The sequence below is a fragment of the Chionomys nivalis genome, chromosome 17, assembly GCF_950005125.1.
Source record: "Chionomys nivalis chromosome 17, mChiNiv1.1, whole genome shotgun sequence".
In the NCBI taxonomy this organism is placed as follows: domain Eukaryota; kingdom Metazoa; phylum Chordata; class Mammalia; order Rodentia; family Cricetidae; genus Chionomys; species Chionomys nivalis.
The window spans coordinates 26,249,618-26,321,706 of NC_080102.1; positions in this window are offsets into that span (position 1 = coordinate 26,249,618).

A 72,089-nucleotide genomic window follows, 5' to 3' on the forward strand; every position below is an offset into this window, starting at 1 on the left:
GGACACAGGAGCTTTTTGATCTGGAGGTAGATGAAGAGGGGGAGCTCCATTAGATCCCCAGTGTCTTGCAGCAAGAGCTCTCCATTGTCTTTGGAGGTGCCAGATACTTGAGGAGTGGTTTTGATGGCTCCAGTGTTTCTCCTGCCACCAAGAAAACTGGGGCTTAGGCACTTGGCTAGTCAGCTATGGACCATGAGAACACACTAAAACTTGTATTCCTTTGATGCTAGATATACCTGGTCTCTACATTTCTCCAGACCTGACTTTAAACTTCAAATGTAGTTATGAATAAGGTATAGTTCTTATTGATTCCCCAGAGTGGTGTTCTTTGTATTGTAGAATGTTAATTGGCTTTATGTCATACAATAAAATGCTTGAGGTAATTTACTCATAAAGAGAAAATGTTTGTTTTGGCTCATCATTTTGAAGGTTCCAGTTTATGATTAATAGGTTTCATTGCTTTGGGTTTCTAGTGGGGATATTGGGTGACAATGGCAGGGAGTATTTAGTAAACTGTTAATATCGTGACCTTGAAGTAAAAAAGATCCCATTGTAGAAGGTCCTACAAACCCTTTCTAGAATGTGAGACCTCACTATGTTTATCTCCTAAAGGTCCCACTACCTTCTACCAGTGCCTTGGGAAACACTTATCCAAACCATAACAGGGGGGTAAGAAGCAAATCAAAGCAACACAAGTAGAACACTGTCCTGATGAAAGTGTGTGTGAGGAAGTCTTCCTGGAGGAGGAGACAGTGGAGCTAAGCCGAAATGTAGGAGCTTAGTTAACAAGCAAAAAAGAAATCAAGTCTGGAAATCATCAGAGATGTTCATCTAAGTACCATCGGCTCTCTACTGAGCTAGAAAAGGATCGTATCCATTCCCATTCCCTGCAGAGAACTTTGGCCACTGTAATTGGAGGTAGGTGGAAAGCTGGGGAGACAGTATGTTTTCCACATCCACTTTCTTCTGCTATAGTATTCACAGAAGCTAAAGCAGGGATGAAGCCTTTGTTAACTTGAATTATAAACTTTCTACAATGAGCAGATATTTTTTTTTTCTCCCCTGCTTCCCAGTGATAGCATGGGTCATGTGGGGGAAATTTATGGAGTATTTGTTTCTACAGCAGCCCTCTGTCAACACTGACTAATTCATAGAGGCATCAGCAAAGACAGAGAAAATGGTACCAAAATAATGCCTGCAGCTGAGAAATAGATTCTTGCCAATCAATAGCTTGGGGTGGCTATTGAATAAATCATGACACTGGAAAATGGACAGCAGAAGATGACTGGTGGTTCACACCTGCTTTATAGAAGGTTGCAATTGAGCTCTATGAGCATTGAGAATCCACTGGACTTTATTTCAGAAAAATTACCCCAGCTGTAGTATGGAGACTAGCATCCCCAAAGGAATTCTTTTTTTTTTTTTTTTTTGTGAAAAAAAAAAACTGTAAAAAGGATGGCTCAAGTCACAGAGTGGAGAAGAGGAGACACCTGTATTGACATTAATGAGGGAAATCTGATTATCAGACTTGGTGAGCAACTGTATGTAAAGATGAACAAGAGAGCGGAGACCCACCCCAGAGATCACATTGCTTCCACCCATATCTGTCTCACTTGTTTAGCTTGTTTGCATGTGATGAGTGTTTTGCATTGGCCTTCTCTGACTTAGACTGAGCAAATATCTTCTTCCTGAAGGAAAGAACTGAATCTCAGAGAGTGACAGGAAGACGCTCTTTAAAATCACAGTGCTGGAGCTCAAGTCTCCTTTCTCTAAACCACCTTGACCTGGCCCACTAAACTTTAGGGGAGAAAGTAGGAATTTTGGTGGAAGGATGTTAGACCAAGGCAAAGTGGGGTATGTGGGAGGCAGAACTGACGTGTGGGAGGAGGCTGCTAGTTTGTCCCAGCCACCCAAAACTAAAATAATCACACAAAAACTGTATTAATTAAACCACTGCTTGGCCCAGTGCTTCTTATTGACTAACTCTTACATATTAACACATTTCTATTAATCTGTGTAGTGCCATGTGGCTGTGGCTTACTGGGTAAAGTTCCCAGCATCTGTCCCTGGCAGGCTACACGGCTTCTCTCTAACTCTGCCTCCTTTCCCCCAGCATTCAGTTTAGTTTCCCCGCCTACCTAAGTTCTGCCCTATCAACAGGCCAAGCCAGTTTCTTTTTTCGTTAATGGTAATTGCAGCATACAGAGGGAAATCCCACATCCCTGATGCTTTTTGGCCAGAACTTTCCAGCTGATTTATCTAGGAGTGTTCAGGCACATGCTGCACATATAAAAAGCAGTTTGCTCAAAGGAAGTCCCATACACAAAAGTCTGGATTTATAAGACACAAATGAGTAATTTTTATTCTGTTGTAAAGGCTCTTTTCCCTTCTTATTCTATCAAAATTTTCTTCACAGGGTTCTTGAAAGGAACAATCTTGATCTCCCATGAAGCTTTTAAAGGGCACTTTGTTGCACATGTTTTATTAGTGTTCCCATGCTTAGTAAAGCAGGTACTGGTAGCACTGTGCCAGTGTGAGATGTCATTAGTTTGGTATTTCCAGGCGCTTTCATAGTGGTTTTGAATAGAGACACAGGAAATGGAGTCAACTGTGTGTTTAAAAATGTTCTATTGTCTCCAGTTAAACATGGGGGAAAAATTATAAAATTTTGAGGACATGCAGAGAAGGCTCCAGAGGTTTTGGACAGCTCCTACCTCTTCTGGTTTTCTCTTCTAAGTGGGAAGACAGATAAGTCACTGGCTTGATGCTTATACAGGTAGCCCTTGAACTATGATGGGATTATGTCCTAATAAACCCATTGCATCTAAGACACTTGACTTACCAACATCACAGATCAGCCTAGCGTATATGCACTATGCCAGTCTACAGCTGACTGACATTACCTGGTGCAAAGCCTGCTTTGTGATAAAGTGTTGGATGTCACATGTAATTTATTGAACACTGAATTGAGGTGAAGACCAGGACATCTGTGCTCTTTCAAACATTCCTGACATCAAAACACCATAATAAGCCATCATGACTTTGAGGTCTTACACATTGATTTCTTTGATTGTTTTCATGGCTGTTATTTTTTTTTTTAAGATGCTGAAGTCCTTTCTAAGTGTAGTACTGCACAGAAACTCTATAAATGGGTATTTTCATATTGCATTTTGTGGGCTCTGATAACGACAAATTACCTACCACATTATTTAGAATACATATATATTTAGTATGCATGTTGCACACAGAGAGAGGGGGGCATTTGCTCAGTGTTAAATACAGCACTGTATGCAACACTCATTTAGTTGTTGCAACATCATGGCTCATGCCCTCCTGTGAATTTACAGATGAAAAGAACAAGCCTCAGGTTGAGTAACTTCTTAAAGGTCAAAAGGCTAGGATGCAGTGAATGAGCCCCAGAAGTTTTACTCATATTGATTACAGTTCTGGTCTAAAAGTTGAATAAGATCTTCCAAGGAGGCAGAGTTAGGTGACACACCTATGAGTCAGCAGTCCATGCCTAAGCTACTAGCTACCCATAATAATACATTTCATCGGGGACTTAAGCCAGTTTTAAAGGGGCTTACCCACAGAGATACCACTGACATGATCCCCTCAAGAGTAGTTGACACTTGAGGTAATAGTTATTGTCCAGGAGAGATAATATGGATAGAGTTTAACTTTTAACTGAGGCATAACATGGGAGCTGCATGGTCATGTGTGTCAGAAACGTCACAGATGACCAACAAAACTCATGACAATGGCTACATTGAAGCTGCCTCTGTAACAGGTCATTATCCCTTCTTAGCCTTAGATGACTGTGTGAGAAATGATGACAATGACAGGCAGCTTTGGCCACTTGCTGCAAATTCGTCTCAATGTTCAGGCCTTTATAATCAAAATCTTATTAAATTGCCACCCCCTGTCTTAGAGACAACAGCAGTGATTTTAAGGAAGCAGATTCTACAATTTTCTTGTGAAGCACGTACAGACATAGAGGCCCACATGTCATCAGGGCCATCCTTTGGGGACAGCACTGAAGGATAGCATCGAGGCAGAAATAGCTGTGTCTGCACGGCTGGTGTCCTGTGCTAGTTTAACAAAAAGGACCATAATGCTGGATAAATACCAGCCTTTGAAGGAGGTGGTTTTACTGGATCAGTTTCCTGGAGATATGGAGTTAGTACCAGAGATGACAGTGGATGGGATTTCTCCTGTACCACAATGACTGATGCTGTCTACAAATCCATCTGTAAATTCTGCCCTTGCCTTTGTGTGGTATGGGTTTAAAGTCAGAGTAGGGACTCAAGCTTCACTGTGGTCTTTCACTTATCTTTTTGCCTTTCTTGCTCACATTGCAAAGAGCCTATACATGTTCTTCCCTGAGCTGCTTTGTGGGTCTGGTGGGCAAGCAATGTCAGACTCTATGGGGGAACTGTTGGTAGAAAAACTGGGCATGAGAATATATAGTATTTAATGCCATGCTTAATAACGAAGGAAACCTCATTCCCAGACCTTATCATATCTTACCTCCCTATGTCTCCATAGCTACCCAAAAGGACAATGTATTAACATTTTCTACCTCAACAGTCCGCAGATGTCAGTGAATTCCAAACTTGAACCTGCATCAAGATCACCTTAGGCAGGATTTGTTAAAATGTAGATACTGGTAGATGGGGGAGCAGTATGTGAGGCCCTATCCCTTGCCAAGGGGCTATTGGAAGTTAGTAGCTGCTAAGAGAAAAGGAAACATATTTCTTTGGTGGTGTAGCCACTGCTAAGTTGCCACAATCTAGTAAATAACTGCACATTTGTGCACTTACAAACAACCCTGTTGAACTCGATGGGCCATAAAAAAAAGATACATGAGAGTAAGAACAGGATGTGTGTTGAGAAGAAGGGTTTCAGAGGGGGTAGAATAGGAGAGGAGAAGGGAACGGGGGGGACTGTGATAAAAATTCATTATATATGTGTATGCAATTGTCAAATAATTAATAACAGGTATTGAAAGCATAGATGATAGACCCTTGTACTAGTCAGGGTTCTCTGGAGTAACAGAACTTATAGAATATATTTCTCTCTCTTTATCTCTCAGTCTACCTCTATCTATTATCTATCTATCTATCTATCTATCTATCTATCTATCTATCTATCTATCTATCATCTATCAATTATCTATCTATCTATCATCTATTTATCTATGGGATTTATTAGCATGACTTATAGGCTGCAATTCAGCTAATCCAACAATGGTTGGCTGTGAACTGAAAGTCCAAGAATACAGTAGTTATTCAGTTCATAAGGCTGAATATCTCAGCTGGTCTTCAATATAAGCTGGATTCCCAAAGAAGTAGACTCTAATGTCAGTGAAGGAATGGACCAGCTAGCAAGGATAGGGCAAGCAGACAAAGGGGAAAAGCACAGTTTTTCTAACTTCTTATATAGGCTTCTAGCAAAAGGTGTGACCCAAACTAAAGATGTGTCTTCCTGCCACAAGATCTGAATTAAAATCATGTGTCTTCCTACTTCAAAGTTTCAGATTAGAAGTAGATCTACCTAGTTCAAATTAAGCAAAAGTCCCTCACAGGCATGCCATCCATTTTTGGATTTTTGGTTAATTCCAGATATAGTCTAGTTGACAACCAAGAATAGCCATTACAAGTCTACCACTTGTCAACTTGACTCACAATCATATCTTCTTATGTTGTGATCACCCCAGACCTAGAAGTTCTGGTTCAGTGGGTTTGGACTTTGTATCTCTGAACATGTGATACTTGTGCTGCTGGTCCATGGAGCTTGCCTTGGAGATCAAAGCTCTGTGAGAGCAGACAACAGACATAGGTCTTGGGTAGGCTTGGGTGTCTACTTTAGGCTGCCTGTGGAATCAGGTTGCTACACTTAATGTTTACTCCAAGACCCAGATTAAGTCATAACAGTGTCCCCCATGGCCTTCTAGTAGTGTATGATTGGAGCCCAAGAGTCTAATCTTAACCATCCATGAGTAAATCTTAGCTCTCTTCTGACTTGGCAGTAGCCCAATCACTTATTCAGCAGGAAACTTTAATATGAGGCCAGCTCTGATGGGCTGAGAGAAATGGCCTTTTTCCATGGAGGCACTGTGAGGGAGGGGTAAATTCAAGAAGATGGAGTATCAGAGTACTTTCTGCATGTATCACTCAGCATGGCATGGATGGCAAAACTGAGGTTTGAAGTCAGAACCAGTCTGTATTGTCAAGGTGCGACCAAGGTCTGGGTGATGTGGAAGGGTTTCTCAAAACAATAACAAGCTTCCTGAGGATCCTTAGAAGGTTACAGGGAGAAGTGGCAGTGGGATCTTGGCAGACAGACACACTTGCAAATAAAATTTTACTCTGTCCAGTTGGACTATCTCAGGAATAGAAACTGAGGGACCCAATGAGCCTTGGCTTCCCTATTGATGAACAGAGATGTGACTATGTAGCTCATAACACTGAAGTAAGAATTAGTAGTCGTCCAGGTAAAATGTTCCTAAGATAGTGCCTTGGAGAAGGGAACCAATAGGGAAGGTTTAAAAGAATGACAGAGAAGCCAAGTCAACAGTGGGAGAGGCTTAGGCACTATGCTGCCCACTCCTCTTGCCTCCCACCTTAAAGAAACCCACCTGCTCCAGCTGTATACCATTCTTCTCTTGCAGCTGAATTGGGTAAAGAAGTTGTCTTTTTTATGCCCAGAGCCCAGAAAATCCCAGAAGATCTAGGAACACAGGATGATGGATCAAGTGTTTTCTCAAGTGTTGGAATTCAGTTGGTTTTCCTGACAGGGTTAGGAGCCTGTCGTTTCCTAGGAGCTACATAAACATTATATGGATCACATTTGTACCCAACATTGACACCTCCCTGAGAATATAGACTTGGGCATCTTTTAGTTGCATCTAATACAACTTTGCTGAATTTTTTTCCCCTTGGATGCTTTGCTCTAAAGGCTATTTTCTCTCCTATTACCTCTTGTCAAGAGAAGTGTGAGCCATTATGACTATGGTCAAGTTGTACCAGGGCTGTTCATCCAGAACTCCTTGCTCTGTGTCCTGTTCTTTTCATCCAGCCAGCTCAATGAAACTCCCCCTTAATCATGAACCTCAGCTAAAGAAGCAGCTTGTAATCAGCCACATCCGCTCACGCAAATTGCTTCTTTAGCTGAGGTTCGTGATTACCTTCCTACCTGAAATAGTCTCTCTCTTTTTGTCTCCATTACTCCTCTCTCTTACTTCCTTCTTCCTCTGCCTTGAACTAGCTGATATGGATGCATATAAGGAAGATACTATGAAACATTTTCAGTGGATAAACAGTTTGCCTGTAATGTGGGTGGACAGTGGAGGTGTGATGCTTGTTAAACACAGGTGGTACCTAGACTCTTAGAGCAGTGGTTCTCAGCCTGTAGATTGCAATCCCTTTGGGAATTAAATGATACTTTCACAGGGGTAACATGTTAGATATTTTTCATACCAGATATTTATTTTGCTTATCAGGTATACATTATGATTTGTAGCAGAAACATAGTTACAGTTACGAAGTAACAACAAAATAACTTTATTGTTGGGAGTCACTACAACATGAGGAACTGTAAATAAGGATTATAGCATTAGGAGGGTTGAGCCTTACTTTTTGAGCAGTAGAGACTTTATTTGGGATACAGGTATGCTTAAACTTATGGCAAGTACTTAGAAGGAATGATACTGGATCTGCATACTAGGGACTTGACCTGGTTAATTGGGTCCTTCTAAAGCAGCGGCTCTCAACTTTCCTATTGATGTGATCTTTTAGTGCAGTTCCTCATTTTGTGGTGACCCCCAAGCATAAAGTTACTTTTTGTTGCTACTTCATTTCTGAAATTTTGCTATTGTTATGAATTGTAATATAAATAACTGTGTTTTCTGATGATCTTAGGCGACCCATGTGAAAGGTCCATTCAATCCTTAAAGGGGTCATGACCTACAGTCTGAGAACCACAGCTCCAAAGCATCAGCGTTCACTTTCCCAGAAGATGCTTAGCAACATCTGGAGATACTGAGGTTATGGCAATTAGAGAGATGATATGAAGAACCAGCCCAACTTCATTTTGTTCCAGGGAGCCATTTTGAGTCTGTAGCTAAATTCAGTTTCTGTTTACAGAAAGATGAACATGGTATGTACTCACTTATAAGTGGATACTCCTCTAAAGCAAAGGATAATGAGCCTATAGTCCATGACCCTTGAGAAGCTAATTATCAAGGTGAACCTGAAGAAAAACACATATAGATCCCCCTGGGAAGGGGAAATAGACAAGATCACCTGACAAAATTGAGAGCATGGGATTAGGGAAAGAAGGAAGGGCAGAAGGGGAAGAGGAGAGAAGAAGGGGAGAGGGGAGGATGACTTGAGGAACAGGGTAGTTGAGATAAAGGAAGGGCAGAGACGGAGCGCAAAGAAAGAGATATTTTGATTGAGGGAGCCATTATGGGGCTAGCAAGAAACCTGGCACTAGGGAAATTTCCAGGAATCCACAAGCATGACCCCAGCTAAGACCCTAAGCAGAAGAGGCAAGGGTGCCTGAACTGGCCTTGCCCTGTAGTCAGATTGATGAATATCTTAAATGTCACCACAGAACTTTTATCCAGCAACTGATGGAAGCAGAGGCAGAAACCAGCAGCTGAGCACTGGGCTGAGCTCCCAAAGTCCAGTTGAAAAGTGGGAGGAGTGAGAATATGAGCAAAGAGGTCAAAACCATAATGGGGACATCCACTGAAACAGTTTACCTGAGCTAACGGGAGCGCACCAACTCCAGCCAGACAGGGAAGGAACCAACAGAGGACCAAACTAGACCCTCTGAATGTGGGCGACAGTTGTGTGACTGAGGCAGACTGCGGGGCTCCTGGCAGTGGCACCAGGATTTATCCCTACTGCTTGTACTGACTTTTTGTAAACTCATTCTTTTTGGAAGGATTCCTTACTCAGCCTAGATATAGTAGGGAAGGTCTTGGGCCTTCCCCAAAGCTAGGTGCCTTACCCTCTCTCAGGAGTGGATGGGTATGGAGTTGGGGGGAAGGTGGAGGAAATGGGAGGAGGGGGAACTAGGATTGGTTTTGTAAAATGAAAAAAAAGATAGTTTGTTTTCTTTTTTAAAAAATAAAATAAAAAATAAAAAAAAAATGCTATGTGACCCTGGATATGTAAAAACAAAACAAAACAAAAAACCCCTTAAGATTCTGTTTCTTAGAATTTGACCTTAGAATTTCCTTGAATCTTCTTGGAATTTGAGTAGGTCAGCACCTTGATAGTTCCTTGACCTATACCCTCCCAAAACCACAAGATGTTTTGCCAAGTAATCTCAAAATTTCTATCTGTTTCTGTATTTTGCTTGCTAAGTTCCTCTTTCTTTCTTTCTTTCTTTCTTTCTTTCTTCCTTCCTTTCTTTCTTTCTTTCTTTCTTTTACTTTTTATTTTGGAAATCGCCCATTTTTTTGAGGAATAAAAATCTTACATTCCCTGCATTCAGAGCTGGTCTCTTGAATCCTGTCTTAGGGGAAGATGGGTATGGGCACAGTCCAGCTTGCTTCGATTTGATAATTTGAGTCAGTGGTCTTTGTCCTCTAGTCTGTGGAATTAACAGGTAGTGCTACCAACATCTAATATGTGCAGTCCAAGGATTTCACTATCTTACTATGTTTTGACTAAGAATTCTCTGGTTCTAAATGTCCCATGGCTCTGAGATGGAGGAACTCCATTTCAAGTCCTAAATACCAGATTGATAATTAAAAGTGGAAAGGAGGTGACAAAGGATAAATAGAGTATTTTAGGAAGAGGGCTTATGGAAGATTAGAGAAACCGGGTTAGAAAGGAGTAGTATCTGGCACTGACTAGGAGGGCAGAACTCTCACAGTGGTTTTTCTTGATACAGATCTGGGTTTGACTCATTGTTCTAGAATCCTTTTGGAATATACTAGGAAAAGCGATGGCAGTGATGTCACATGACTCACATTTTTTTTTTAATAGCCAAAACCTAGAAACAACCTAGATGCCCTTCAATGGAGGAATGGATGAAGAAAGTGTGGAATATATACATATTAGAGTACTACTCAGCGGTAAAAAACAATGACTTCTCGAATTTTGCGTGCAAATGGATGGAAATAGAAAACTCTATCCTGAGTGAGGTATCCCAGACCCAAAAAGAGGAACATGGGATGTACTCACTCATAATCGGTTTCTAGCCATAAATAAAGGACATTGAGCAGATAATTTGTGATCCTAGAGAAGCTAAATAAGAAAGTGAACCCAAAGAAAATCATATAGTCATCCGCCTGGAGAGGGGATGTAGACAAGATTGCAGGGCAAAAACTGGGAACTTGCGGGTGAGGTGGCAAGGGGCAAAGGGGAAATGGGATGAGAAACATGAGAAGGGGAGGATGGGAGGAGCTCGGGGGATTGGGGTGGTTGGGATATAGGAAGGGAGGATACGGGAGCAGCGAAGTATATATCCTAACTAAGAGAGTCATCTTAGGGTTGGCAAGAAACTTGACTCTAGAGGGGTTAGCAGGTGTCCAGGGAGATGTCCCCAGCTGGTACCTATGACTCACATTTTTTAAGAGGCTTCTCTGGCTGCATTAGGAAGAGTCAGGCACAGTGGAGACACAGGACTGTGGAAAGATCAGTCAAGAACTATTCTCAGCAATAGATGGTTCTTGCTTGGACCAGCATCACCTGAACAGGCAGGCAGATAAGCAAAAACTTTAGTCCTATAATATAGTGTGAAGAATAGTGGAAGATTTGACATAAGGTGTTGGTTTAAGATAAAGAGGTTTCATAAATGGTACAATGGTCAAAGATGCCATTAGCTGGAATAGGAAAGGCAAGGTGTATATATAAATATCATTGGTTAAGTGTTACCCACTTGAGTTAAGGAGCTGTCATAAAAAGATATATCCACAAATTCTTTGGTCCTGCTCCCTCGGGGGTTAGAGGTTAATATCCCTTTGCTTCACTGGTCTGGGTTTAGCTTCTTGTGGACAGAGACGAGAAGATTGAACAGGTAGGACACATGAGATTAGACTGCAGAGTGACTGTGCTTTCTACCTTCAATGTAATCTCCCTCTGTTGTGACTCATTAAATCAGCTGAAGTGTCAGGAGAGAGGGACTCTAGGGGACAATGTGTCAAGATATCCAAACAGTGCATGAAGTTCTAGCTGGTGAAGAACTGATCCTGACAATAGTGTGATCCTCACATGAGTGTGAGCTTAGAAGCAAGTTGTTTCCAGTTAAAGCTTGAGAAGATTGGTGACTTCAGTCCTACATGACCTCTTGAGGACAATTTTAAGAGATATCTTGAACCCGGGTCACAAGCCAAACCACTTCTGAGTTACCAACTAAATGAAATTTTGAGATAGTACCTTTCAGAATTGGGTAAGTTGTTACATACTGAGCAAAACCAAATGCAGATGTCCTAGAAATTATGCCAGCTAAGACTATCTCAGTATCATCTAGACATTTAATAAAATCTGATCAAAACAGGGCATATGTAGAGCACACTTAGCAGTGATACTGTGGACTGATTCATCTTCAAGTAGATGGTATGCTAATGTCAAAGAGAAATGTTGCTTGGTTCTTAACACTTGGTTCTAAAGTCTGCTAGGTTGCAGCAGAAACCAACACATGGTTCACTGTAAGTTCTCAGCAGGAAGCACAGTTAATCCTGTATTAGTCAGGGTTCTCTAGAGTCACAGAGTTATGGAATGAATCTCTTCTCTTGCTCGGCACTTATTGGAATGACTTACAGGCTGCAGTCCAACAATAGCTAGCCGTGAATGTAAAGTCCAAGAATCTAGTAGTTGCTCAGTCCCATGAGGTTGGCTGCCTCCGCTGGTCTTCTGTATGTGCTGGAATCCTGAAGAAGTAGGCTCCAATGCCGGTGGAGGAATGGATGTATTGACAAGGTAAAGCCAAGCAGGAGAAGAACAAACCCTGTTTTCTTCCATTGTCTTTATATAGACTTCTAGCAGAGAATGTGGGTCATTCTGCCTTAAGACCCAGATCAAAAAACGGTGTCTTCTAGTCTCAAGAGCCATATTGAAGGTGTTGTCTTCTGGCTTCAAGACCTGGATTTTACAGGTGTAAAACTACTGGATTGTAGTTCGTTCCAGATATAGTCAAGCTGACAACCAAGAAGAGCCATCACAACCCCATCTGTGTTCCTGATTGTTAACTTATTAGTTGAACATGGTCATGGTCCTCTGAGGGCTTCCTGTTTCATGGCCTAGTTAGATGATGTCATTGTAGCAACAAAATAGTACTAAATAAAAGCTGTCTGGAATTATCTAGAATCCTGCCTCATCTTTCTAGAAATCAAAGGACTGAGTCCAAGAGGGGGGCATCGAGCTGCTTGAATACTCTAAAAAAATAAAGTAACTTCCATCAGGGCTGGGATGAGGTCAACTAAAGGGGCCACTTTTAAGGAGGCTTTCACATGACTGCCCTTATATGACCCTGAGAGCCAGTGCCACTTTTTGTATCCTTGGTCACAAAAACTGGAGCTTAACCAATGCCTAGATTAATTTCTAAGCTTTACCTTGCTCCCAGTTCTGTCTGTACCCCAGCCCTCCAACCTCATGATTCCTACACTAACCTTCACGTCCTTTATGAGCTTTAGGACATGTTTATTGTTTTTAAATATTTTTCTTTCCCCAATAGATCTATCTTATGAGAATTTTCCTAGGTAATGTATATAACACCAGTGAGGCAAAAAATCAGCTGTTAATCACATGGAAGTCTCTGGCCTAGGGCTCTGCTTCTTCCAAAAACCCTCACCTTGGATTGTTTCTTCAATACTGCATTTTAGCAAACCTTAGCTTCTAGGACTTAGTTGTAGGTCCAATTTGGTTTTGAAGATGTTAGAAAAATGAAGAGGCTCTCTCATAATGATACAGAAAGAGGGGTGTGCCTGATGTAGCCCTTCAGCCTCTTTTATAGATGGGACAGTTGCCTCACAGCGGGTCTGAGTGTCACATTCAAGTTCATAGAGATTAATAGTGTAGAACTGCCCTGAAAACCAGGCTTCTTCTCTGGATCATGACTGTCTTAGTTACCTTTGTGTCATGATAAAGAATACTCAATACTGGGCATTATGGAAAAAAAAGAAGTTCATAAAGATCACCATTCTGGTGACTGTAGGGTGTCTGGACAGGGCAAGGGAGTCTTGGTTGTGTTCCAATATGTAGAAAGGTAGAAAGGCACTGATCATGTGCAGAAGGGGTGTATATATGAACATGGAAGTTGGGGGTGAGGGAGAAAAGGAGGTACCAAGTTTGTGTACTCTGTCCTAGCCCACTGTCTCCTTTTAGTTCAAACCTGAGACAGCAGTGATCAGTACACTAAGAGTATAGCCTCGAGGGAACAGTCTCCTTCCCTTGGGTGGGCACTTAGAGCCTCAAGCATCTCAACACAGCCACACGGGAGACAAATCTTCAAGCACTGGACCTCGCAGTGACAAACCATGGAGACATTTGCCCACCAATCTGTCACTTTCAGTTACTGCGTTATAGAGAAAATATAAACTGTCTGTGGGGCAACAAGGGATCCTCCATGGTGGCTGTCAATCTCATTATGGAATTACAGTGTATACACAGAACATTAATGAACAGGGCTAAGTAAACAAGTACCTGTGGAGTAGGGTGTTAAGTCTCTGGGCACATTTCAAGGACTACATAAGTTGAGTCATAGAGGATATCCACCTACAGCTCTTGAGGATTCTACACACTGATTTCCATAGTGGCTCTTCCAGTTGGCATCCCATGAGCAGCAAAATTTGTCTTAAGTTTCATTTTGACAACGAAGGAGTTGTATGAAAAAGGAGGAGGAGGAGTATAAAATAAGCTAACTGCGTCTCTGCCCCCCCACATCCCTTGTTTCCATGGTTTTCCCTCTCGTCAGTATTGTGCACTGCGTGTCAGCTAACAAAGAGCAGCGGCGCAGAAGGTAGCTCTGGACCACTTTCCTTGGACCTTCCAAGTCCTGGAGTGGTGGCCATGAGAAATGCTCAAGCTGCCTTCTCATGATTTTACTTTACCAACTTCTTCCCTGGGTTTGTACAAACACCTCAAAATGCAAATGAAGGAAAAGATCATACGTGCCTGCAGAAGACACATTTTAAAAATCAGCACATTTAACACATTGCTTAAATATTCGGCCAGTCATCCAACTCTATTTCTCAGAGAGAGGAAAGTCAAAGACGAGCGCCAGCTCAGCGGTGTTTATTCTGACTTAGCTAAACATTACCACTGTACGTGGTCCGGAGAGTAGTGAGAGTGACATCGCTCCCCGCCTTCGACTTCCTGGTCCTTACAGGAAACAACTATCTGGTTATTACCATGCAGATGGATGGATGGATCGGCCAGGTAGGAATCAGGTCATTGAAACAGGCTGACAAAAAGATCATCGGATTTGGTGCCACAGAGAACTTCTTGACTCTGTCAACAACAGAGTCTAATTTCTTTCCCTGTCCAAACAGTTGGTACCCCTGAGAATTATAAGTTTAGCCCACGATCTATTTGAGAATGAAGGAAGCTGACATGCATAATTACACTTGACAGAGTGCAGACATTCGCTGTGTCCATGTTCCGCCTTCTCTTTCTTCTAAAGGCTCCCATTCTTCCACTCTGCCCTTTGTGCTCCACTCAAGTTTGGATTGTCCAGTTGACTTGTCTAAGAGGAGAACTTAGGCACAAATGGTTTGTGTGGAAACAGCCTCAGGAAGCAGGGATACTAGGAGAGATTGGATGCACAGGGCAGTGAAGGGGAAGAAGTAGCAGGAAGGCTGCCAGATGGAGGAAGGCAGATGGACACCATAGCATCTTGATGTCATTAGGTATCCGGGACATATGGAAGGTGCTTTGTAAATCACCCTTCTTGTTTACTGACTGGGTGTCACCCCCAGGGTGCCATCTGCTCTCTCCCCTTTAAACAAGCACACATCCGGTTCCGGCCTATGTACAGAAAACAGGAAATGGGAAATATAAGTGCCTTGTTCACTAAACCCGTGAGTGAGATTAGATATGATCCACGGAGGTCTGATGCTCGGTGGCAGAACTGTGTGCTATACGTGATCAGTTTCACAGCGATGCCCAGTGCCCCCAGTTCCTGTGGGGCTAGAGGCTGTATCATTTCTTGTCTTGGGTGCCTTGGCTGCTCATCCTCAAAGCCTCATTCATAACTTGGAAGGTAGCAGGAGGTCCGCAACACCCAGAAAGTTCCAAAGATGCTGTGCCCGTTCCTTTGCCATCAGCAGTTGTACTGTGACAGTGACGGAAGGAGTAACTGGTGTTGGTGTGCTACTGCCCCCGGTGTCTACGTGCAAATCCAGAGTCACTTAGGAAACAGCCTCGTTTACTCACTACTCAGTGATTCATGGTCTGCTGAGCATCCGCATCATCTAGCACTGCTTAAAACCCCCCACCGCAGTCAGAGCTGCAGTTTCGCCAGGACCTTGATGCACTTGTGTGGTTTGTGAAGTACTGGCGTACTGCACCAAGTAGACTCTTAACCTTAGGGGGACCTTATTCTGCTGTACCTTCTTCTGTCCTTTTGCATGCTCACACGTCTACCCTGGAAAGACCAAGGCACAGTGTGTGTTTCCAGCCTTTTCTGAAGTCAGATGGAGGTAGCACACGGTTCAGTATTGAGAAAGGCCAGTGTCATCCACTTCCTTGCTCATAATTCTGTATATCTCGGGAACACCAAGGAGACCACGCCTGCTCCAGGAAACCTCAATATGTGCCCCCAGACTTCCCCAGGTAGCACCCATTTGATGAAGAAGGATTTTAATGCCCATAAACTTTCTTGCATGATCCTCCTTGTTTGGCCTAACCACCAGTATGCTGTGTCCTCCGCCTCCGGATGCCTGTCTTCTGTACCACAGCATCATTAGAATTACATAATCACAGAATGCGATGGATGGAGGACTTCACACCAGATTCAGAGAAGGGCTGATGCTCCCCTCATCATCTCCTTCCTAGGCCCACTGCGAGGTGTTCTCAGGAAGCATCTCCAGTGGGGAAAAGCCCACACGTGGCTGTGATGCTTCCCACCAGTTCTGCAGCAGTGTGGGACACATAGCTGGAGAGTTTCTAGAATATTCCTGATACTTAAATCTTACTAAGAAATTTTACATACTCTCTCTGAACTTTGTTTCTTGCTGCTACCATCCACATGACAGAAACAATGTAAGGGAAGGAGGGCTGACCTTGGCCTCTCTCCCTAGTAACTGCTGCTGCTTGCATTGTGGAAAGCACAACACTGGTCATTCTTCCCCTGGTGTCTTGTTATGTCTCATTTGCTCACCATAATGTGAACAGTGATGATAAGAGCAAGCATGTATGGAGCCCTAACCACTTAGGCTGATTATCTCATTAAACCTTCATGATCATCTGACGGGGTAGGTCCTTTTATTATCCTATTTTATAGTTGAGGGAACTCAGCAATGCCTGGTTTGGGGAAATGTATGTTTTTTTATTGTCTTTGTTATTAGTGAAGAGTGATGAGTGTACAGACGAGAGAAGCATTGCTATTGGACAGAAGGTTGGTTGTTCATGGTTCCCAAGAAGAGAGGCATCACAGGCTATGGCAGGGAGAGAGAGGGGGAAGCAACAGGTGAAGAATCTTTCCTGTGCTGTGGTCTCTATAGGAGTGGATGGTTATGGAGACCCAGGAGTGGCTCTGCAGAATAGACACTATCCTCAACTCTCTGATACCTGCGCTGTGTAGCAAGAGCAAGTTATAGTGGCCTGGGTGAGAAGGTGGTGGAGTATGGGCTCCGGATCAACTTGTTTGTGTTTTCATTCACTGTCTAGGAATCTTTTGACTCTGAAATGGCCATCTTGTCCATGTAGCCCCGTCTCCATGGTGGTTCACCTCTCTGTGGTGGCAGTTGTTTATAGTCAGCTATCAGTGGTTCAAAACTATGAAATGGGACCATTGAGGGAACACCTAGGGAAGCCTGCAGCCATTGGTGCACTAACATGGGGTTTCAAAAGGTTAGGCATATGTGTGTGTGTGTGTGTGTGTGTGTGTATAATTTTAAGACAAAACATCTTAATGGGAAATTTCAGAAAAATAATTCACAAGTTTTCAATTATGTTTCATTCTGAGTAGTGTGATGAATTTTGTGCTGTGCCACTCTATACTATCTGGGACAAGAGTGATCCAGTTGTTCAGTGTAACCATGCTGTATATGCTACCTCCCTGTTAGTCACTCACTAGCCATCTCGATTATTAAGTCCACTGTCATGGGACCACAATGCTTGTAAATAAGCATCTTTTGTTTCAGATACCCACTGGGAATGTGTATTAGTCAGAGTTCTCTAGAATCCCAGAATTTATGGAATGAATATCTATCTATCTATCTATCTATCTATCTATCTATCTATCTATCTATCTATCTATCTATCTATCTGGGATTTATTAGAATGACTTCCTGGCTGCAGAGGGGCTAATCCAACAATGGCCGTCAACAGAAAATCCCAGAATCTAGTAGTTGCTCAGTCCCACTGAAGCTGGATGTCTCAGCTGGAATCCTAAAGAAGTAGACTGTAATGCTTGTGAAGGAATGGATAAGCTAGCAAGGCGAGGACAAGCAGGCCTGAAGAAAAAGGAACCCCTACTTCTTCCATTGCCCTTATATAGACTTCCAGCAGAAACTGTGGCCCATATTAAAGGTATGTCTTCTTGCCTCAAGATGTGGATTAAAGGCGTGTGTCTTCATACCTCAAGGTCTAGGGATCAAAAATGCTTATCTTTTTTTTTTTTTTTTTTTTTGAAGCAAAAATCTTTCTGTCTCAAAGGTCTGGACTAGAAGTGGATTCACCCATTTCAAAACAAGCAGAAAATATTTCACAGGTGTGTGCTATAATTATAATTCTGCTGGCCTGCCCTATCACTTGGGTACCCTCTCCCTTTAAGAGACAAGCTCCACCCACTCCCAAGCTCCTTCTTCCTGCCAAGGCAAGCTGATCTAGCACCTCCTCTCTCCCTCTTTCTCTGTCTATTTTTCTTCTAAAGAGGTAGCCTCTGCCTTCTTTCTTCCTCTTTCCCCTTCTCTCCTTCCCCACCCCTTAGGGGCAACCACTGTTTGTTTGAGTTTAAGAAATGGGAAATGGGGAGGAGGCAGAAATTTTTTTTCAACAACTGAAAAAAAAATAAACAAAAAATAAATAAATAAAAATAAAATAAAATAAAAAGAAAGGGAGGGAGGAGCCACAGACTCGTAAGGTTCTGCCCCAGCCCAACAGTATAGCAGGTTACCCACATGATTTGCTTTAAGCCATCAGCTATGATTTTAAAAATTACTTTTTTGCTTGTTTACATTGGATGTGTTTGCATGATGGTCCACTTTGGCAAGGCCCACTGAGGTGCCCATTAGACACAGAGACACACCTCTGCAGTACATCTTCTTCCCTGCAGTAACTCTACTTTCCTGATAAAAACGCCAGCTTTCCTTCACTCACTTTTTATTTAACTTTATGCGTAACTTAATTTCAACTGTGTGTAAGTGTACATATACTTACTGTTAAATGTTTTAAGTAGTCCCAGAACTAATGAGCTCTGTTCATTGTATCTCTTTCCAGACTAAGAAAGCAATGCGTCTCTTGTAGGAGGACGCTTGTTTGTTCCCATCTGCTCAGTCCCGAAATAACCACACAAAAACTGTATTAATTAAATCAGTGTTTGGCCAATTACTATAGCATACTTCTAGCAAGCTCTTACATACGAAATTAACCCATTTCTATTAATTTATATTTTATCACAAGGCTCGTGGCCTACTGGGAAAGTTCCAGCTGGCAGCTCATGTCTTTCCCCTTTGGCGGCTACATGATGTCCCTTGACTCCACCTTCTTTCTCACAGTATTCAGTTTAGTTTTCCCCTAACTCTGCTAAGCCACTGGTCTAAAAAGCTTCTTTAATCATTAACCGATAACAGCAACACATATACAGAAAAACTTCTGACATTACGCCTCAAATATTTTAAATTGTTATATACTTTTAAATCTGTTACAACATACTATATATGTGATCAACTCTGCTTTGAAATATATTCTATATAATGATAAAAAATTTAAAGTTATAAAAGTCTGCTTTTTCTTCTTTATCCTTCACAAGTATAAATCTCACCTGATAAGTTAAAAGCCAGTACAGTCAAGCTTGGACCCAGCTCTCTAGGCAGATCCTATACTGTACTCATAACTTATCTATACTCGATAAACAGCCCTCAAGTACTCAGAGATCTGGGGAATATATCATTTAAATGTTTAAGTATTAAAAGGCTTTTTGTAACAGAAAAACAGATTGATTCCTACTAGTACCACTCCATTTCCTCCTAAGAAGACAGAAGACAGGCACAGAACAACATCCACATACAAATTTTATCAAATGAAAGTGCTGACCACTGGGAAAAACTGCCTTTCATCTAAAATCCTGAAGATCTCCAGACAGGGGACAGAACAGACAGGAACGGATGGCCTAGCTGCGAAGGGCAAGGTAAACTTGTGTTCCTACAGATTCCTAACCCACAGGATCTTCTGAAGCCTAGCAGGCCCTGCACTAACAACAGACGACAAATGTAGTCCTGAAGCTCCTGCCCTCAATGGCCATGGAGGACCTTGAGGAGTGGCTCTAGGTAGCCAATCAAGTAAGTTCTCTGTCATTTTTTAAATCAATAACTCAAGCAAAATTATATCCTTCTGAAAGATCTCTGATTTAGTTTGACAGCTGAGAGGTTTTGGCAATTAAAAAGGACAACCTCACTAAACAGGTTTAAGTTATTGAGGTAGAATAGAGGACAAATTCAAGTTACCAAATTTCTCTCTCTCATTATGCTGCCATTCATAGTGTTAACATTATTAGTAAAATGCCAATAAGCTATTAGTCTAACTCTAGCAGATTATTATCACTACTGTATTTTAAATTCACTCTGGTCATTTTCTAATGATATTTTTCATTGTGCAAAAACATCTATCACAGTCATTGTGGCATAACTATGCTACTGTCTATACAGCATGTGTATCTAAAACTTAGGTTTTCACAAACTCAAAGAATTCTCGTGAGTTCCCAGGGAACCGAATTAAAGGCTTCACCTTATAAATAGGTCAGATATAACCCCCTCTCACCTTAAATAGGTCAGATACACCCCTCTCTCAATTCCCTGATCCTGGCACCCTCCTCCTCAATTACCAGCACCTAAAGAAAAAGTTTATCTTCTGAATCCTAACTTTGTTCTTTGCTCTGCCAATACCTTTCCAGGTCCAAGAGACACCGGAAAATTCCATACCAAAAATTCTGGACAGGAGTGAAGCAACCAGATACCCCAGGACAGGACCAACACCCCAGGTTTTCAGGTCCCCAAGAATCTGATGTCCACAAATCAGCAGGAAGCAGTCTTGAGTACATGACTCCCTCATTCCCTTAACCTGCCATGTATAACTCCTTGCCTTTTTAGCATAAGAGAAATGGTATAATTTTGCTGTCCTGCTGTCACCTGGGTACCCTGCCCTTTAAGAGACAAACTCTGTCCACTCCCAGTCTTCCCCTTTTTACCGAGGCAAGCTGATCTTGTGCCTCCTCTCTTACTTTTTCTGTTTATTCTTCTTCTGAAAAGGCAGCATCTGCCTTCTCCCTTCCCAGCTTCTTCCTTCCCCTCTCTCTTCCCTTTATAACCCTCATACCCTTATATCCTCCAAATACCCACAAAATAAACTCTACACCCAAGCTCTCTTCATGTGTCTCCTACCCTCTGTGGTCTCCCACCATTGTGTTGAGCTGCCAGCGTCACCCCTGCCATAAGCCATAACAGTGTACCCTCTATTTTTGGATTGCAGTTCATTCCAGATATAGTTAAGTTGACAACCAACAATAGTCATCACAGACTGTGAGGACTAATATCCCCTTTTCCCCATCATAGGGAACAGCACTATACCAGCAAAGCCCTGGAAGCAGACTGAAAACACTTGCCAGTATACACATTGATTTATGCGGGTCGCATTCAACTGTGCGATAGTCACCTGCCAGGCAATATTTTTAAAGTGGAGATAGTCAAACAGATGATAAGGGACAAATTTTGTATCTCCTCAGAGTTCTCACTCAAGTGAAGAAGTGGATATGTAAATCTTGTGTAATTTGTTGTAGGTGACATGGTCTTTGGTGGAAGGCAATAGAGGCAGCTCTGAGACAGCGGGAGCTAGCATGAAAGTAGAAGGAGATTCTACGGCATAGGAGTTCCAGAATGAGATGCAGAGCAGAAGGGACTATTAGGGAAGTGCCCTGAGGTGTTACATTGGAAACAAAGCTGCAAGAGAAGGAGGATGGTGACCTCAGGTCAAACTGCTGTGCCACTTTATGCTGCCAGTATCTTTAGTGCAGCCAGTATTTCTTTTCTTTTTATTTAATTTTTCTATACACTATACTGCAATTATATTCTTTCTTCTTCCCCATCTCCTCCCAGACTTCCTCTACTTTCTACCCACCAACTTTCCTCCCATCCTAATGTGGGATTCCCCTCTGTATGGCGTGAATACCATTCGTTAATAAAGAATCTGACATGGCCTGTTGATAGGGCAGAGTAGAACTATACTAGGAAAACTAAACTGAATGCTGGGAGAAAGAAGGCAGAGTCAGGAGAAGTCATAAAGCTGCTATCAGAGACAGATGTAAGCTGTCAGCCAGAACATTGCCAGTAGGCCATGAACCTCATGGTAAAATATAAAATAATGGAAATGGGTTAATTCTAGGTGTAAAAGCTATCTAGGAATACGCTTAAGCTATTGGCCTAACAGTATTGCAAATAATATAGTTTCTGTGTGATTATTTGGGGGATGAGCAGCTGGGAACAAACAGCCTCCTATAACACCATCCATCCATCCTCCCTTCCTCTCCTCTTTCCTCCCTCCCCCTCCCTTCTTGTCTTTTCATTTACTTTCATCCATTCTGCATCATTCATTCCCTGCGGTGCACAAGGACCCATTCAAGGGGCCCGGGGTCCTCAGCTACCTCTTTGAACCCACTACCCCCTGACTGAAGTTCAGGAACTACCTCCTGAGCACCTTTTGTGTGCTTGGTTTTTCAGTGCCCCTGGGCATTTCATGGTGGTGAAGATGCAGTTCATGTCTCAGAGCTCTCCGGCTGATGCCCCAGACAGGTGTACAGACCTGAAACTGTGGTAGGCAGAGGTAGGTGGGAGAAATAGACTGCATGTAGACCCTCCCAGGACCCCATCTTCCCTCCTAATAAAGTAGTCCCATTTCTTCTAACATGTCTTGTTCTGATTCCCCTGTGCACTGTATTTTCAAAATGAAAACTTAGAAGAAGCTGTACTGGGTCTCCCAGTTTGTGTTCATACCAACACAGAGCACTTGTGTTCCACATTGTCTGCCTTCCAGAATCCCTTATTAAATAAGGGGAGAACGTCTTTAAAAATTTATATTTTTAAGGTTTAACATCCTACGAAGTAATAACACTGCACACAAACAAATTTCATCTGAAATTACAGAGTTCTCCATGTCAGTGTATCAGGGGATGCTTCCCAGATACTCTCAACATCTTATAAGACTGAATAATAAATAACATTGAGAGAGATGGTAAATATTTATATGATGTAGTAAAAGTTTGATTCACCCATAAAAGAGTTTGAGGAAGAGAAAATTAAAAAGTATTGACATATGCACGAGAGAGAGATAAAATAAACATTAAGAGAATCAAATGAAATGTTAAAAGTGCTTTCTTTTCTGGGACTAAGGACTGTATATGAAGTTTATTTCCTTTTTATGTATTTTTATATGGTTTCCAAAATATTCTGCAGTGAGCGTGTGTCACTCACATTCTTAGGAAACAGGCATTACTTAGAGCAATCCTTGGTGGCGTTCAGGGTCGGTTCTGTTGGTGCTGGTGGGCTTCAGCGTCCCTAGAGGATTTGAATTGCCTGATGCGGAGCACTTTTGATTTTAAAGTTAAATCTGACATAATGTTTTGAGGAGGACTCTAATTGAGACAGCAGCACCTTCCCTTGTGCAAAGTGAACTGAGGGTGCTGTAACCCCAGTTTTCTGTGTGGGAAGCTTTACCGGAGGGCCTAAACTGGCACTTCTAAGTTCCATTAGTAACGCGCCTGACCGGAAGTGAATCGATGCTCAGCACACATACCCGGGGATCTTCACTCGACTCTGTGCTGAACACCTCATACGTTAATTTATTTTACTAATTGTGACTAGGTTAGCAAGTCAAGAGAAAGCGTTCAGAAAAACTGGGGCTTCACCACCCTAATACGCTGGGCACGATTTTCCAATCTGTAAAAACAGTTTGCTTTGTGTTGGCCACATCCCAGGAGCGGTACAAAAGGTGAGATGGGATTATGTAAGTGAACTCAATTCCCTCCGCACTTCACTAATTCATTCGATAAACACTGCTGCACATTTCGTTTAATCCTTATTTGATTTGATTTGGTATTGAGGGAAAAAAAATCAGGGCCTGGAGCAGTCTAGACTTGTTCTTTACCAAGGAGGGTTACTCAGAGTCCTCTAGAGTTCCTGCTCTCGGCCTACCATTCATTCTCTCTACTCTGTAGTGCTGACTTTCCATGGTCATTAGGAAAAGTTCTACAAAGGAGATAGATGTAGCCACAGTAAGATTTGCCAGACCTATTCTGAAGGCCTTTTAAGCATACATCAAAAGTCTTCAAAATAAATCTTACCTGAATACATGCATATTTTCTCCCATAATTATTTCCTAAACATGAAAGCATAACTACTTATACCACATTTACATTGTATTAGGTAATATATGTAATCTAGAGGGGCTTGAGAGATGGCTCAGTATTTAAGAGCTCGGATTGCTCTTCCACAGTTCCTGAGTTCAATTCCCAGCAACCACATGATGGCTCACAGCTGTCTGTAATGAGATCTGGTGTCCTTTTGTGGCATGCAGGCATACATGCAGGGCAGAATACTGTATACATAATAAATAAATAAATCTAAAAAAATAAGTAATCTAGAAACGATTTAAAATATACCAGTAGTTGTAGGTAAGGTAGAAGAAAATACTTCACTATTTTAGGTAAAGATCTTGGACAACCCCATAGTTTGGCAGGACAGGACTATTGTTAGACCTAGTCTTCCCTGAAGCCCCCATAGACACCAAGGAACAACTAACTATATTTGCACTACATAGTATTGTGATGCCCACCTTGAATGTCCTTGGCTTCTTGGTACTACTGAGACTACAGGGCAAGATGTTAAGTCTATTCCATTTTACAATGGATTCTACCCCACCTTTTAGACTTTGCATATGGTTTTTGTCAGATCCAAAAGAAATTCAGAACAAATAGCTAACTGGGGTGCATATTAGCATATCAAAGCACATGTTGGCCACCGGGATCTCTCAGTGTCTGAATACTTGCTACACATTCTACACTGGCTTCCTAGATCTTCTCATTCCACCCTGCCTAAATGTCCTCTGTAGGCTTCCTTTCCCTCAACACCTTTGTTCCTATCTAACTCACTGTATTTAGCCCATGCAACTTCTTCACTCTTTCTCTCTTGATCCTCTTGGCTCCTCTCTTGAAGCCCTCTCTCTTCTTAGCTCTCTCTTTTCTTCCTTGCTCTTTTTATCTTTCTCTCCTCTCATGGCCTTGTTCAGTCTACTGGCCATGTTTAGTCTATTACTTTTCTTGCTTCTCAGATGTCTCTGGCTGTAGCCTCCCTCATATTTACAATGAAAACTTTCTCCTCGACCATGCCTTGGAGTGGTCATGTCCTCATTTGCTACAGTGTTATCAAATGAATGTTTATTTTGCCCCAACATTTATGTTCAAATCAAATCCTCAATGAGACAAGTTTCAGAAGTTGTGGGTTTAAAGAGTGATTAGACCATGAGGATGGAGTCCCCATGAATGAAATTTATACCCTGATAACAGACTCTAGAAATACCCTCATCCTTTCCCCTGGGTAAAGACACAGCAAGAGGTCAGGCATCAATAACCCAGGAGGATAGACCTTATACCTAATTACTTGATTTTGGACTTTCTAACCTCTAAATCCACAGTAAACCAATTACTGCTTTTATTTTTTAAAATAAGTTACCATCTATGGCTTCTGTGTTATAGTAGCCTGAAGAAACAAGACAGGCACTCTCTCCTGATTCAGTTATTAAGTGTGAGTTTAGCCAGTTCTATTCTCAGGCCCACTTGACCTTCCTAACTTGTCTGCCAGTAACTGCACTTCGTACTTCCCACCTTTACTTAGTGTTTTGTGTTTGCAACACTTGCTTACCTCTGCCCCACCCTGGCCCCTGATGGGGGAAAAGAAATAAATCTAATTCCCAGGATCTCAGCTGCTGTAGTCCATCGACCTGCTTTCTGAACATATGCAAGGCTTAGGTCAGAGACGAATTCCCACGTTGCCCATCCCAACCTCATTATCCTTTGCCTTCTCTTGCACAAGCTGGTCAGCCAAATGTTTTCTTCTGCAACGTTTCTCACAGTTAAACCTGGGTGAGTACCTCCCCATGGTTAGATTTCAGTGACTATTGCATCTAGATAGCCTAAAATGCATCTATTTGTGAATGAAAGAGCAGTCTTAAGAAAACCATGTATCCTTTTGCTCTGCCCTTTCATTTCTGTCTGTAATGTTGCTCTTCTGTGCACAGTGAATACACAAGATACCTTGTGGCTATGAGGTACTAAGTAGAACAAAGAAAGTCCACATAGTGAGATGTCAAAGCTTGGGAGAGATGTAGCCTACAGCCCTCTTGGCATCCCTGAAGGTTCACTCTGGTCCTCTGCTACTCACCACTGGAATACTTGTATTGGGACATAGATAAATTCTTCTTGTTTTTACCACTCTGTTAAACTTTCTGCTGTAGGTAGTAGGTCCTGCATGTAAATGGTAGTCTGTGAAAAGATGAGGGACCTCATGATAAAGAATGTCAAAGGGCATCAGCCTGGACTTGGACCAAGTCAAAGGATAATATTTGTAGCATCTATGGATCTATAGGAGTTCAGGGAAGAAGATGGCTTGCTAAATAATGGCCAATTGAACACTGGCAAATCGACCCACAGTCCTCACCTTGTGTCCCTGTGTTCCTTTTACAAACACATTGCAATGTGCTGTGCATACAGAAGGTATTTATTTCCTTGCTTAGTTAAATAATAACAGCAAAAATGAAGTAAGTGATGGCAGATAGTGGCCACAGTGTGATGTAATACATCCCAAGATAGTTTATACAAATATAGCATTGGTTCCCTTTCTGCCCTCTATAGTGCTAGGAGTTCTTGGACATTACAAGTATTATTGATTCTTAGCTTAGCACAAATACAGATGGGATGTGTCACCCTCTAAGGAAATATCATTTGAGGAAATGGATCAATACAGTTGATTATTCACATTAAAGAAAATCTACACTAATGCACTAGAATAATTGGTTATTGCAAACAGGTGACTATAGAGAGGCTACCTGGCTTGGTGCAAGAGTCCCAGGCTCTGAGACAATTCTTGTTTCAGATGGTTCTTTTATAAAGGGTCTTCATACACAAATACTATTAAGGGCAAAGACACAATGATCTTGATTTAACCTGGTTGCATAGTTATTTTGTGAACTCTCTGAAGGAAAACAAACAAAACTCCACAAAATCCCCCAAACACTACAAGACCACTGATGTTATAGAAATAAATATACAATATTAAGATGATAGTTACAGAAGCTCTCAACAGTTTGAAAGAGAAAATGTTTCAAAGAGCCAATGGATGTGGTCAAAATTTTTTTCAATAACAATGTGTTACTGGGTGGTCAATATTTGATTAGTGAAACTGTCTTTGCTGGCAAACCAAATGTAGACTCTACATTTCATTTTCAGGACTAGGGACACAATCTCACATTCTTTAGGAGTCTTGCCCAGAAGCCCTTCTGGTACTATTTGGGAAGGGTCTTTATGCTACAGAAAATAAAGAATTCTCTCAAAAAGGTATGGAGAAACAACAGGCCATCATGTTGTCAGCACGGAATGGGTTGACAGCAGATCTTTTTCAAATAGACTTGACTCATCTCAACCCTTAGAGGGGAGGCTGTTGCTGACAATGGAACTGTTACTGTCACCATCATGAGGACAGAAACCATCTCTTTATTCTTTTTATTCTTGGTGGTTTCCAGAACATAGTATAGACCTAACAGATGTTTATAGAGCTGCAGGTTGTAGGCACCATTCATGATTGTGCCGGGAACTTGAACTAAAGTAGACTGGCATTCTGCTCCTTTCCCCATCATTCATAAGTTTTGTATCCTTGGCCGTGTGATTTCCCTCTCAGAGCATTGCCACTTTGGAGTTGGCTCTGAGCCACAGAAAGAACCAAAACAGATGTGGCAAGTCACCTCATCTCACATTCCAGGATCAAACAGCTGTGATCTCATCATAGGTGATAGTAAACATTGCTCTTAAGCATCCCCCAGGTGGTAAAAGCTGAAGTGGGGAAGAAGACCTTGAGTTGAGAAAAGCAAATATTAGATATGTAGGCTTCCCAACCTGCCTGCCAGCTCTCTGAAGGGGAGTCTACAGCCAGAGCTACTCTGGTAAGGAGTGAGTGCAGAGTTCCTTCAGCTAAGCCCTTATGAAACCAAGTATGGATCCCTTCCCTAGTGCAGAACTCAGAGTGGAGAGAGGAAGCGGGTGGCAGCCCCAAAGGGTGTGTCATAGGTGACAATAGAAAATGGCAGTGTCCAGGCAACATGTCTGATCAAAGTAGGGCAGGAAACTTCATAAATCTCCCATGGCCATGCTGTACTATGTGGGGAGGGGATGCTAGGGTACCTAAGATGATTAGTCTCTTGGCAGTCAGTTGGTGAAATAGATCCCAAGAGATCCTAGGAGAAAGGATGTGTGCAGAATGAATGAGACTTGTATGACTCAGAGACCATCAAAAGACCCGGAAGGTACAAAGTTGGGAGATGGATGTAATTTTCACAAACATCAGGGTGTTGGATTTGTTAAGAAAAGCAGCCATGACAATAACAACAACAACAAAATGTCTGTGAAGTAAAGAAGTAAATGTCAGTGTTTGCTAGTTCTCAGGATGTCCATGTGAATGGCAGCTTGCTCATAACATACGATTGTTAGATTTCCAGGAATTTTGTGAACTGCAGTTGATATTGACATCCTGGCAACTATCTCAGGCCAATACCAACCTTTAAATAAGGTATAACCTCAGCTGCTTCGTGATGCTTGACATCAAAAGTGACGATCATGTGCCATGTGCTTGAGCAATTTGAACTGCTGTCCAGTGGCTGAAGTGGACAGGATACTCAGAATTGAGCCTCATTACTCACTGAGCCTCTAAGACTCATTCATTACTCATTATTACGGTGGGAAGCAGAATGCTCTACAAACCAAGCTGAAAACAGGCCTAGGTTTGGTTGAGATCCTCCTGACCCTAGAGCCCACAGCCTATAACGAATGCCTTGAACATTCTTAGGGAGGAGCAGGACAGCCTTTTGGAAGAGCCTCCGTTACTTCCCTGCAGAGGAATTGAAGGGTGGTATAACAAAAGCCCAGCTTTCATGTTGTTTACATCAGGGATGTAGCCCTAACTCGGCCCCCAAGCAGTGCAGTGTGCTTGAGCAATCAGTTTGGCCTGTCTGAGTCTCCCTGCTCTCATTTTTGAAATGCAATGAGAATCAGGCTTGCCTCACAGAGCAGCCAGCCATGAAACTCACTTCAGATTGAGTAAATAAAGCTAGCTAGCAAGGTGAAGAGAAAAGCTGGGGCTCCCAGTCTCCTCTGCTGACAAAGTCTGCTTCTGGGACTGGTGAAGTAGGATGCTGGAGGACCAAATGATGCTCAAGATAGAACCTAGGTTGGTAGATATGAGAGAACTGAAGCTCAGGGCAGGGGACAGGGCAGGATTCTTTCAAGTTCATATTGAATTATAGCTCTAGTTGCCCTAGACCATCTCTTATAGCTTGTCCATCCTGTCCCTGCCCACTACTGCTACTATTACTTCTAATATTCCTACATGCCTCCCCAGTTTCTTTCTAAAATGTCCAGAAGGGTGCAACAGCCTTCCAGGAGCCCTTCCTTTCTTTATATCTATCTCCCTGTCCCATCTAAGTATATGTTCCATAGTGTCACAGACCACAGCTCTTGATGCTAGCTGTATTTTAGCCTTCAGTATGATGCCTGGGTCTATGTGAGGACATTGGGCACTTTTTTACATCTATCTATCTATCTATCTATCTATCTATCTATCTATCTATCTATCTATGTGGTGTGTGTTGTATGTGTGCACGTGTGTGCACATGTGCAAGTCTGCCATGAAATGGATATGAAGATCAGAGGCCAATTTGCAGGAGTCAGTTTTTTTTTTTTTCTTTTATCATGTGAGTTCTGGGCCTCAAACTCAGGGCGTCATGTTTGTCAGCAGGCACCTTTACCTGCTGAGTCATCTTGCCATCCCCGACTTAATGTATTTTTGTATAACAAATGCATATGAAGCCATGTATACACATACACACACACAAACACACAATTTCTAAACCATACTTCAGATCTTCAGGTGAGGTAATATTAGCAAGAAGGGATAATCAGGAAGTAAGAAAGTGCAGGATGGAGACAGGAGAAGGATGAAGAAGCTGTGGGCTCACGGGTGGTGTTGAAGATACCAGGGTCCTCAGTGGGATGATGAGTCTGAGCAGACAGTGCCATGTTTTATAGGCTCCTACAGACGTGCTGACAATTTCTTTCACATTAGGGTAGCTTTGTGAATGATGACTTTGGAAAGGATCTCAAACTGTGCAGGGCATCAAGTAGAAAATGACCCCAGTGGGTAAGATAATCAGTCAGACAGGATACCCTGAACCATGAGGCAGAAGTTCAAAGGAGATCTTCAGATGAGGGACTCTGGTACTGAATTTTTGGGTGTGCTGAAATACTGTTCTTTAGAAGTGGTTTAGACACAGGCTTGTCCAGGGTCTAGGACTAGGTGGCTCAAGGTTCATGGCTATGCTAAACCTAAGCTGTTTCTGCTTTATATCTGCCAGTCATGTTGGCAGCCTGCCTCCAGTTCCATCATGATGTGAAGGCTTAGAGTGAGCATCTAGGTCTTAGAGGCTCAGGGTTTGGAAATGGGCCAATTTTAAGCTACATCATCTCTGACAGTGAAGCTACATGGTGTTTATGCATCTAGAATTGGACTCTTATTTGCTAATCAGAAAAAACCACCAGTACATGTACCTTTTCCATGAAGGATGCCTTAACTCATTACTGTCTATCATTGATATTGTTGTTGTTAGGATTTTAGTTTGTGGTTTTCTGTTTTTTTGAAAGAGGGTCTCGCTATGTAACTGTGTCTGTCTCTAAACTTGTGCCTCCCAAGAATGTAGGTCAATTATGATTTCTGTACTTCCTATGTTCATGTCTTAAGTAGGTAGTAGCAGTCTGTCTTGTAGCAATTACATTTACCTGGTGTGACTTTCATATTTTTGCTCCTTAAGTTGTGTAGCAGAGAATAAAACCTTGACTTTCCTTCTCTGCGAGGCCTTGGCAAAGCTGTCAGTATCACTGTCCTGGCCAGCCCAATGCTTGAGCAATACCATCTCTCAGAAGACCCAGATAGTCTCTCTTAAGGAAACTCCAAGGCCCAGTTCCATGATTCTACAGAAGCTTATGATTATCACTGATATGTTAGCTGGTTTTATGTCAACCTGACATAAGCTATTTACCATTTGTGAAGCAGGGACCTCAGTTGAGAAAATGTCCCCAGAAAGTTGACCTATGGGCAATCAGTATATTTTCTTAATTGATAATTAATATGGGAGGGCTGAGCCCATTGTGGATGGTGCCACTCATGAGCAGGTGGTCCTGGGATAAATAAGAAAAGAAGCTAAGCAAGCTACCAGTAACAAGTCAGGAAGCAGCACCCTCCTCCATATCCTCTGCATCAGCTCTGCCTCCAGGCTCCTGCCCTGTTTGAGTTCCTGTCCTGACTTCCCCCAGTGCTGGGCCATTACCTGCAGATGTAAGATGACATACCACAGCAATAGGAACCTTAACTAGGAGAAACAAGAGAGGACTCATCCTATCTGAATAAGACACTTAAGGCCAAAACAAGTCAAACACCACTGTACAGAGAATTTTCTGATGGGCATTGAGTCTCTCGAGGTCTCAGAGTGTCTATGGTCTAGGGCTGGAGGAAGAGGGCTGGAGTTGTGAAGGAGGTGAGAGGACCATTTTCAGCTCAGGAGTAAGTACAGACAGAGAACTGGCTATGCGAGCTGGGCAAGGAATGCCAGCAGCCTCCTGTCTCTTCTCATTCATTCTTTTGGGAACAAAGGTATTGTCACCTTAGTGCAAGTCTGGCACATTGCTTCTCTGAGGCTTCTATTTTCATCTGTGAAACAAAGCTTGTTCCAAGGTTGATGTGATGTATATGCTCACAAATGATGCCTAGGGGTGCTGTTCTGTAACTCCAAACTCAAATGCACTGGAGTAGTGAAGACAAATTGTTACTGTTTGAATCTTGCTTCCCTTCCAAAATTTATGTTGAGACTGAAATTCACAACACACCAATATTGGAAAGTGTGTCTCTGGGGAGGTGACTGAGTCACGAAGGCCAGGATGCTGGGAATGGGAATGGGGACCTCATGAAAAAGCTTGACAGAGGGAGTTCAGTCTTCCACCTCTGTGAAGACATAGCCCTCCTCCACTCTGAAGGTCACAGGATCTATCTTAGAAGCAGAGCAGAAACTAGGCTGTGCCTTTGATTGCCCACCATTTAGAATTGTGAGAAATAAATGTATGCTCTTATAAGTTAACCAGACTCTAGAATTTGGGTATAGAAGCACAGACAGAATAAGACATCAGCGAAAGCTCCTTTTGTTCTTTAACAACTATTTGACCTCATCTTGCCCCCTCTAACCTGGTTCTATCCCTTGGAGTGTTGCAAAAAGGAGGAACTCTGTTTGGCTAGCCCAGGAAGCTACCCTCAGACATTGAAGACAGTGTTTTGTTTCTACTAGGCATAAGTGCCTGCAAAAGCAGGTCTCTCTTCTAATTCCTTCTTTTTATATTTTCATCTATCTATCTATCTATCTATCTATCTATCTATCTATCTATCTATCATCTATCTATCATCTATCTATCCCCATCTATCATCATCATCATCATCTATCCATCTATCTATCTCTTATCCCACAGTTCCTCTATACTTACCCTACTTGTCAATCCATCCACCTATTCATCCAATCATCCATGTCCCTCAAGTTTTTACTTCAAGAAGAAAACCATCAATAAAGCATGTGAATCAACACATGCACTTAAATTTTAAAATTTAAGTGAATTTAAATTTAAAAGTTTAAGTAAATTGAAATTGCAAATTTAAAAATTTCCAGATACGGTGGTTATGCCTTTAATTCCAGCACTTGGGAGGCAGAGGCAAGTGGATCACTGAGTAGAGTTGGTCTACACAGTGAATTCCAGTACAGCCAGCAAAACATAGAGAAATCCTGTCTCAAAACAAAACAAAATAACAACACCCTCATTTTAAAACAAAGTTGAACTTTCTTATTAAACTGTACATTGGGTTTGGTGGATGAGTTTGACAGCAAGGAAAGGCAAATCAGGGTATATAACAAACATTTTCATAAATTAGTACCTCTTAAATTTTAACTCCAAGATTTTGACAAAGAAGAATCGACAAAGTCACTCAGTCCCTCAGAACCACATTCTAATGTGGTAGCCCCAAGCACATGGGACATGTGACTGTGGCTAGTTCAAACTGAGGTGTGCTTTATCTATAAAATGCTAGAAAATATAAAAAACGAGATATCTCAGAATGATTTTATATTGACTACATGTTGAAGTGTTCTTATGTTGACTCTATTGAGTGAAGTAAAATATGTTTCTTAAAAATAATTTTACCCTTTGTTTTACTTCTTCCATTGTAGCATCTAGAAACTTTTAAATAACATAGGAGAATTTCATTTCATTCCTATTAAATGTAGCTTCTTCAGACAAACCATCCCATGGAATCATATAAGCAGATGACAACATTTTTAGATTCCTGTTTATAATGTCATAGTGATAGAAGGTTTTACAATTTTCCTTCCAAATTTACCATAGCAGGGTCCCTAGTTTTACAAGTGGAGAAACTTCAGCTCAGAAACAGAGCCTGAGGCCTATATTTGTAACTTTTATGAATTGTACAATGGTTGTAGAAGGTTCATGTATGACTTACTGAGTCTTGATGAATATATGGTGTTTCAGTTTCATAAAGGTTCAACAAAAGCTTCCCTTGAAGAGCACATGCCTTTGTATTCTGAGACTATATTTGACAACTATGAAGAAGCTAAATGTTTCTCCTTCCCTCTGCATCCTACCCTGGATTAGAAAGATTGTGTAGCATCAGTGAAGAAGACTGAGGGAAAACAGGATGAAGTCAGGGTCCCATTCTTAGGAGTTTGGGCATAGTTTTTTAGACAATATCTAGCTGATTGCAGGTGCTATTAATCATGGGATATCCTGTGTGGTTGGTCCATCTCAGTCATCAATTTTGAAGCTGTCATGAATGTTAGACCACCTAAACTATCGCTTCAGGGGGTCTTGTTTGGTCAAGCCATATTAGCTAGTAAGGAATACACAGCTCTCTATCCTCTTTGGAAGCAAAAGCAGAACCTCTTTTCCAAAGTAACATGTCCTTAGACTTAAATTTTGAAGTCAAGATACCTTTTTTAAAAAGTATCTTGGTTTAGCTTAGCAGCCTGTACAATAAAATGTCTCTCTGTAGTTAGTTCATTCACAGTCAAAAAATTTAAAGAAAACACAATAATATACAGTATCCAGACTTTTTCTGTATTTTCCACCTTAAGTGACTTATTTTGCTCTATTTCTTTTATTTTTATTTTTTAACTTTTGGGTTTTTTTGAGACAGGGTTTCTCTGTGTGTCTTTGGCTGTCCTAGATCCCACTCTGTAGACTTGGCCTTGAACTCACAGAGATATGCCTCCCAAGTGCTGGGATTAAAGGCATGTACCGCCATGTATTTCATTTTTAAGGACTTTCTCTGTCTTTTTTCTTTTCTTTTCCAAGCCTATGTATATTTTTAAACACACTGTAAACTCTTTAGAGTTTTTTTCATCTGAATCTGTCTTTGCTGTATATCTCTATCTTTTTCTGATCACATGAATCTTTAATCTGCTAAGCAATATGGCTAGGATTAAAGCTGCAGCTTTGGCAGCTGGCTCTACTCCCTTAGCTTTTTGAGAGTCTAACCTCATGGTGGAGATAGAGGTGGGAGCCACATTTATAACTCTGTAGAGTTTCTGGGTCCATGCCACCACCAAGAAGACTAATACCAGCTGCTCATTAACTCTTCATAGAGTTAAGGATAGAGTATTTTACCTCCCCTAACATCCTGGTGTTTAGCCTCTGATAAACATCCTGTCCTAAAATACGCCCTTGTTTCACTTCCCTTTACATTCGCTGTCTTCTGAAATTACCCCTCCAAGATGCAAGGAGGAAACTGTATTGCAGCATCTGGGTGCTGCTAAACCCTGTCAGGCTGTCAATCAAGATCACTATCAACACATATTATTTCATATAGCATAATGTGTTATGAATTGATGTTATAGAATGTTTCAGAACTTCCTTCCTTGCAAAGCTGAATTCTATTGATATGTTGCTATTTTGTTTATTCATCCAGATGTTGATGAACACATTGGGCTGGATCTACCTTTTGACTATTGTGACTAAAACTGCCATAGATGCAAATAGACAAGCTTATGTTCTAGCCATTGAATTCCTATTCGTACATACCAGAAGCATGATTGCTGGATCAGGTAGTAATTTGTGTTAACTTTTTGAGGAACTAACAAATTGCTTTCCATAGCAGTCTTATATTTCCACTATCAGTATGTAAGATTCCAATTTCTGTACATCCTTGTAAATTCTGGTTCATGGCTCCTGTTTGAAACAAGCCTCTATTCATGGGAGCAAAGAAGAAACTCAATAGACTCTTGAGCAAGTGATTTTTTTCATGATAGCCCCTGGAGTGGGTCATCCAGGCCACTTGGATGATCAATGCCCAGAGCCACATGCAAGAAGCAAAGACACACTGAAGTCTGGCATCTTCACAGTTTTCTAAGGGCAGGTAAATACCTAACTTTGTTGCTTTCCACAGCTTTGAGGCAAGTGGAAAGCAGGAGATTCCTCCCTCAAAGCCTGCTCTCAGGCCCTGTGCCTCACCTGGGCAACACAGTAGAGCTAACCCTATTGGCACAGGTGCAGGTGCCAGTCCCAAAGCTGTGAGCATGGGAAAGCTGTCTCCATCATCTGTCTTGTGGTGGCATGGGTGGAGGAGAGACGCCTCCCTCCCCCTCCCATCAACACCTGAAGCAGGGGGGAGAACTGGCCCTGAGGTCACAAGAGAGGGAGGGCTGTCTCTACCCTCCACCAGCTGCAACACTCAAGGGAGAGGAGACCCTGCCCCTCACCTGGACAATACAGCAGAGCCAACCCTGTTGGCGGAGGTGTGCGTGAGCCAGCCCCAAAGTAGTAAGGGTGGAAGAGCTGTCCCCATGACTTGTCTGTCATGTATTGTGTGGATGGGGAGAGATGGCCCTCCCTTACCCCTTGTTCCTTACTGCCTGCAACAGATGAGCCAGCTGACCCCTCCCCCAGTTGCATCACTCAGGAAAGTGGCCACTGCTTCTCATCTAGGCAGCACAGCAGAGCTGGCCCTGTTGTCAAAGCTGTGAGTGACCCAGCCCTGATGTTGTGGGCAGGGGAGGGCCATCCCCATTGCTCATTTGACATGTGGTGGCATGAGCAGTGGAGAGATGCCCTCCAGTGGAGAGATGCCCTTCCTCACTCCCTCCCCTACCTGTCAACACCTGATACAGGCAGAGGAGCTGGCTCTGAGGTCATAAGAGCAGGAAGGGGTGCTGTCCATGCCCCTCACCAGCTGCAGCATTAGTAACAGTGGTCTCTGCACCTTGCCTGGGCAACACAGTAGAGTTGGCCCTGATGGTGTAGGCGGGGGAGAGCAGACCCTGAGGGTGTAGAGGCAGGAAAACTGGCCCCACCCCTAGCTCATTGCTTCAAGGGGTGAACTACTCAGGGCAATGCCGGAGAGGTCACCCAGTGGTGAGGACAGGGGAGAATTGACAGACCAACCAATACTAGAGCTGTCCAGGCCCAGAACCATGGTTGTGACTTGGCCCATCCCAATATCCACCCCATGTATGATCTGCTGGGGCACGTGAAGGAATCTGACCCACACACCCAATGCTGCAGGATCTCCACGGCACAGGGCAAAAACAGGATAGCCAAGAAGAGTCCCAGTGAGGGCTCAGCATTGATAGTGCAGTAGAATCCAGAGGCCTGGAACTAAACCAATGATTCTCTGCAATGAGCACCTACAAGTAAAGATGTATGGACAAAGGGGTTTACTTCGTGACTCACTGCAGCTTCCATGATGAAATCTTTATTTTTTTTCTTTCTTTTCTCTTAACTTTTGTTTTATTGGGAGGTGGCTGAAGAAATGGAGGGCAGATGTGAAGGGATGGGGAAATGGGTGAGATCAAGATGCGTGACTGAAAAGGCAGAATAAATAAAAAGAAAAAAAAGAAAAAACCTACTGTCTCTGCAGTCTTTATTTGGGAAAATGACAACTAAATGGTAGTTAGTAGTGACTTGCATATTTGTCTGAAAACTCAACCATAATTCATTAGCGACCCCTGCCAGCTCTGCTGTGGGCATCTACCCAGAATGCTACGCTTTCTCACCTCTTCTTTCGTACCAGCTGGGTCCAAGCCACTCTTATTCCACATTGGTTGGTTTCTTCGAAGGATCAGACTGACCCTCTGAAGAGCCAAGGCATCTCTGAGTGCTCACCTTCTCAGACTCTTTACAGCTTTCCTTCTTTCTAAGGTGAATATCGGGTACAGGAAGTCCTCACCATTCAGCATCTCTCCTCCCTAGCTAGGTGACACTGTGCAGCTCTCTATTTCTCACACGCTCACGCTGCTCCAGGGACTTTGCAGAGCCTACTTCCTCAAGGAATGTTCTTTCCTGGCAAGACTAATTCCCCTGTAACTCTACCCTAATGTGTTACACTAGGGAGGATGATGCCCACCTCCCTGTGTTAGATAGCGCCACTCTCTACCTTGCTTAGTCTGCACGCTCATTTGTCTTAGCTTCTCGAGGATGTAATAACAGCCACCACAAGCCTGGGGGCTTAAAACAATAGAATGTGCCTTCTCATGGTTGCTCTGGAAGTCGAAATTTGGCATCAAGGCGGCAGCAGAGCTGGGCACCCTCTGCAAGCTCCTGTCTGTGCTTTGGTGACCCTGGAGACACCCGGGTTCATGACCACATCACTAAAGACCTGCTTGTCTTGTGGCCTTTGCATGTCACTCTGTTTTTGTTTTTAAATTTTGTTTTAATGAACGGTGCTTTCATTACGGTCCCACCCAAATAAAGTATCACCTCATCCTAAGTGTCACCTTAATTACACCACAAATACTGTATCTCTAAATTTACCATCTAGAATTCCAGATGCACATAAACTTTGGGGTAAACTCTCTTTAAGTTGCATCATCTCTCACATTTTATTTCCCAAACCACATTTATAGTATATAATCTCCTAGAGTTTGCTCACTCCCACAACCCGGATGTCAGCTCCAGCAGCCCAGAGATTCGAGTCAATGTGTCACCATTGTCCTTCCCTGTAGGATCTAATACACAGTAGCAGGCTCCACACCCACACGTGGGCTGCAGGATCGAGCCAATGACTGTCAGCCAGTGTCTCTGAATTTCCCCAGGGAACACTGTCAGCTGCTCCTCATTGTGCTGCTTAGGAACTGCTTCTCTCCTCTTTAGGAACTAGGCATCCTGTTCCAGGGCATTGTCCCAGGAGAACTCAGGAAGTGAGAATTCCCTGGATCTGCTGCAGTAGTTGGATTGGGCAGTGGACAGAGCATGGGTAGTTACTACTGTTGGTGTTCTGTGGCTTCTATGTATAACAAATAACAGTGAACTTGGTAGCTTAAAACAATGGTATCTGAGCCGAGCTCCCTGGAACGAGATAAAAGGAGAGGTCTTTCAAATTTGTGGGGGCTGCTATCAGTTCTCTGTCTTTCTCGGCTTATGTGTGCCTCACCTCAGATCCTGGCGCCATCTACCCAGAGCCGTCACTAATGACATCAGCCACTGGATCTGTGGACTGCCATAATCCATCTAGCCTGATATGGCTTTAACCACTTATATCTGCAAAGACTCTCTTTGCACATAGCATCACTGTCAAAGGCTCTGGCTGAGCATGGCATTCGGGTTGCATATTCTGCAAGCTAGTACACAGGGCTCTCTGTGGCTCTCCTTCCTCGTTTGTCAAGCCAGGCACTAGATCTTGTCTCCTCGGGAGTACTGTGCGAGGAATGGAGGAAGATGTATATTGTACCTATATATAGGGCCTGGGCTAGCACATTGCAGTTGCCATGGTGGTGGGGGCAGTTGTATAATCCTGTCTATCAACCCAATAAGCTGTTACATCAGAGCATCTCAGCCTAGGATGACAGAGTCAGCATAGCCTGAAGCTCCCAGGGGAATTCTTCAGGGGTAGTGCCTTGTTGGAGCAATGTTTTGAAGGGTTGTCAAGAGAAGTGCTCTTCATGACAGTTGGGGCTGAGAATGCCTCCTGGCCTTAATCCCAGCAATGTGACTTTGGGTGATTGTGATGATTAATATGGTTTGTCAGAATCATAGGATATAGGACCACTTAAGAGAGATGCCCCCGAGCCCACCCATTCTGAGATGATCTACAAGGTTAGGTTATGAGATGTGAGGACACACTTTCAAAATGGGCAATGCCATTCTGCGAATGGGATCCTAAACAGAATCAAAGAGAGAAAATGAGGAGGACACTAGAATTCATTCATCTCCTTTTGCTTCCTGACTGTGAACGCAATGTGATTAGCTGCATCGAGTCCCTGTCATCATGATGTCCCCTCTCTGATGGACTGAGCCCTCCAATTGCTGAGTAAGAATAAACCTTCCTTTCCTGAAACTGCTCTTGTCAGGATTCTCGTCATAGCAAGAGGAAAGTATTCAACACAGTGACCTAAGATCCTGAGGCTAAGTTCAGCTCTGACACAGTGTAACCATCCCTATCTTCTGAAGATGCAGATGGCAATCTATTGGTGTCCTTTGACCTATAGTTAGGACACAGTACTCAGAAATAGTAGCTGTAATGATTTCTACTTTTATCCATTCTGCAGATTCGACGAATCCATTTGTTCTGGGGAATAACCATCATTATAGAAGTCATACATGTTCATGAGAACAGCTGGGATAGATAAGGAAAGCGGCACTATTAATTACCCATAATGTAAACATGTAGGCATCTGCTAACCTTCTTGTGCTCTATGTGTTCAGACAAGCTGCATATACACATATAAAACTTTTACTTGAATGAAGTATTTGTGATCTGCCTCTACTTAGCTGTGAGCTATATGCACTTTATGTGTTTTTGTGTAAATATTATTTGTCATAGCTATGAGACACTGCAACAAGTGGCTGCATGATGGGTTAGGGAGTCGTATCTTTATGTGCCAAAGGGTTTGCCATATCATCTTTGGTTTGTTTTGACAATGCATCCTTTTTCATATTAGCAATACATGTCTATTGTGCCATGTCAGGGCCATCATAGCGTCTAGCTCAGGGATAGCAGAAGAGAATAGGTATACCACAAAGGGCATACTCAGAAAGATCCCAGATCACAACACTCTGCTATCGGGGATCAAATTTCCAACATGTGGTTTGTGAGGACATTCAAATCGTAATGCAAGGACAATCATTAGGGGCATCTGCATATTGAGGAATACATAGAGAAAATCTTTTCTATTCGTCCTCCATGACCTCAGTGGACAGATGTCTGTCACAAACATACTATCACGGTTGGCTTCATTTGCTAGCCTCAGTCTTTCCAGGGAGGTATTTGTTTTCTTCAATGTAGACCTCTGTACCCAACATGGAAGAAACACAATGAAGACTTATGCTGGCTGAACTGAGCAAGCAGAGAGATTAATGATGGCACATCAGGCAATAGCTGCCTTGGCACCACAGCCTTCCAGCCATCCTATATTAAAGATCTCATATATTTGCCTAGCACTGAACAGATTATACAGTGTGCCTACATGCATCTCCTAAGAAAGCTAAATTTAAATGATAGTGATGAGGGTTCACAGGAGTGAGTTTAGCTTGCTGTGTTCACACCTCTTGTAGCATACAGGTCCTGGCAGCCTTCTGCTAGCAATAGAAGTTATAACTTTTGAATATTGGAGTGTATTAAGGATTTGGGGTGAGTCTGAACATTTTCAAAAGGTGTTACCTTCTTGATTCATTTCTATCTTGTGGTCTCAATAAGTTTTTCTTCTTATCACAGAGTGAAGAATTTTAATCCATGGTGGGTATGGTTATAATAACTTTCTTAGATTCTTTGTTGCTTTTTAGTTAGGGTTGAGCATTTGTTTTGATAGGGAGGCATTTCTGTCATTGTTCTTGGACTTTTTTCATTTGGGATTTCTCCCTGAAGCTTTCCAATTTTGAAATTTCTTATTGTTACTGAGATTTGATCACAGAGAAATTCAGTACAGCACACACTTTTACTTTTTAATTTCTTATGGTTAATGTTTTACTCTACCTGGAAGTCATTTGATGATGTTTTCGAAGTAAAAATCAGTATTGACTTTTCCTCCCACATATTAAAAAATCAGTCTTCCAATTTCCATTTATATTTTTGTCACCAACACACACACACACAAACACAGAGAGAGAGACACATACACAGACAAATACATGCACACACACAGACACATACACAGAAATACATGCACACAGACACACACATGGGCAAACACAGACACACAGACACACAAAAACACACACAGAGACACAGACAGACAAACATAGACATAGACACACCACACTTTTAAAAAATGAATTTAGGTCTTAAAAATAATAGGTATATTCCTGGTTATCTCTTTACTTTCACTGGTAGCATATCTGGAAAGTCCTATCTACTTGACAGACAAGATCCTCAAGATATAAGGAAGCAAATCAGTTTTCATGGATTCATCTGACTTGTTAGAGAAATAGCTAAAAGGATAGCCTGTATCTATAGATTTACAAGGAAGTGCTGATCCATCAATCCCATGATGTTTTATCCTTTTTCATATACGACAATTCAGTTAGCAACATCACTATTACCAGGTTCTGTCTTCCACTTATACACAGTAACCACAAAACACAGGAAGCTATTGAGTGCTTGGATATTAGCACAAACTTCAATATACCCCATGTATTGAGCAAACAGAAATTTCAAGACTTGGGATGGAAACTATTTGATGGATAGTTTTTATAGTAATTGGCGATTGAAATGATAATGTATTAGCCATATCAAGTCAAAGTCATTATTAAAAGTGGTTTCCCTATTTCCCTTTAAATGTACTTTCGAGAAAATTAAATTTAAAAGAACCTGTGTGATTTTGTTTTGCTGTGGCTTGGTGTAGGAGTTCCTTCTTTTAATATGTTGCTTTCATTGGTTAATGAATAAAGAAACTGCCATGGCCTATATAGGGCAGAACTTAGGTAGGTGGAGAAGACAGAACTGAATGTTGGGAGGAAGCAAGCAGAGTCACAGAGAAGCCATGGATCCTCCACCTGAGACAGACGCTGGTTAGGGAAATGAAGACCCTGTCTCAAAGCAGCAAATAAACAGTGCTAAAATAGCAAATGTTCCCTTCTATATACTTAAGCAAATTTAAAATATAAAGGTGGAAAGATGCAAGTAAACACACAGCACAGAACCCTCCCTTTTATCTCTAGATGGTGGGGAACAAGAAGAGCCCCACAGATGTGGAACTCCCGCCATGGCCATACCTACTTTTGGGGGAGGACAAGTGAAGAAGTTTGGGGAGAATACTTAAACTGCAGATACATGAACAACGAAGTGTTCCCAATCAGATTCCTGGATGTCCTACCAACCTGTCAGAACAAGATGATGGATCATACTCAGGCAGAGGATGAGGCTAAAGTGGGAGTTAGATACTGGAGGCAAAGGAATCTGGAACCCATCTGAGAGCAAGACAAGTCAGGAGTGGAAGGGGGGATAGAGCAGGAAGACAAGGAGATGGCCTCAGGATAAGATTGACACCACTGAGTAGCATCATCCCCTAAGGGTGCCAGGGAACTGTTGCAGGGATGGGAACAGGAGTGCCGTATTTAAGTTAGTTGCCCTGACAGCTCATTGTGGCAGCTGCATGGAGGGTGGGTGAGGACCACATGTGCAAGAACACCAGCACGACAGTAGTAAATGGGTCAAGTGGACAGACAAGGGGTCAACGAGGGCTGGACTGCCTTGGGAACGTCTCAATGGGTGGGGGAACTGAGTATTCTCTTCCTGGATGTAGAAGTGGGTGATGATGCTTCGGTGGTGGGTGGGTGGATGCACAGATGGATGGATACATACATAGATCCTGTCTTTCTGTGAGTCTCCGTGCATTTAAATACATTGTTCACCTCCAGATGTTCTAACTCAGTGCCCGACAATGCGTCTCAGACCTCCAGTGACTGTCTCCTTCCAGGCTCCCTCCTTCAGGTTCCCATGGCATCCTGTAATTTTCCCTTTTGAAGCATCCTATTAAAATTGTCAGCTTCCTTCTCCATTTTAGTACACTTTAATAAAGGAGGGGCCAGGCTACCTCTTTCTTCTTGGTGTTTTTAGTATCTGGTTTATATTATAGCAGGTTTTACGTCCTTGAGTGTTGATGGACTGGTTACACTAAAAACTACCCTGAAATCCTACATACCCACTCGACTGTAAGTCCCATGAGAACGGTCTTCTGGGGTTATTACCTTCTCTAGTCATCTTCCTTCCTTTGCTGAAAGGGAAACCATGCCTTCATGGCTTTCTGTGAGAATTACATGAAATAGTAGATGCTTTCTGATACTGAGAGCCACTGACTGTGAGCTCTGCCAGTCAAAACATGTGATCCTAAAGGCACGGTAGGACTCAGTTTTGAGATTCCAACAGCAGATGCATGCAAAGCTCTTGCAACCATATCGGCCATGAGCAAAGAACTCAGCCTCACACAGGAGTCAGTAGCAGGTCTCACTTGATTGTTTTGTAAGAAGCCCACTTGTTTGTTTCCCAGCTGCCCGGCAGCTCAGACCAGAAATAAGAAACACACAGAAACTATATTAATTAAAGCACTGCTTGGCCTAGTAGATCTAACTTCTTATTGGCTAGATCTTACATCTTAATTTAGCCCATCTGCATTAATCTGTGTATCACCATGAGGTTGTGGCTTACAGAGTAAAGTTCTGGCATCTGTCTCTGGCAGGGCTACATGACTTCTCTCTGACTCCATCTTCTTTCTCCCAGCATTCAGTTTAATTTTCCCTGCCTAGCTAAGTTCTGCCTGCTATAGGTCAAAGCAATTTCTTTATTCATTAACAAATAAAAGCAATACATAGACAGAAGTTCCTCCCACACCATGAGTGAAGAAAGCATTTACTTTGGCTTATAGTTGAAGGTGAACATCCCATCAGGGTCAGAGAGACATGGCAACAGTCAGGAAACAGAGAGTAAACAGGAAGTGGGACCTGGCTATAAAATGCTAAGGTTAGTCCTGAGGGACCTTCTTCAGCAAGGCTCCATCTCCTCAAGACTGTACAAGCTTCTGAACTGCACCACTAGCTGAGGACCGTGTGTCCACATACATAGCCCTGGGGGGAACGGTTCACTTTCACATCACAACAGCTCTGCCTCCCATACCCAGGGATATCCCATCCCAGTTCTCCTGAGATTTCTTCTCTTATTGTTCAAGTTTTCCAGTCCTGTCTCTATCCCACTGCAGCAACTCCTGGCCTCCTGTTACTGCAGAACTGTGTTAAACCTAGATTAAATCAAAAGCCCTAGCTAGCCCTGGGAGGATGAGCAAGGTGCTGCTGTGTCTTGAGGCCCAGGGCTGCATTCTGCAACACATGGACTCCTCAACTTCCCAGGAGTATTGTTGAAGGGATTTTGCTTTCCCCCAAAGCCTATGCTGCCAGCTCCATGGGTTACTACCACCTGTGCACACTAGTGTCTCTGAAATAGGTCCCATTGTTCTCTGTGAGAACTCTTTCCTCAGGATCTGTTTAACCTCCCTGCATGGAAGACCTGACCCGCCAGGAACACTCAGGCCTGAGCCTGGGGTGTATGAGGAATGCCAGGGAATTGCAACTTTCCATTTCAACTGAGTCTTTAAAGAGATAAAGCATTCCAGGATCATGGAAGTCTTGACTCGCTTCTAACCCTGTTGCTGTGCAGAGGCTGGTGCTGTGACAGAGAAGGAGGGAGGGAGGGAGGGAGGGAGGGAGGGAGGGAGAGAGAGAGAGAGAGAGAGAGAGAGAGAGAGAGAGAGAGAGAGAGAACATGCTGGTATCAGGAGTCAGGAATTCCAAGTAGTTCCAGGCCCAGAGATGACTGAGAATATTTTGTGCATGATGTATTGCCATGAAGCTGTTCGTGTAGTTGTCCTGTGGGAATTCATCCCCCCAAAAAGAAGCAGAGGGGCTTATATTATGTCCCTCATTTGTGTCCTGTGCTGGGAAACTGTGGGGCTTCTCTAAGGCAGATGTGGCAAAATACACCCAAGAGTATATATGTGTGAGTGTGTGGTGTGAGGCAGGATAAAGTTGTGTGTTTTAAAGCTATTTAAATTGTTTGCAGTACAAAAGACCCCAGTTTTCTTAATTAAGTCAAAAGGGTGGACTTATTGGAAAGCCCATGACTGGCTCAGAGTGCAAGCAAAGATAAAATACTCCAAGGGCTGAGGTGACCTGAGAAACCTGAGCAGTAGCTATTGGGGTTCTCAAGGTGGCAATGTGGAAAAAAAAATACTCCATCAAGTGCCAGATAGTAAATATTGCCCACTTATAACTTTATTTTTCTCGGACCTCGAAGTGGCAGAGCTGACAGAGATAATGCAGATGAAGGCACAGCAGTATTCAATAACACATCATTTACAAAACAAATACTGGTGGGATCTGGTACCCAGGTAATGGATGTGACTCAAGACTGTCGAGAAGTTGGGAGGGAACATCAAGGCTTTTTCTAGGCAGCTTCTTACCTTCCTTATTCCCTTCTCAGGACTATTTATGTATAATGATGACTGGTACACTTAGCCTGTTATGCACCATGAGGAAGGATGGAGAATAATATACTTATGAGCTCCAAAGATTTTATTAAATCACCACCTAAGTGGGTCACTGATCAATCAAGGCTGCAGGACATGAATTTGGGAGCCATGTTTTTCCTTATAGGCCCAAGCAGGGGTAAAAGCGGACCTTGTAAGTATAAAAATCACTAATACTTGTGCCAAGTTACATTTACAATTGTCACCAATCAGGATTTAGAGATTAGGGGCTTTCTTGTGTGGTCTATCACTGTCAACTGATTTGGAATGGTTGGATGGCCTTTCAATTCAACCAATTAGATTCATTTGTTCCTTCTGAGGTTAGAAACAGCCGTAATGTAAAGATATATAATGACTATCCTATGGATAAGGGATGAGATTGAGCCATTGGAAAGTTCTCTGCTCCCCCTAGGGCTTGGGGACCTGAACTTTGTTTTACCCTGCAGGCAAAGTGGAGTCTAAAGTCAAAGTGGAAGTACTAAAGACCAAAGTGCTTTTGCCTGCTCCCTTCAGTGACTATGACCGGTGACAGGCAGACAGTGCTTGACTTAGTACCCCAGGCCTACATCAGTCAATTCACTACCGTGACACTGACCAACTTACTCCTGTTGGTTTGAATGAAATAGTAAATGAAAATGAGACCTCCATCCCTCTTTCTGTTCCCTTGCTCTTCCTCTGATTTCTTCATAACCAAGATCAAAGAATCGGAGATTTTGATCAACTCAGGATCTCAGAATTTCTTATAATGCTATACTAGATTGAGACAATTCTATCTCCAAGTGCTACTTAGTTATAGGGTTGCAGACCTGACTGACAGATAACCCATCCCCAGGTCCTTAGTAGACCCACGGCCAGTGGGCAACCGTAACCATGATGCCATAAGGTAAACAGCATATGGAGCAGGGGAGCAAGATATTCTGGAAGCAGAGAAGGTGGCCTCAGGCCTGGAATATGAGGTTCTGGCTCTCTCTGAGGCAGTCTGGAGGGAAGTGGGGTATGATGAAGGATGGATAGACACCTGTAACAACACAGAGGCTGGAAGGTTCTGGTGAATTCAGGGATAATTTCAATGCTTCATGTGAGATCTGGCTACTTAAAGACATGTCCAGAGCCATGCCTCGTCCCGTCTCAGCAGTTGGAGTCTAGCAGGCTTTGCAGCAGCTGACTTAGGTTAGTTGTGGCAGAGGTGGGCGTCTGGCCTTTTTCGGATGATTTCCCTAAACTCGGTAGATTCCCTCAGGAATCACTATGTTGGGTTCTGTCTGGGCCAGATTCATATCAAAGAGTTTTATGTTCTAATTGTAGATTTGGAACCTGCAATTTTTGTGTTTGTCCCCTTGGACAAGTCATTTTACTTCCATGAATTCAGTTAGCATGCATGTACAAGGGATGGCTCAAATTTATCTCTGGGAGTCATTGTGAGGCCAGGAAGCATGGGCAAGAAACAACTCACACACAGTAGGTGCTCAACAGACACAAGGCATGGAGATTGATGGTCACTTATTCTGGTACTTACATGGAAAGTTTATTGACCATTTATAAGAATTCTGAGCTTTTAAAATTTTGACAGGAGAATGTGGAAGAGCTCGTACTTCTCTGTGTGGTTGACATGGAGTTGCCCCATAGATTAAGGTGTGTCTGGAATTAAAGTTTGCCACAGCTGCACATAGGAGCTTGGGGGAGAAAAAAGGAACCCTTTCATGTAGTACCACCTTCCTACCAGGTATGTCTGGAGCCTTTCTCCTGTTCATGTTTTCTGGACCACTTTTAATGGCTACTATCAGCTGTCAACATGACAGGACCTAGGGTTATCAAGGAGACAATTCTCTGGTCATGACTGTGATGGAGTTTATCTAGGTTAGTTTGGATGGGAAGATTCACTCTAAACCTATGTGGTATTGTATTATAAACTGGGGTTCTGGACCAAATAGGAAGACTCAACCCCATTTATCTCCCTGTTTCCTGGCAGCAGATACACTGTGACCAGCTGCCTCCTGTCTCCATTGCCTTCCCTGCCATGAAGAACTGTGCTCTTCAAACGGTAAACCCTCTTTATGTGAATTGCTTTTTAAGGTACTTTATCCTAGCAACTAATCCACTCCTTGAATAGGGTTTATTCTCATCTCCATTTGGCATTTGGCAAAACTGAGGTAAATGAAAAAAAAATCAGTGACACCCCACAGTCCCTTGAGGAGTATACAGAGCTGAGTTTCAAAAGCAAGTTCTCAGACATAGGGCTGGGCCATTTCTAAAACTTCACTTTCCCCTTCATCGGTGACGCATCTTGGCCTGTATGTTCCTGCTGATTTGACCCTAGGCTTGCTGCTGTGGCAGTAGAGCTTCCTCGCTTTGCTGGGGCTTTGTCTTCCCATAATGAGTTGTCTGTCAATTACCAGCTGCTGACCCAGTAGCCTGCAGGGCAGTGCGAGCAATTGTTCTATCAGGCTAGGGGTCTGGGCAGGACATATCAATTTGGACAGCAGTTCAGTGGTCAATCACCATGTAAAACAGAGACAGCAGGGCGGCTTCATGCCTGGAGATTTCTGGACGCTAGCCAGCCCTTCTTCCCAATAAGACACTCAAATTCTCAGTGTGCAGCCTCCATCAGATAATGCATGTGATGGTCAGCAGGTCTTAATTACAGCTGGTTCTGGCTAGTTCTCATAGGACCTATTAAGCCCTTTTTATTCTGTCTCCCTAGGGATGTTCTTTGCCTTTGAAAATAACTTAGGGAAAAGCTAGCTTTCCCCCTGATCCTTCCTGGGACACATCCCTCCCACTAAGACTCATTTCTCCATCAGCAGCTGCTTTAAATGCCTGTAAAAATTCTACTAAAAAAATTAGTTCTGGTCATTGGTGTGTAGGGGCTAGATGGAGTATGCTTGATTTCTTCAATAGGCCTTAAGCCTGGGGCCCAGACATCTGCTTCTCTTTGGGGAGTATTTGCTGGCAAATGGACCTTCTCTTCAGTAAGCATTCACTGGCAGAAACCCTGCCAAATTGTCCTTGTGGTCTCTGAGGCTTTAATTAGAAGTTTATGCAGTTCAACACGTACCATCTCTGAGGTTAAATATGTGTTGATTTAGCATTTATCTCTAGCTGGCCGAGGCTTTGCTTTAGCTGCCATCTCAATAACTGTGCATGGCTTGGGGCTATCTATGCTGCATGGCTCTCTACAAAACTATGATTCCATCTGGTCCTGAGAGTCAGTCTTCAAAGTAGGGGTTATCAGCATCTCTTTCGGCCAGATGAAGAATCAGAGCTCAGAGTGGTTCTGTCATTTACCCAAGGCCGCACTGTTGTGACAGAGGGAGAATGGGAAATGATGTCATTTCCTATTTCTAGTAGTGATTTGAGAAATGTTCAGCTATTATATTCTCAATATTTTTGTCATTTTTTTCTATCTCCCCTTTTATAAGACTATATTAAATTCATGATATTACTAAAGCTCTGTGACAAAATTTATGCCAAAATTGCAATAAAGATTGGGTATACCTCAATTTGATTTTTAAAACTAGACTCCTAGCCCCTGCCCAACTCGAATTCCTTGAATCCTTTGTTATTACCACTTGTTTATTTAAAAAATGTGTTCTGGTTTTGATTTCTCTTTATAATTATTGTTTTTTCTCTATAGCGGAATAGATTTAAAAAAAATGCTATTTCACCATAGCAGGAGAGTTTTAGTGAAACGATTTTAGTATAAAATCCACTCTAACTCTATTCTTGATAGCTTTGGTGGCGATCCCTGGTATATGACTTTCCTGGGGAGACCTGAATAAATGTCAGTTCCCCCAACATAGGGCACAACCTGAGAAGCAGGTCCATCCAAGTCTATGGTGTTCGGCCAGTGAATTAATGTGCCTATAGGAGCATGGGTGATGGGCTACAGGGACAGAAGTAACTAAAAGGCCATCCCATCATGTGTGGCAACTCATGAAAGCCACATCCCTGGAGCTCCTTGCCCTACAGCTCAACATGTAAACATTCTACCTAAGAGTCTTCATACCTCCATTGATGGTTTACTGTTTCTGTATCTTAGGGGAGAAAAGCTTTGTTCGTCTTGCAACTTTCTGAGTTTCCCAGACTTGGCCAGTTTCTTTAGTTTCCTGGGCCTCCCAGAGGAGAAAATGCTTCCATTCAGGAAGTAGCTACACAGTAACCCTAGAAGGAGCAAACTCTTGGGATCTTTTAAGTGCTATGTGCATCCTAGGAAGGAAGGAGGCCATCCTGTTCTTTACTTCCTCTGATTTCCTTTAAAGATTCCGAAATATTCTGCTTCTGCTCTCTACCTTCCCTCTCTCTAGGAACTTAAAGTCTTCTTTTTCTAATCTGATCAAGAGTAGTAATTTGTTGTTTTAAAACCACCATCTAAGGTGTAGAAAAATGTCCTATGAGAGGTTTTCCAATAAAATACTTTGAAAATTGAGAATGAATTATCAAAATGTCCCTTATTTTTGTCAATGGACGAGATAATGTCAATGCGCCTTATCGGAGTTAGTCTTCACTCTGGATAACGTGATTAGCCCTGTTCTGCAGGTGTACAAACATCCACTTAAACAATGCAGGCTATTTTTAAATTTCCACAGTGGCCTGCATGGCCCAGAATTGTTCTGCCAACAGTTACTGCAAATTCCCTTTTGCTTACACAATCCCGGGAGAAAAGAAAGAGGGGAAAGGGAAACACTGAAGGAAAATACTTTTTAAAAGCCAGTGGTGGCTTGGCTATTAATTCATACCAGGTGACATCCCTGGAAACTCAGTGTGGAGCTTGAGACAGTATGCTAGGGTGAAAGTGAGACAAGCATGCATCTCAGCTCCTGTTTTCTATTAGTCAAAGGTCATAGGATGGCAACACGTTTGTGGTTCCTAGTGGCACTGGATGACACCTTTCTTTGGGTAAAATAGATCTGAGGAACCTAGGGAGTTATTCTCTGGGCAAATGAAGAAGTGAGTCTTACAGGGTCTGGCCTGGAAGAGTGTTTCTAGATTTTCTTACACTCAGAGTCAATAAAGAGCTGCTCTCCAGGTACAGATACAGCATAGGAGATGGGGGTGGTAAGATGCTTTCTGGTTACACCCACCAGACAAAATATGGGCACAGGTTGACAGCCACAGCCAACATGTCAAAATAAGAAGTATATGTGTGTTGGGGGGGGGGGGGGGGACATTGTTCTGTGAATGGTCTGTTCTCCAAAGAAGGCAATGAAACTCTAGATTCTGCCTTTAATGAAATTCAGAATCTCCTCTTTGCACTACATAAATCTTATTGATTGCAGAGACCTTCCTGAATGTTCATCAGAAACATCAGTGAAAACGCTGAGATTATCCAGCGAGGCACTTAAACCAAATCCAATACAGATGCCAACATCTAAAATGCAAATCACCGTGTCAGGACTTCCCTCTTCCCTGTGAATGAATTTCTTAAGATCCCAGTGTTAGCAAAGGAAAGCTTTGCATTTCTTTTTATACTTTCCCTTTCTCCAAGTACAAAAAGGAAATCCAGAGGGCTGATGAGGACTGTGTGAAAGCGACAGGACATACATGCTTAAAAGTACATATGCTCTTGCGTTTAAATAAACAAGGAATATGCCCCGTGCATGGGTATAAAATGTGGGCTTGCTTCTACCTAGGTTCATTTCAGTAGTATGGTGTATGAATATCATTGTATGGCCTGTATGTCTGATCCACACAAATTTCGGTGCATGCTTCTTGCCTGTGAGTGCAATGAGTGCACACACACACACACACACACACACACACACACACACACACACGTGTTCAAGCAGGGGCAAGAAGAGGCCTATATGCATTGGTTACCTAAAATGCAGCCTGCTGTGTAACTCTTTCCCATTCTGCTGTTCCTAGAAATACCTGTTGTGGAATATTACTCTAACTATGTAAAGATGTGTTACATTTGTTTATGCTGCATTTGTCTAATGATGTAAAGAGGGGTTGCTTTGCTTGCCTAGAGCATGTGATTGGTCTAATAAAAGGCTCAGTGGTTAATCGCTGGGCAGTAAAGGGGCAGGTGGGGTTGATGGACAGAAAGAATAAGTAGGAAGAGTAATCTAGGCTTGAGAGAGAAAGAAAGAACAAGGGAAAGAGGGAATTAGCTGGGACTAGCCAGCTAGGCAGCCACCAGCCAGCCATACTCAGAAGCAGCAAGACATACAGAATGAAAGGAAGATAAAAAGCCCTGAGACAAAGTGTAAATGAAGAGAAACAGGTTAAATTAAGAGCTAGGGGGTCAAGCACACTAAAGGACAAGCATTCGTAACTACTAGTCGGCAAATCATGGCACACCTTTCTTGGGAGAAACAGAGTGAATGTCTTTGCCAGGAGAAGTGAATTTGACCCATTTCTCAGTCCTATTAGCTTACTCCTGAAGGAAAGCAGAGACAGGGTCTGTAGCAGAAGGGACTGCTCAATGGGGCAGCATCTGAAGGTCCTGACTATGCTCGTACACAGGCAGGCTGACTGGTCTTCATTGTTGCCCCTGGTGTGTTTCTGCCTGAAGAAGACAGAAATGAACAGAGCTGGTTGGTCCTCACTCATGGCCCCTGGTGGATCTCTTCAGAGGACATGAGCCACCATCCTTACTCGTTTTGTATCTGCAGATGGGACTGTCCCTGCAACTGTTTCAGGTGAGTTCAATGTCTGATTTCCAAGCTCTGTCCACTTTGGGCCTACATTGTTCCTTGTAATTTGGGTTAATTCTTGTTATAGTAAATCAAGTTAAGACAGGTCCTTCAGAGAAGAGCAAATTTAGAGGATGTAAACTTTTGAGACTCCAAGACTACGTTTGCCTCTGGAGCTGGATGGAGATGTCCCTCTCCAGGAAAACCCTTCTTAGGGAGCAAAGGAAGCAGGCTGGGTGGACAAGAAGTTAGACAACCAATAAGTTCGCTTGGGAAGCCTCAGACCTTGGGTAGATCTAAAGCTGGAGAGGCCTTGAGATGCACAACAGTGAGGAACACACAAACCACTTTTAATCCCCAGAGCAGTTTTCAGCTCATCAAAACAAAGCTCTATTGCCCCCCTTCTTGTCCACTCTTGTACCTTCTCTGTCAGCGATATTGGCTGTTCCATGTTATCCCCATGTGGAAACTCACAATGCTTGTCTCTTTTATGGCTGGCTTGTTTCGCTCAACATCATATCCACAGTGTTCAGCCATGCTGGGCTGCATCTTAAGATTTTTTATCTTGTAAGATTAGCAGCATTCCAGTGTGTCTATCCATTCATTTATTGATGAACACATATTACTTCCTTATCGTGGCATCTGAGAATAATGCTTTTTTGAACATGGGTATAATATCTCCACAAGATCCTGTTTCCAATCTTCTGTGAATTTACTTGGAAGTGGAACTGCTGGATCGTGTGGAAGCGTGACATTCTACTCTTACATATGGAGAAACTGGAATACTGTTTTCCATAGCAGTTGTGTGTTAGGCAGTAAAGGCGCCTGATGGTCAGGAGAATACAACCTCTGGTCTGGGTAAAGACTTAACATTCCAATTAGGCTGGCCAATCACCTAGGAAGGAGGATTTCACTTCGCTAAAGACATAAATGGAGTAATTAGCTCTTTAATGAGGTAAAATATTTTTCCTTCCCTTTAGCACCGTAGTTTAAGGGGCCAAGGCCATGCTTCTTAGTTAAGACTTCAAGATTTTCTGAATTACTCTTAAAAGCATAAGTTTTCCATGTGGCTTCTTGTTTGCCATGTATCTGACCTCCGTTGCTGCTTTAAATGGTATGACTTTTATTCCTCCTTTCCATTCTCCTCCTTTGGGTAGCTGCTTAGATATGAGTTGCCTGCCCGGGTGTTTCCTTTTTTTGAAGTCCAACACAATTGTCTGTGAGCTTCTGTTGGATTCCATTCTTAAATTCTTTTGTTAATGAGACTAAGGACCTCAGCTGGGGACTCTGGTTTGCTGGTGTCATACGGTGGCCATGAAAGAAGTCCCCCAAAAGTACACTCACATATTTGGTGGGGTTATTTCAGAAGCTCCTCTGAAGACAACAGGTGGCCATAACTCCAGGACCTTAAGTAAGCCCCTTTTATCTTTTGGCGTTGTGTTGGAGCTATAAGCCCCTTGCCTGATGGGCTACCTCCTTAAGAAGAAAAGGGACCGTCTAATTTCTTCCCTTTCAGGCTTTTCTCTGTGGATAAGGACAGAATATGGCATGCATGTTCAATGTCTTTCTTGTCTTCCTTGTTTTTCCATATGTCTGTGTCTGGTAGCCTCGTGGTAGGAGCTGAGTAATCCTTTACTCTCTGAGCTCATGATTCTCTCTTCTTTCCCCTTCTGCCAGAGTTCCCCAGAGAACCTGAGAGACTTTGGATTAGTTTTGAGGGACGGAGGAGAGCAAACAGGAGGGGCTTGGTGTGGTCGGACCCAGGGTGCCAGTTCTACTAGTGGACACCAGCATTGTCTTGGATCATGTGATCTCCAGGCAGTTGCTTGTCTGTCTGACTGGGAGCAATGTACAAGGCTACTAAGATTTAACAAGTCGGTTTCTAAGGAGCTTTAATTCCTACAAATACAGAGGATCACAGCTTTTTGTGACCCCCTTACCATGCTCAAGTGAGACAAAATGGCACCAAAAGTACTTTGTCCTTCCCTCTTTCTTCTTGTGTTCTTGGCAACAGCACCATGTGTGGGCATTTGGTAAATCTCCATTTCCCTCCTGTCATTGGGTCCTTTTCTAACAATAGCTTATAACTAAGAGCTTAGGGGAGGAAAAAAAAGCCAACATGATGACATCAATTAGTGAACCTGTTTTCCTAGAAACTGTCTCTTGGCCAGGTGAGTGAGTGACCCAGCTGGAATGGTAGGTCTTCTCCACCCCAGGTCAGAGAATCTATTCTCTCAAAAAGGAGTTTTCCTTTTTGGGGCTTTTCTTGTTATTCTAGCATTACCTGCTCTGAAGAAGGAACCTTGGAATTATTTAGGAACCAGCTCAGGGACCAGAAACTCCAACCCCTTCTGACATTGGCTAGGAAAAGGTGCTGAGAAGCCCACAAACATTTTTGACTTTCAGCTAAGAAAGGAACGGGATTTTATTGGGACTTCTTACCCTTAACGGCCTCATCAGTTTCTACCCAGTTTTCATCATTTGTGCCATTTGTATTTCCCTAGCAGTGTGCAAGGGTTCAGTGTCCCCTGGTTTTCAAACACATTCATTGTGTTTATTTATTTACTTGATTTAAAATTTATTTACATAGACGTCATCCCAGTATGAAGTGTTAATGTGGTGTTTGGAACATGTATGAAATAGCAGAAGGGCCAGCAGATTTGTTAAAGCTACCTCGCCTAGACCCACTATCTCTAGTACCATCCCCACTAGATAGTGCATGGTAAAAAGTCAACCAGTAATTGTCATGCAGATACTGGAAATACATGTAGGAAGGGGACAGAAGAATAGAGAAAAGGTCTGAGTTGGGATGAGTCCCTTGCTGCTATGACTTTTATCTTTTCTTAGAGATACTTGAATTTCCTATGTTACTAGAACTGTACTTTAGAAATGGGTTAGGAATCTCTCCACTGGCCTGGGTGATGCAGAAACATACTTCTTCATTTGAAGTAACTTGCTTGACATACTAGTGTAGAAATGACTGGTGAGACTTATGGAGAGTCACATCTTAGAAATTAAGAGTGTGGCTAGTACAATAGTCATGACTTTTGGCCTGAGAAGCAGAGGGTCAAGCCTTGCGAGGCATGGGAGAGAGCCCAGGCTAGGATGTTAGGAGATGTGGGCCCAAATCCAGTTGCTGAATACAGTCAAACCTGCCTCTGACACCATTGGATGTAAAGCTCATTGTAGCTGAAAAACTTTCAGGTTCTGTACTGGGGGCTAGGTAATAGACCCTCCACTACCCAGTTTGCAGTCTCGAGGCTGTAATGCAGTGAGCATTGCCAGATACCAGGAAGATGAACTGCTTTTTACAGATGAAAGAAGATTAGGGACAATCGGAACTGAGCTTGGTGGAGAAGGAGGAGCAAAGATCTTTGAAATAGAATCAGATTGCCCACATATTAGGGGCTCAATGGTTTGGATCATTGTTTGGGTTAATGGTCATGAGGGTGATGTTAATGATGTTATGGCTCCTTATCTTATGTTTTTTTCTCTTCCTTGACATCACTAAAAAGCAGTTAACTATATGGATGCAACTCTCACAGACATGGCTCCTCTTGAGTTCACCCCACAGCTTTACATGCATTTACGTAGCACAAAGGAGTCTGATTTCTTGCCTACTGCTGTCTGCAGGTGGGATCTTGTTTTCATGCAGCTGCATCACTGGACTGGGAACAAAGACATGTGGTTAAGTTTATGGTTTATTTCACTGCTTTTTCTTTCTTTCTTTGGTTCTTCAGGACAGGGTTTCTCTGTGCTGCAGCCCTGGCTGTCACAGAACTTGCTTTGTAGACTACTAGACCAAGCTGGCCGAGAACTCAGATCCACCTGCCTCTGCATCCTGAGTGCTGGGATTAAAGGCATGCTCCACCATCACCCAGCGTCACTGCTTTTTCTTGGAGTAGAGGAAAGCTTATGGTATGATGAAGAGTGCCTGGGAGAGTAGGTGCCCATACTGGGTTCCTAAACAAGTTTCGGCACATTACTGGGTCTATGAAGCATGGGAATGGAGACATTGATTTAATTATCCAAAATTATGGTCACAGTTTAACTCTTTTAAGTTTTATATTACTTTTATAATAACTTAAGAAAAGAAAACTCTTATGGAAAGGACATTGCCACTGGGTTTAGATCCATCTCCATGCCTTCTTAATTCCAGGACAGATTTTATCTTCATTATATCCCAGTTTTCTCATCCATAAAATGGGACTCATTTTACCCACCTGTCTTCTATGCACATCAGGAATATAGCTCAGTGAGAGAATACTTGTGCATGTGTAAGGCCCTAGGCTCAATTTCATGTGTGTGCGTGTGTTGATGATTTAAATGAAATTGTGTTGTATGTTGTAGTTAAAACTGAATGTTAGTGAAATGGTGATGGTATATTGGAGAGAAACCCCACCGAAAGCTGTTCTCCAAGGTGTCTTTTTTTTTTTTTTTTTTTTGGTTTTTCGAGACAGGGTTTCTCTGTGGTTTTGGTTCCTGTCCTGGAACTAGCTCTTGTAGACCAGGCTGGTCTCGAACTCACAGAGATCCGCCTGCCTCTGCCTCCCAAGTGCTGGAATTAAAGGCATGCGCCACCACCGCCCGGCTTCCAAGGTGGCTTTAAAGGCTCAGGCGGCTTCTTTGTTCTCTCCTTCTCCATGTGTGACTTGTGAAATATAAAAGATGCAAAAGAACATTTTTTTTAAAAAAAAAAAACTGTTTGTTTATTTTATTTCATGTACTGTGTATGTATCTGAGTGAATTCATATGCATCATGTGTGTATAGTGTCCCCAGAAATCATAAAAGGGCATAAAACTGTATCAATAAAACCAGACCAGAGTATTATCAAACACATAAGACCAGTCATTCTCAACCTTCCCAATGCTGAAAAGTTTAATACAATTCCTCATGCTGTGGTGACCCTCAAACATAAAATTAATTTCATAACTCTGATTTTGCTACTGCTCTGAATTGTAATGCAAATATTTTTGGAGATAGAAGTTTGCCAAAGGGGTCACGACCCATGGGTTGAGATTCACAGCACTAGACGGACAAAGGGCACAGTACCCTCACCTAGAAACTCCATAGAAAGAAAACCTAACACTGTGCTGACCAATAGCCCGCCCCATGGACCTCTGATCTGTTCACCCGATCTATGCATCAAAGGTCTCATCAAGCAGAGAATTTCTGAGCATGCCAGGGCTTCAACTCCATGTGGTCTACACTGCTTGTTGCGGCCCATAAAACTGGCATCAATCCATCCCTTTGGGTCCATTTGTGCCTTGATCAATCCCGAGTAACTGTGAGCAGACTAGACCCTGCAGCTGGGCTTGCTTGCCTCTAGAAGTTCTCCAATTGGACTCTTTATTATCACTGGTGTAGTGACTGCTTCTCTATTAGCTACAAGTCTCTGCTTCCTATGAGGCTTTTGTAAGTTCTGTAGCCACTTTAGACCTTTTGTGGTCACTCTATATCCTATATATACAAATACATATGTGAAATGCGGAAAGCATAAGATGTTATCTGAGTTAATATTAGTGCTTAAGCTTGTAACAAGAGAGCCCAAATATCAAAGAAATATACAAGGATGGTATATTCAGAAGGAGGTCCTTCTGTCTATGTGTTGCTTTTATTGGTTAATGAATAAAGAAACTGCCTTGACCTATTGATAAGGCAGAACTTAGGTAGGCAGAGAAACTGGACTGAATGCTGGGAAAAGGAGGGTGGAGTCAGGGAGATGCCATGGAGCTGCTGCTGGAGATAGACATGTTAAAACTTTGCTGGTAGGCCATGACCTGGTGGTGATACACAGATTAATGGAAATGGAATGAATTAAGATGTAAGAGTTAGCCAATAAGAAGCTAGAGTTAATGGGCCAAGCAGTGTTTTGATTAATATAGTTTCTGTGTAGTTATTTTGGGGCTAAGTGCCCGGAGAACCAACAAGCTCTCTCCTCCTACACAAGAATATCTGTCCATGTTTTTGGCCTAGTACCTGTGTAACACCCCTTAGTCTTTGAACTTGAAGAATTGCATCCTTTGGGCAATGTAATAGCAAACATCACAACATCTTGTGAAGACACTTACACTATGACTGACTATCTTTTAGAGAAACCTGTATCCACCCCTCCAGTGGTGGATAATCTTTCTTTTTGTGTATGCCATATATAAGGGCATAAGTTGCTTGCCATGTATTTGTTCATAGGAATAAGAAAAGTAACTAACACATTCATTACCCAATTCCATTGTTTAGAACTAGACACACTATTGGTATTCAAAGGTTTTGGAGAATACAGTTTGTGTGCACAGCGAGAAGGATGTGGTGAGTACCTAGACATATTATAAGTTTGGTAAATCTAGGAGGAATTCACCTCCATGATATTTCATTTTTTCTCTAAAAATTTATTTAAAACGTATATTAACTTTTCAAAATAATGTGGTTTTATTTTTAGCCCAGAAATTTCTAGGTTTCTTTTACCCTCTTCAATACCTGTGTTTTCTCACTGAGTTAACTTTTTCTCTGACAGTTGTATACAAGCTGGTAATATATTCTAATTACCCTCACCCTTACCTTTTAATCTCCCTCTTCCTCCCCCTCCTCCTTTCTACAGATCCTTTCCCACATGTTTTTTTTTGTTGTTGTTGTTGTTGTTCTGTTTTGTGACCTGAATTTTAACCATTACTCTCTGTGTCATCATGGGTTTAAAACTCTCCATTAGAACTTAGTGAGCTCCCAGTTAGCATGCAACTGAAGACTTATGCAGGGATATGGACCAAATGTTTCAGGTATGTCTAGGCTAGCCTCATCTTCTGTTTTTTTTTTTTTTTAAATAAAATCCACTAGACAGTGTGACAATGACAACAGGATGATGATGAAGCCAGGAGTCTTTACTGTTTTCCCTGCTCTGCTACCTTGGAGGCAGGTCCAGGCAGAACTATTTGAGCTGTTGGATATAAATGGATCTTCAAAATTGTCAGCTCTTTCTGATAACAAGAGCTCTATTGTGCAATGGAGAAGCAGGCAAGAAAGACATAAGGGGTCAATTGGTCAGGACAGGCACTGTCATTGCCAGTTGTAGGACAAGTGTGTTCTACCTGTCTAAGCCAGCTGTTTTCCATCGTTTTATTCTTACACACAGTTGTATTGCTGTAGAAGCTCAAGTTCCTCATTTAAATTTATTCTTTTATGGTTATTGGCTGTTGGAGTCTTAAAAATTGTTTTATAACTTAAAGTGCTTCTTTTCCTCATTTTGAAGTTGAATTTGATCTACAAAATTACTTTGGCCTTGAATCTTCCACGGTTGTGTAGAGGAATAAGAAAAATCATAAAGGCTTATGGTTGTCAGAATTCTTGTCTCTGACTACATCAATGAACTTATTAGAGAAAATGATGCTCATTTCATGTACCCAAAAAGGCATGAGATCTTTTTTATTCCTGAAAATTTCATACTTTATACAATTAAATATGACTATATTGACTCCACCACTTCCCAAAAATCCCCTCACACTTTTCAACATGTCCCTCTTTCAAGTCAATGTCTTAAAAGAAATCCCAACAAGTCCAGTTAGTACTGTCCATGTATGTGTGGATGTGGGGGCATTCACTGAAGCATGGAAATTCCACCAGTAACTAAAAACAAAAAATTCTCCCTCTTGCAGAAACTACCAACAGCCATTGACTCTTCCATAAGGGGTGGGATCTTGTCTTTATTTGAGCAAACTGTTATATATGAATGAGGCATAGTAATTCAAAGTGATCCATTCAGTGTAGTTAAGACACTGAATACTATTGTCCCTTGGCAATCCTGTACAGGAGAAAATGCTGGTCTTATAGATAAAGAATTCTTCAATCTATAGGGTCACATGGGAGAGACTTGGGGATCTTGATGCTAAATGATTTCTGTGATGATTCAGAGCTCTATAAAGAGCTGGGAGAGGCACCAAAGAATTAGATGTATTTCCTCGGGGCAGATAGTAATAGAATAGACAAGCTGAAGAACTTCAGCTAGATGGGGTAATGAATGCCATTTTCTTCCCCATTTCTTCCTGTTTCTTCTGGTAGAACACTTATTTTTTACTACAAAATGGCTCTCCTTCCTTGGGCTAGACACTATCATTTTGTTGGGGATTGATCCTACTCATTAGTTCTAATCCAAATTCAGTCACCACAGTCAGAAAAATTGATTTAAGATCTCATGAGTCACACGAAATGCTTTTTGTCCATCTTAGATAAATTTGGAATTATTCAGAAGAGAATTATTGATGAAGAAGCTACACAGAACATCAGCTAAGAAAGTAGAGAAATTGAGTTATGGAGCTCCATCTATGATCTTAGTTCCCTTTATCTTTGAACTTATTTGACTACTAAGTAGCTACCTCATTCCCTTCCTGACTGAGAATATTTTAAAGGGCCTGTCTCTTGTAAATGAAAGGATGCTGACTAACGTAAGAGATCACATGATTTCCCAAACTATTTGGATCATAATTATTATAATTACATCAAAACTCTTCTTTCCACTCCTTCTGGGTATATCAGAAACATTAGCCCTTTCTTTTGTAGCAGCTTGTGAGAGACATGGTTATTGCCATCATATTGTTGAACTCACTCAGGGTCTGTCATTAGATAAAATTGTTTCTAAGTAGTGAGGCAGGGATTCGAACAAAATTCTCTTATAATCATTGAAATGCCACCCAATCTTGAGTCTCTAGACTTCATGATCCTCTAGGCACAATGTTGAAGCCTGGCTCCTGCAAGAGAACCTAGGCTGCCCTCGGGATACCTGCTCTCTGAAGGTTACTGCAGCCCGGGGCTCAGAAGAGTGTATGGGTTTTCAAAGCTGATAGGCAGTGAGTGCGGCCAAGCTTCAAGTCTACATAAATCTGTCTCCAAGGCCATTGTCTCAAAGACACTGGTATTCCGTACAGTTTCCCATTCGATATAGATTTAAAAAACAATTGATCCATTGGCAAAATGTCTTAATTTACAGACAGAGAAAAACTAGGTGATGGATGTGAACATCAGTGCCTAGGAAGAATCGACACTGTAAAACTCTGAGCTGAAGGTCGGTGATTCATTTCTTCATCCTTGGACTTAGTAACACACATTTACTAAGCTCTTCCTCTGGGCCAGGTGATGAGGTTATATACTGCAAGGAGCAAAGTCCCCAGCTTCTCATTTCCAAAATGTATTTCCTACCAGACGGCGTGACATGTAAAGAGTCAAGTGAAATCAACCACTTTAAGACTGATAAGTGATAGTCCAGGCTTCTGCCTACAATTTAGGAGAATCCCCGAGCACAATTCCAAAGAGGGGGGTCCACAGTGTGACTGCATCCCCAGGTAAGTAAAATTCTTGTGTCATCAGGCAGAGACGTGGTAGGGAAACCCATAAGCCTGCCTTACTGCGGGCAGCTCCATGCTGAGTCCCATATCCTATGCAGTCGTAGCCTACCAGCAACTGATAATCCAAACAGGATGTCCTGACATTTTCATTTTGATTTCTTTACCCAGGGATGATTTCCAATGCTAACAAGGCTGAGAGGCAGGCCTCGGCACACCCATATAAAGTATACTGGTCCTGGTAAACAGTGATGTGATACTTGAGGATGTGGCAGCTCCTGGTCTTATTTGTTTCTCCATAGTTAGTCACAAGTAATGTACATGTGCCAATATACTCAGTGCTTGCATGCCAGAGTCGCCTCTTAAGAAGCACACAGTGAAAGCGCAAATACAGTGCATAAAGTTCAGCAAAATAAGGAAGATGGTGACTATTAAAAGAGGAGGAGGAGGGAAGGGAGAGAAATGGGGCTGCATTGTTTTTTATTCCAGAGCCTAAGGCCATGGCCATGAGGAGTCAGGAGGGGCTGGAATTGAGTCCACAAATAGCAAGACTGGTCATTGGATCAGACTACAGAGGTTATCTGTGTCAAAAGGAAATGTCAGTAGATGGTACAGGGACATGAAAGTGTCAGATGTAACGTGGTAGGAGTAGAAGACCCCGTTCATGCTTTTAACCTGAACACTTCTTATAGGATCAGCTGCCTGCCTCCTTTTTTTAAAACAAAGCCTTTCTTTGCTGGTGTGTTTTTATTTCCATGTCTTAACTTGCTCAAATTCAATCTTCATGGTCTGATAACCTAATCTCCAAATAAGCTTACAGTGTTTTCTGTAGTAGGAGGCCACTTGTTTGTTTCCTGGCCACCCAGACTCCCAAAATAACCATCGAGAAACTGTATTAATTAAATCACTTCTTGGTCTATTAACTCTAACTTCTTATTGGCTAACTTTTACATCTTAATTTAACACATTTCTTTTATTTTATATTTTACCATGAGACTCATGGCCTACTGGCAAGGTTCCAGCATGTCTGTTTCTGGCAGCAGCTCCATGGCTTCTCCTTGACTCTGTCTCCTTTCTTACAGCATTCAGTTTAGTTTTCCCCACCTAGCTCTGCTGTACCCTATCACAGGACTAAGACAGTTTCTTTATTAACCAATGGTGTTCACAGAATACAAACGGGAATCCCATATCAGTTTTCCATACCTGCCATGTTTTCAACAGCCTTCAGTAATGTATGGAACATTCCTTTTGTCAGAACCGTGGTCCATGTGCTCTAAGGACCGAGCATTTCCACATCTCACTCAGAGGTCATCATCTATTTTTCTTCTATTCTTCGAATTTGCCCCGGCAGTTAGTTAATCCTTCTGTCCTATAAACTCTAGAAATGCTAATTAGTTCCTCTCTGTAAGCCATTCATGCAAGAAGGTGAAGTTTCAACATGGCTGAATCAGGCATCTTCAGCGTAGTTCCTGGTGTTAGTTAACTACTCCACTAGTCATAAGAAATTAATAATGGCTAGAAGGAAATAATGAGTGAGCATCTCATTGTATTACTGCTCCGGCCCTACGTGGACTCGTTTGATGAAGGCTTTCACGGAAAGCAACAGATGAGATTAGCGGTTCTTATCCTGAAGAAAGCACCTTGGGGAGGCGATCAAAGATAGAATTTAGGACTCAATACACCTCTAGGAAATGAATCAAGACTCACCGGATTTTTGACCCTCAGTTGGTAGTATTCTATCCATTAGGAATCAGTCTCTGGAGGGAAAGTTGTTTGAAGCTCTCTCACTTTGTACATTTAATGAACATTCTTTTCTACTGGTGATTTCAGCATGAAGAAGCAGATCTCTTATTCAGAAAGCATTCATCCCAGAATGACAGCTCTCTGGATTACAAGGGCTTCTCCAGTGTGCTGCAGCAATAACTTGCAAATCTCTGTGCTGTTTTACATTTTCTCTGACACTGTCCTTATCCACCTTGCTTCCCAGGGTCTTTACTTGGGTAAGAGTTGGCTTCTGGCAATGAGGACCCTTCTGTAGCTCATGGGCTGTTTTGCCCAAGTGCATTTCTCTTGCAGATCTGGTAAATAGTGGACGCACAGCAAGTCTCTTGCTGCACTCTGTTTGCTTTTCTCATTGAGATGGAACTGAGCATAGCTGACCAATGCCTTTCCATTGCTCCTCACTATCATTGCCTTTGGATATATAGTTGAATGTGTCTTATTTTTCAGCTCACTAGCTAACTACACCTCTGGGAAGGATTTCAAACTGGAAAGCTCCAGATAAATGCTACAATATCATTGATCATGGAAGCAGGCAACACATTTCTATGAGCATGAAGATCTCCCTGGTCAGTGGGTGATTCCCTGAGCACTATGCTGGGAGTTTGACTCTCAAGGGCTCTGAATTTGTACAAGAAGAAGAAGCTGAAGTTCAGGGCAGCTGCATTCCCTGGCTCACCAAGTATGCTGAGGATGGGGATAACAGATTCTCCCCAGAGCATCCTCTCTCTGGCCTCACCTGTAACTTTTCCACCATCCAGGTACCTAGCCAGGCCTAGGAAAAGGCTTTTTCCAACCCTAAGATGGGTCCCTTAGTTAGGATATATACTTCGCTGGTCCCGTATCCTCCCTTCCTATATCCCAACCATCCCAATCCCCCGAGCTCCTCCCATCCTCCCCTTCTCATGTTTCTCATCCCATTTCCCCTTTGCCCCTTGCCACCTCCCCCGCAAGTTCCCAGTTATTGCCCTGCAATCTTGTCTACTTCCCCTCTCCAGGCGGATGACTATATGATTTTCTTTGGGTTCACTGTCTTATTTAGCTTCTCTAGGATCACAAATTATAAGCTCAATGTCCTTTATTTATGGCTAGAAACCGATTATGAGTGAGTACATCCCATGTTCCTCTTTTTGGGACTGGGATACCTCACTCAGGATAGTGTTTTCTATTTCCATCCATTTGCACGCAAAATTCGAGAAGTCATTGTTTTTTACCGCTGAGTAGTACTCTAATATGTATATATTCCACACTTTCTTCATCCATTCCTCCATTGAAGGGCATCTAGGTTGTTTCCAGGTTTTGGCTATTACAAACAATGCTGCTATGAACATAGTTGAAGAGAGGATCAACATAGTAAAAATGGCAATTCTACCAAGGGCAATTTATAGATTCAATGCAATCCCCATTAAAATCCCATCAAAATTCTTCACAGATCTTGAGAGGACAATAATCAACTTTATATGGAGAAACAAAAAACCCAGGATAGCCAAAACAATCTTATATAATAAAGGATCGTCTGGAGGCATTACCATCCCTGACCTCAAACTCTATTACAGAGCCTCAGTATTGAAAACAGCTTGGTATTGGCATAAAAACAGAGAAGTCGATCAATGGAACCGAGTAGAAGACCCTGATTTTAACCCACAAACATATGAACACCTAATTTTTGATAAAGGAGCTAAAAGTATTCAATGGAAAAAAGAGAGCATCTTCAACAAATGGTGCTGGCAGAACTGGTTGTCAACGTGTAGAAGAATGAAAATAGATCCATATCTATCACCATGCACAAAACTCAAGTCCAAATGGATTAAAGACCTCAATATTAGTCTGAACACACTGAACCTGATAGAAGAAAAAGTGGGAAGTACTCTACAACATATGGGTACAGGAGATCACTTCCTACGTTTATCCCCAGCAGCACAGACATTAAGGACAACATTGAATAAATGGGACCTCCTGAAACTGAGTAGCTTCTGTAAAGCAAAGGACACTGTCACTAAGACAAAAAGGCAACCCACTGACTGGGAGAAGATCTTCACCAACCCTGCAACAGACAAAGGTCTGATCTCCAAAATATATAAAGAACTCAAGAAACTAGACTTTAGGAAAAGGCTTTTTAAAACAGCACATTGATTGTACTCATCTTGGAAACCTGACCCAAAGAGCCTGCCTTTTGTTAACTAGATGCCAAGACTATATATCCTTACCTACCAAAATTTAGGGGAAGGGAAAGGACACACCACCTTACCTCTGGCCAGTTTTCCCCCCATCCCCCTTCTTTCCCTTGTGGCTTATTTTCCTTCATGGAGGGGAAGGAGGAAGTGACTGCCACAGTGCTGTCTTTGGGTTGTGCATACTGGTAGCCAGATTCTTGGAGGAAGACATGCAATGCTCCCACACCCACTCTTCCTTCCAGCCTTCCCTGATTGCTAAGGTGGATGTCAAGTGGACTCAGGATCGACTGTGTCTGCATAAGCAATTTGCTACCTCACCGGGTTACATTCTTCCGTTTCTTCCTTCCACAAACCAGTCATGATATACTGAAGTTTAGAGTCTTAGGGCATGCAGGAGGCTCTGTGGTCCTCAAGCCACTCATCTGTATAGTAACCGGGTACTCTGTGTTACAGATGAGTGACAAGGGCTCTGCCTATTGGAAAAGTGATACTTTGCCTCCCATCTTGTGATGCCTCCTATCTACAGGCACTTTGGGACCCAGGGGAGGAGGAAGGAGAGAGTTGACGTAGTAGAACTCAGATATTATTTTATGTGCTCTTAATACCAGCAGAACAATAGGCTGGGTCTTTTTTTATTGGTGTATATTAATTGCACAACGTAATGGGTTTTCATAATGTACTTTGGTCATATTAATCTGTTTAATTAGCTTTTTTATTCTCCAAAGAGCCTTGCCCTGTTCCATTCCACATCTATGAAAATGCCCCCTTTGTTTTTATATTATATGATTATTTTGTTCTAATTTCCACATTTGAGACAAAGCCTGTGGTGTGTGTCTTTCTAAGTCTGGTTTATCTGAACATGATCTCCCATTCCATCCATTACCTGGTAATAGAACACATTTGTTCTTAACAGCTGTCCGGATACACAGAAAGAAAAGGACAGGCAGGCATGGGCTGAGCTCTTGTCTTTGTAGATCTGCTGCCAAGCTTCTACTCACTCAGGGTTGGGACCAGTTCCATTCTGAGCACATGTAAGAGCTCCCTAGCCTCCATAGACTATTCTAGTTACAGGCAAGAATGTAAGGTCCCTACAGATGTCTTTACCACTAATTCATTGCCAAATAAGTAATGTCAATGTCTGTTAATATGGTTTAAGCTGAGATGCTTAGCAGAACTGTTTCAAGATAGATGCCCATGAAGGTAACCATGGTGGCTTCTGCCTTTAGATGTGAAGTGAAGTGGGAGGTGCATATGAGTCAGTGAAAGCAGAAGACAGGGGAGCTAAATAGATCTTAAGCTGGTGACCCAGTGCCGGAACCTTGGAAACCTTTATGTGTTTGGGGTGAATACTCTGGGTTGGAGATTCTTAGGCAAGTTAACACTTTCCTAGCTTTCTAATTTTCTAATTTTTCCTCTATTTTGGAATAGTTGTTCTTTCTCCACCAGTTTGTCATAGTCCTATGACACTTCTTACGACATCCTCTGACATAATCCTATGTTCATTTACTGAGCATCTATAATGAGGTATTAGGAGATGGGCTGCGTAGGTCTGGAGATGTAGAACAGTTAGTAGAATGCTTGCTTAAGATGCATAGAGTCCTGGGTTTGATCCCCAGCACCAGATTAAACTGGGCACAGTGGCATATACCCTAGTGCTACCACCCAGAAGTAGAGGTGAGACAACCATCTTCAACTACATAGTGAGTTGGAGATCATTCTGGATTATTCTCGACACTTTATCAAGAAACAACAAAAATTTCAAAAAGGAAGGAAAAGAAGAAAAACATCAAAAGTAAAAAGTAAGAAAAAGAAAAGAAATAGAACGTATAAAGCACTATGGCATCTTATCTGTCCTAAAGTCCTTTCATAGTCATGATAGCCTGAATTACTCTTCATGTATTGGAAATGGAGATGCTTTCCAAGCCTGTATGAGGAACAGTAATCTAAATCTCCTTTGTCAAACACCAGGATGCAGGAACTGCCATTTTTCATGGGTGGTGTAGGAGTTCCTTCTGTATTTGTATTGCTTTCATTGGTTGAATAAAGAAACTGCCTTGGCCTTTTGATAGGGCAGCCCTTAGGTGGGTGGAGTAGACAGAACAGAATGCTGGGAAGAAGGGAAGTGTAGCAGATGTCATGATTCTCCTGCCTGAGATGGACGCTGGTTAGACTCATGCTGGTAAGCCACAGTCAAGTGGTGATACACATTAATAGAAATGGGTTAATCAAGATGTGAGAGTTAACCAATAAGAGGCTAGAGCTAATGGGCCAGGCAGTAATTTAATTAATACAATTTCTGTGTGGTTATTTCGGGGGTTAAACTAGTCGGTTGGCAGGATGAAGCCTGCTCCTCCTACTATACATGGGAGGCTCAGAGATATGAAGCTAAGCATCCAACGTCTTGTGCCTAGGTAAAGCCTTATAAAAACCTAGATCCCAATCTTTGTGACTCCTGACTCTCTCTCTCTCCTTTGATGACCTTGAGCTTGACATTGTTCTGTACATGGCCTTAGTGCAGAAGTTCTATCCATCCCCAACTCTTCGCTTTGAGCCACAATGTTCATCTGTAAAGAGGATAGACCACATGAATGCTGTTGTTACGGAATTAATGGGTGTAATTGGTGAGAACTGCTGCCAAGTATGTTTCTTAACTTCTTAGTCATCTATGTTTTGGACACTTTCTAAGTAATAGACTTTTTCCAAGGATATGTGAGCAACTGCTGGCCCTGAGTTTTTCTTAGAAGACTTCCCCAAGGTTGAACGGGAGAACAGTGAAAAGAGATTTCTAGGAAGAGATGCCTTACTATCTGTAGGAACCATTATGAGTTCTAAGTGTGTGTGTGTGTGTGTGTGTGTGTGTGTGTGTTCTAAAGGCATAGAGTCACTTTTTCAAGGAATAATGTTGTGTTTAGGGTTGCTGAGAGAACTCAGATGCTGAGAGAAGCATATAGTTAGAAGAGAATCTAAATCTATCCCCCAAGAATGAGCTAGAAGAAACCTCATGTCAAATAGTTGTTTGGCTCTGTCTACAAGAGAATCTATCCATAGTCATCTCCCCAAGCCTTTTATCACATGTAAATATGGAATTTATTCTAAGGTCTGTGGTTCCCATACCCCAGTTCTTTCTCCTCCGTGGATTTGGTTCATAGTATTCCTTCCTTAGGGGGAATCCTGACATGTTCTCTGTCTACTGACTGATACTTCTTCATCCTGCAGCAGATACTGTTGCTGTATAGCCCTCTCTCTCCTTAGCCATGCTGAGTTCCCTGCAACAACAGTGTGAAGTTGCTACAGCTTCTCATATCTAGATCCTAAGGCTTTGTTCCTCAGGTCAAAGGCTTTCTTAGCTTTATCTTGGACATTACTTAATAGGACAGCTGCAAAATGTCAACAATTTGGCAACCTTAGGGCAATCTTCAGCCAGGAAGGGATGATAATGGATGAACAAATACCCAGATCCTGGTCTTTTGTGGGCACAACCCTAAGATGCCTTCAGCGCAGCTGCTGCTTGCCCACTGATGCTCCTTTGTCGTATTTCCTCCTCCCTAGTCCACAGTCTCTTAGCTTATTGAAATCACTTCTCAAATAGACTATCTGTGACCAAGTCTTCCTCATACTCAGAGACTATGTGGACTTGAATGGTGGTGACTAAAACACATAGTGATGCCTTCCTATCCCCAAAGACTCACCTGGTCACCCTATAAAAGCTGGTATATTCTTCTCTTTAGAGGAATAAGCTCCTGTCATTTATATTGTCCAGAGAAGAACATATGGTGTTACAATGGTGTGGTAGTTTCAAAGTAATTGGCCCATATAATTCCCATATAATTTCATAGGGAGTGGCATTATTAGGAAGTGTGGCTTGTGGAGGTAGCTATGGCCTGGTTGGAGGAATGTCACTGTGGGGGTGAGCTTTGAGGTTTCCTGTGCTCAGGATACCACCTAGTGTCTTCTAGTTGACTTCTTGTTGCATGAAAGATGTAGGACTCTCAGCTACTCCTCCAGTACTATGTCTACTTGCATGCTGCCGTGCTCCCCTCCTTAATGATAATGGACTGACCCTCTGAAGTTGTAAGCGAGCCTCCTCAATTAAATGTTTTCCTCATGGAGTTGCAATCACAGCAATTTCACACTAAGTAAGACAAATGATCTATTCATCATTATGTCTCTATTAGCAGGCTGTGTGTGCCTGGAGGGGAAAAACAAGTCATTTTTTTAAATTATATTTTTCTTTTTGTTTTTTGTTTGTTTGAGACAGGATCTCTCTATATATCTATATAGGCTTGGCTGTCCTGGAACTCATTATGTAGTAGAGGCTGATCTCAAACTCATAGATATCTGCTCTCCTCCACCTTCCAAGTGCTGAGATTAAAGGCATGTGCCATCACTCCTGGCTTCAGCCATGGCATGTTATCGCTAGATTCCCAGTGGCTAGCAGAAAGACTTCCCAGAAATATTTCTTCTCCACCTGCACTGCCCACACACTGTGTGGCTCAGTTCCTCAATTCGTAACTTGTGTTCAATGACTCTGACCTTCTCAGTCTCCATGAGGACCAGAGACCATTCAAATCTGGTGTTGCCTGGGCTTCTTTCCATAGCTAGGACTCTGATAGAACTGTAGTGGGGAAGAGCATGCACACTCCCAGTGAGCAAAACTGTGTGAGTTTCTTGCCCTTTTTAGGGATTCTTATATGTCTTAGATTTCTAATGGTCATTCTCACATCTGAGGCTTTTTCATTGTATAAATGCTGCTATAGAAACATGAATAAAGTTTTTTGAAAATAGTCCTGGTCATGGCATATAGTACACACACATTCTCTCTCTCTCTCTCTCTCTCTCTCTCTCTCTCTCTCTCTCTCACACACACACACACACACACACACACACATACACACACACACACTGATCCTATGCTTTCCAGGACCACAACCTTTAGGGTGAGACCTTGTGTTCAGGCTCAGAGGAAATGAGGTCAGATTATGGCCCTTGCACAGCCCAGGATGGGACACCTTCATCTAAGTCTATTTGAACACACACAGCAAATAGTTAAAGCTGTCATTTACAGACTTCATCACCTCTGTCTATAAAAGTGTACTTTCAGAACAAATATAAAAACTTCCTGTTACCTAGACAAGAAGACAGAAGGGCAGTTTCAGAGACACCCAGTTTCTCTCATCTGTAGAGCCCTGGGCAGCACTTGGTTGAAACTTGCTTAATGTGGTATTTTGGGTCCCAGTGTCTGTCACTCAGGGAAAAGCTTTATGCACACCCAGAGCCAGTTACAACCTTAAGGGCCCCTGCATCCCAAGGCTCCATCAGACATGGGACGTTGGAGAACTTGAATAGGACCACCTCCCAAGTACATGACACATGAGACTCCACATCATACACAAGTTAGGATGAGGCTTAGAAATGAAGCCGAGAGATTGTTTCTGTCCCATGCTCCCCCTTCTAGAGAGAAATGTCATAAAAATTCACCAACAGCATGGTCTGAGTTGAGCTTGTTTGTGATAGTTTTTAATGGGTTGCTCTGGTCAGAAATGAAGAGATTATGTCTGTGCCATGCTCAACTATTAAGTAGACCATCTATACAACATGTCTTTCCCTCCAAGGCTTAGGATGCAAGTTTGGGAGAAGAGGCAGAGCAATTGTGAAAGCCAGTAGTTGGGAAGTACTGCTTTGAAACATTGTCTTCTGGACATAACAGAACCACTACTCTCTTGAATTTGCAAGAGCTGTGGCTGCCTACACAGGACCTTTACAAGAACAAGCCACTCTGCATGCTAGCATGAGCAAGGGAGACTTCCAAGTCTTCACACATAGCTGAGAAGTTACTGATATTTAGTAGCTCCTGGAGGAGTCAGCTTTCTTCAGCGATGACCACTGGTGGGTTCCCCGTGCCCCACATCCATATGCGTGTAGGCAACACTAATTAGACTCAGTGGATTACAAAAATAACAGGACATAAAACTGGGGGGAAAAGATGGCAGAAGCAATCCAGGGAGATATGGAGGGATAAATTGAGGATACATACATTGACCAAACTGCAATGTATATATGTATCAAATTCTCATACAAATAAATTCTCAATAAAAATACTGTATTAAAATAATGTTGGAAAAAAAAATAAAATAAAATAATGTTGAAAATACAATTCATATACCAAAAAGGTATCCAGTTTAAGTACACAGCTTACTTTTTTTAGTATGTGCGCAGAATTATGAAACTGACCATCTGCAGAATCTAATTTGAGAACACCCCTGTCATCAGAAGGAAACGTGGCACCCTGTTAGCAGCCCCTCTACATTCCTACGTCTACTCTGAGTCAAAATCAATTTCTTTTCTTTCTCTCTGCTCTCTGAGCATCTGATTTGAACAATACAATATTTTATATGTGAATTCTTCCACTTTGATGTTTTAAAGGCTTATCCCTGTTGCACATGGTGCTAATGATTTCTACCTTTCAAAAATTGTCATTACTGAATTGAATTCCCAAGGCCAGTTGCTTAATGTTATAGCACACCGTAGTGTGTGTGTGTGTGGTGTGTGTGTGTGTATTTCTTTCATCCCTGTGACTAAATACTTGACATGAAGAAACTGAAGGGAGGATTTCTCCTGGGTTTTTCTTTGTGAGATACAGAGAGGAAGGTATGACGGCTGGAGTGGCTCCTGGCTGGGCCAGTGAGAAGAAGGTTAGGTAACTGACTAGTTGCATAGCCAATCAGGAAGACAGCTCAAACGGTTATAACTGCTAGACTGCCAGCCCTATGTCCCATATCTACCAACAAAGCCCCATGTCTTAAAAAAGGTTCTACAACCTCTCAAAATAGTGCTACCAGTTGGGGAAAGAAGAGATCCTACAGTTACTTGTGCGGGCACACATGCTATGAAAGGGAGGCATTGGGAGTTTGGTC